Source organism: Benincasa hispida, chromosome 7 (assembly GCF_027475165.1).
Source record: "Benincasa hispida cultivar pf3 chromosome 7, pf3_genome.v1.1, whole genome shotgun sequence".
Classification (NCBI taxonomy): domain Eukaryota; kingdom Viridiplantae; phylum Streptophyta; class Magnoliopsida; order Cucurbitales; family Cucurbitaceae; genus Benincasa; species Benincasa hispida.
The window spans coordinates 36,368,554-36,440,642 of NC_143484.1; the positions used below are offsets into that span (position 1 = coordinate 36,368,554).

General features: G+C 34.9%; 1 protein-coding gene and 1 long non-coding RNA gene across 7 annotated transcripts; one reads left to right on the top strand and one right to left on the bottom strand.

The window, feature by feature from the left end:
• The first annotated feature begins 18,093 nt into the window (after positions 1–18,093).
• LOC120082110 (uncharacterized) lies at positions 18,094–31,736 on the top strand. Of its 4 annotated transcripts, XR_016530658.1 has the most exons (12): positions 18,094–18,328; positions 19,916–20,121; positions 21,495–21,578; positions 22,619–22,655; positions 22,818–22,935; positions 23,666–23,717; positions 23,914–24,003; positions 25,214–25,309; positions 25,814–25,881; positions 29,903–29,981; positions 30,152–30,467; positions 31,144–31,736. It is a non-coding gene; the product is annotated as an uncharacterized LOC120082110 (long non-coding RNA). The 4 variants fall into 4 exon arrangements; XR_016530657.1 differs by lacking the exon at positions 22,818–22,935 and having other exon boundaries at positions 22,619–22,672; XR_016530655.1 differs by lacking the exon at positions 22,818–22,935.
• LOC120082109 (transcriptional activator DEMETER-like) lies at positions 22,877–39,721 on the bottom strand. Of its 3 annotated transcripts, none has more exons than XR_016530654.1 (21): positions 39,503–39,721; positions 39,049–39,132; positions 38,014–38,200; positions 35,546–37,627; positions 35,122–35,457; positions 34,287–34,377; positions 32,816–34,190; positions 32,634–32,713; positions 32,442–32,526; positions 32,264–32,355; positions 32,125–32,193; positions 31,975–32,011; positions 31,782–31,864; positions 31,087–31,511; positions 30,570–30,606; positions 30,426–30,483; positions 30,076–30,215; positions 29,920–29,985; positions 27,973–28,087; positions 27,845–27,883; positions 22,877–23,262 (listed from the first exon to the last, which is right to left on the bottom strand). XR_016530654.1 is itself a non-coding variant. In XM_039037338.2 (21 exons), the coding sequence occupies exons 3-21, from the start codon at positions 38,135–38,137 to the stop codon at positions 23,147–23,149; spliced, it is 5,445 nt and encodes a 1,814-aa protein (XP_038893266.1). In that variant the 5' UTR covers positions 38,138–38,200; positions 39,049–39,132; positions 39,503–39,721; the 3' UTR covers positions 22,877–23,146. The 3 variants fall into 3 exon arrangements, 2 of the variants coding, with proteins under 2 accessions (XP_038893266.1, XP_038893267.1); XM_039037338.2 differs by having other exon boundaries at positions 31,087–31,506; XM_039037339.2 differs by having other exon boundaries at positions 31,087–31,506; positions 39,524–39,711.
• Between the last annotated feature and the right edge of the window lie 32,368 nt (positions 39,722–72,089).

Here is a 72,089-nt window from a genome sequence, read left to right on the forward strand (position 1 = left end):
CGATTAACGCAATGACGGCGCAATGCGACAGTCGATCCAGAGCTGACTTTCAACCACATGCGGTAATAAAAACAACACCGCATGCGAACATTCGATCGAAAGATGTAGCTAAGCAACGCAAATGCGGAGGATTGTGCCACATGTACGCCTAACGGTTGTGCAGATTTGACGGTCTAATTGCATAACAGAAGGAATAATATCCCTCCATCTTTGGAATTTTCATAACAACAAGTTGGACCACAAGGCCGGAGTCAAAGATCTTCACCTATAAATACCCCATAGAATTCACAGAAAAAAAAAGGCTACTTGATACGGGGCTAATTATTGCTATTATATTGAGAAAAAGGCTGAGCTGAGTGCTAAAATGAAGAAATCCGGGAAGAACAAAAGACAAGGCCGAGAGGTGAGTCTCAGTGTTAATCTGCCAGATCCCCGCCGTGAAGCTCTATACTCAGATCCCTGCTACCGGTTGAGCAAGCCTGAGAGGGAAGCTCATCCTTCCACATGATCCATCCATTCCAACAAGCAAATCTCCATCCAAATCGGTGTCGAGACGTTGGCACTTGTTTATATTTGTTTCTATCTCTTTTCATCATTGTATCTCATCTTCTTTATCTCTTCATTCATACACCATGTATCAGACGCTAAATAGAAATATTGAATGTATCGATCGTTTTCATTACTACTTCTCTATCTATTTCTGATCCTCCGTTTATCGTTTTCTTCATGAAGTGTTCTTAATCCCCTAGTAGTCAATATGAATTAAACGAGTACTAGATCTGTGTTAAAGAGATAATTACGTTTAACTAAGGCATGCTAGACGAAATCTTCACCTGTGAGAGCAGAAGTGAAGATGTCATTCTGATCTATCGAGAGAAGGTCAGAAGAATGCGTTAACTAGAGCGAGTAGTACTTCTAGAGATGGAAGCAACCTTGCATTCATTATGTTAGTCTCTGTTTCACCACAGACATGTGGGAACGCAGCTAATCACTGAAAGGTGTACGCTAAGGGAAAAACGGAACCGTACTTATAACTTTAATGCAATTAAGGAACTTGCGATGTTTATATTAGTTATCTTTCTCTTTCTGCTTCGTACATAAGACTTTCCATCTCTTCACATGATCTGTGTATAATCTTCACAGCCAGCCTTGCCCTCAGTATTTTGTATTATGCCGCCTGTATCTTGTACCATCTTAGCTTAGGTTTACTGCATTTTATTTTATTATCGCATTTTTACTTCTTTCCTTTACTTTATCGCAACTTTATATACTTGTACACGAATACTTTTATTAAATTGAAAAACCTGGTCGCATGTATCATAAAAATAACGCAATAACCTCCAACAGTCTCTATGTTCGACCTCGGATCACACCGAGAAACTTGCAGTGGAATTATACTTGGTTCCAACGTAAGGAAACTTGTGACAACGCACAGCATACTACAAGAGCATCCATTAATAACGCATATCTAGAAATAGTATTGCATGAATTGAGTCAAGTCAGGTCATTAGTGCATATCAATGGAATTGTGTCTCGTGTGTGCATCACTATATAGCTCAATTATTTGTCCAACAAGTTTATGGCGTCGTTGTCGGGGACTGGTTAACGGTTTATTGTTTGAGTGTGTTTGTGGTATTTTGCAGGACAGATCTATTTGTACTGATTGTTCAACGCGGAGAGCAGTCTGACAACTTATGAATGTGGGAGTGATCTGGTAATTCTAAGCGAACCCAGAGATCAAGTGTATTATTCGCGCAAGAGTTCATCAGGGCCAAATTAATCGGTAAAGAAGCATGGCTGATGAGAATGTGGCACCTGCAGGAGACCAAAAGGAAAATGTGCCAGTGCAAGATCCAGCTTTTCTTACTGTTGACCATAACATCCCTATGAGGGAATATGTGGTGCCGGATTTTTATAACTTCTCACAAGGAATTTCAAGACCCATGGTTGAGGGGAATGTAAGCTTTGAGATAAAACCTATCATGTTGCAGATGATTCAGAATGTGGGTCAATTTGGAGGATTACAAGGAGAAGACCCACACGCTCATTTGACGAATTTTGTAGACATTTTCAGTGCATTCTCATGCTTGGTGTAACTCAAGAAAGGCTTAAATTATATTTGTTCTCGTACACATTGTGGGATGAAGCAAAGAGGTGGGCTCAAGCGTTAGGGCCAGCCGAGATTAATGGTTGGAAGCAGTTGGTTAATAGGTTCATGAACAGATTCTTTCCTCCAGCAGTCAACACAAGGAGGCGGAGGGATGTTCTGAAATTTGAACAAAAGGGTTATGAAACCTTGAGTACCGCCTGGGTGCGATTCCGACAGTTAATGAAAAGTTGTCCGCATATCAGGATTCCTGATAGTATTTTGATGGAAACCTTTTATAATGGCTTAGACTAATCAACACGAGCAGTTGTCGATGCCTCTGTAGAAGGAAAATTGATGAACAAGTCATATACGGAGGCAAAGAACATATTGGATCGCATCTCGCGGCATTCTGATGAGTGGATTGATACTAGGCTTGAGGTAAGAGGTCTAGAGTAAGAAAGAGTAGAAAGTGTCAATGTGTCAACCGATACAATGAGCACATTGGTCGATCAGATGACCACAATGACCTCAATTCTCCAGACAATGACTAACCAATAAAGAACTCTCTCTCAAGAATCAGCGCAAGTTAATGCGTTGACTCACGTGGCCACAATGAATTACGGACAATGCGAAGAGGGACACCTAGTAGAGTTCTACCCATGGAATCAACAACCCGTGTATATCGTCTACGATGAATCATTTGGCAACATCTACAACCCTGGTTGGTGAGATCACCTAACTATAGGTTGGGACAAGAATCACAATCAGGAGAGCCATAGTTTCTATCAGTATAGTTATCAAGGCGATCGGGGCAACCCTCCGGTCTTCATTAATTCAGACTACAACCCAAGTAATGCCCAAGGTATACCACCCTGTGACCAACCGTTTCTATATGATAACTCTGGCAGCACCTCGTCTCTGGAGACATCGTTAAAGCACTATATTGAAAAGAGCGAGGCAATGAGATAATCGCAAGCTGACACCCTTAAAGAATTAGAAGAGTAGATAGATCAGCTTACGAGGGAATTAAAGAAGAAAGCGCCTGGTACGAAGCATAGCAGTTCAAAAGCACAGGGGCCACGAGGAAAAGAACAATGTCATGCAGTGACATTGAGGAGTGGCAAAACAACAACTCCTATGTCATCAGTACCAGATGCAACAATAACACCAGTCAATTTGACTGTTGATGATGACAAGTCAATTAATATTGGAAAAAGTAACAGTTCAGAAGTAAGTTCATCTACAAAATATGAAGCTCCTCAAGACATGAACGCTAAATCAACGCAACCTCCAACTAATGAAGCGCAGCAAGCATCAGCAAATAGCCAAGTGAACAGGAAATACGGCAGGATCTTCCACCTTTCCCATCCAGGCTGAAGAAGAAAGATGATACAAAGCAATTTCAGAGGTTTCTGGATGTTCTCCGACAGCTACACATTAACATTCCCTTGATAGAAGCTCTAGAGCAAATGCCGAGTTATGTAAAATTTCTCAAGGATATTCTTGCAAATAAAAGAAAGATCGGGGAAAATGAAACAGTTGCGTTAACATATGAATGTAGCACGCTGTTTCAAAACAATCTCCCCACTAAAATGAAAGATCCTAGGAGTTTCACATTGCCCTGCACGATAGGAGGGAAGATGGTTGGGAACGCACTGTACGATTTGGGGGCAAGCATAAATCTAATGCCCTTGTCAATTTTTAAGAAGCTGGATATCGGTAACACAAGACCAACCTCTATCACAATATAGTTGGCCGATAGATCGATAAAGCTTCCTGAGGGCAAGATAGAGGATGTTCTCGTGCAAGTGGACAAGTTTATCTTCCCGACAGACTTTGTCATATTGGATTACGAAGCGGATAGAGAAATCCCTATCATTTTGGGTCGCTCATTCCTCGCGACAAGGCGAGCACTGATCGATGTGCAAAAAGGAGAATTGACCATCAGGGTCGATGATCAAGAAGTAAAATTCAACGTATTCAATATGTTGAAATACCCAGGTGATGTGGAAAATTGCCAATACATTGAGGAACTGCGAGAAAAGCCTTGGCACGAACCCCTGAAGAAGCTGGAGGAAGAAGAATTGGAAATCAACGCAATGTTGGAAGAAGACTGCACCGCAATTCATATTGAATCAAATTTTGAATCGCTCAAGTTATCTGAACGGATTAAGCCATCTCTGGAAGAACCATCTGTGCTAAAGTTAAAATCGTTGCCCGTGCACCTTAATATGCTTACTTAGGAAGTAATGACACACTACCGGTTATCATTTTCGTATCACTGAGTAAGGAAAAAGAAGATGCGCTCATACAGATCCTAAAGAGTAACGCAAAGGCCTTAGGATGGACCTTGGCAGACATTCGAGGAATCAGTCCTTCATATTGTATGCACAAGATTCGTCTGGAAGAAGAAAAGACTGGATCAGTAGAAAGGCAACGCCGCTTGAACCCTGCCATGAGGTCGTGAAGAAAGAAATAGTGAAGTGGCTAGACGCAGGTGTCATCTACCCGATATCTGATAGCAGCTGGGTAAGCCCAGTGTAGTGTGTTCCAAAGAAAGGAGGGATGACAGTCATCACTAATGACAAGAATGAATTCAAGAAAAAGAATGAATTAATTCCCACAAGAACGACTACGGGGTGGAGAATTTGTATGGATTATCGCAAGCTGAATTTGGCCACTAAAAAGGACCATTTCCCACTCCCGTTCATTGATCAGATGTTAGACAGACTTGCGGGGAATGAATTCTTCTGTTTTCTTGACGGTTATTCAAGTCCAACCAGATAGCAATTGCACCAAAGAACTAAGACAAGATAACCTTCACGTGCCCATTTAGTACGTTTGCATTCCGACGCATGTCGTTTGGACTCTGCAATGCGCCAAGCACTTTTCAACGATGCATGATGGCAATATTCTCAAATTACTTGGAGGAGTCAGTCAAGGTATTCATGGATTATTTCTCAGTTTTCGGCAATAATTATGACTCCTGTCTATCTAACCTTGAAAAAGTCTTGAAGAGATGCGTGGCAACAAATCTTGTTTTGAACTGGGAAAAATGCCACTTTATGGTGGAAGAAGGAATGGTTCTGGGTCACGAAATCTCCAAAGCCGGATTGGAAGTTGATCAGGCAAAGATTGACGCAATTTCCAAGTTACCCCCACCAGTGAACGTAAAAATACTTAAGAGCTTTCTGGGACACGTTGGGTTTTATAGAAGATTTATTCGCAACTTCTCCTAGATCGCAAGGCCCCTAAGTGCACTAATAGAAGCTGACCGAGAATATATTTTGATGACGCGTGCACCAAAGCATTCAACACATTGAAATATGCGCTCATCTCCGCACCTATTTTGATTGCGCCAGATTGAACACACCCATTTGCATTGATGTGCGATGCTAGAAGATATGTTGTGGGTGCAGTTTTGAGTCAGCACAAGGACAAGGTATTGCATCCTATTTATTATGCAAGTAAAACATTGAATGATGCGCAGGAGAACTATACAACCACAGAGATAGAAATACTTGCAGTGGTGTTTGCATTGGAGAAATTCCGACAGTACTTAATCGGAACAACCGTTGTGGTGTATACGGATCACTCTGCGATCAAGTATTTGATGACAAAAAAGATGCAAAACCAAGGCTTATACGGTGGGTGTTTCTACCGCAAGAATTTGACCTAGAGATTAAAGACCAGAAGGGCACCGAGAACCGAGTCGCAGATCATTTGTCTAGATTGGAGAATTGCGAGGTTCAAGGGACAGAAAAAGATATTGAGGAAAGATTCCCCGATGAGCTGCTGATGGCAGTAGACATTAATGTTCCCTGGTATGTGGACATAGTAAACTTCATCGTTTGTAGTCAAATACCAGATGATTATACTTACTAGTAGAAGAAAAAGCTAAGACATGATGCCAAATTTTATTTCTGGGACGATCCATTCCTATATCGACTCGAACCTGATCATATATTACGTCGATGCATTCCTGAACGCGAAGTCAAGCACATTTTAGAGCTTTGTCATGAGTCCCCATATGGAGGGCATTTTGGGGGGCAGCGGACCACAGCAAAGGTCCTACAATGTGGCTACTTCTGGCCAACATTGTTTAAGGATGCCCATGCCCATATTGTGCATGACAGATGTCAGAGAACGAGGAGTATGTCTAAAAGAAATGAAATGCCACTGACGTTAATCTAAGAGGTTGAATTATTTGATGTTTAGGGAATTGACTTCATGGGCCCGTTTCTACCATCAGAAGGTCATCACCATATTCTGGTCATGGTTGACTATGTATCAAAATGGGTTGAGGCCATCGCATACGCCAAAAATGATGCGGCCACAGTGGCGAAGTTTCTAAAGAAGAACATTTTTGCTCGATAAAGGACACCACGGGCCTTAATCAGCAATGAGGGTTCCCACTTTATCACCGCATAATTGCCAACCTATTGACTAAATTCAACGTCAACCATCAAGTTGCGACTGCGTATCACCCACAGACTAGTGGGCAGGCGGAAATTTCTAACAGAGATATCAAAACTATCTTGAAGAAGGTAGTCAGTACTTTCAGGAAGGATTGGTCACCCAAGCTTGATGAAGCATTGTAGGCATACAGGACTGCCTATAAGACATCAATTGGCATGTCCCCGTACGCCCTGGTCTTTGGAAAAGCTTGTTATCTGCCACTCGAGTTGGAACATAAGGCAATGTGGGCCTGTAAAAAGCTGAAGTTTGATTTAGCAAGTGCGGGAAAAGTCCGGAAGCTGCAATTGAATTAGCTGGTCGAATAGTGATGGGACGCCTACGAAAATGCCAAGATCTATAAGGAGAAAACCAAAAAGTGGCATGACGGCCGCATAAACGATCGGACATTCACCAAAGGTCAACAGGTATTATTATTTAACGCTTGTTTGCGGTTCTTCCCAAGAAAGTTGAAGTCCCGCTGGTCTGGGCCATTTCGAATCAAGACAATCTTTCCTCACGGCGCAGTAGAACTAACAACTTTAGATGGCAACAACGCGTTTAAAGTCAATGGTCAACGGATTAAGCCTTACTATGGAGGCAACTTCGAATGACGCATGGACACCATTGACTTGGGCAAGCAGGATTAAACCGCTTGCGGGGGAAGCGATTGCGGTAATTCTGAAACATCTGACAATCAGCATCCCTATCTATGTTTAAATGCTTTCTCTCTAGTCTTCTTTTACCGCCTTCTAAATTTCGCTATTTACTGCTCATTAGAATTAGTCTTTAATGCTTTCTGCGTTTCCTTTCAATATACTTTCGTATGCATTTCTATTCCTTAGATTTAGTAGTGCCATTCGTAAATTTGTGTGAATGATTGGATGAATCATTAAACACCGCAAAGTCCTTGTCGACTTGCATTTTAGATGAATTAAAAAGAAAAATAAATACTAATATGAAATGAGATGATGGGTGCGTTGTGTATTAACACGAGACACCTTGCGTCCATTACACCCAAATACATTGCGTTCAGGGGTATGTCGCACGCATATGTGCTTTTTGCCCATCCTTAGCTAGATGCACTATGTTGAGGTATCCTCCAGAAATGTATTTAGTTAAGGGGCGTGTTATGGGAGTACATGCGTGTTGCCTGTCCTCGGCAAAAATGTATTTACGAAAAATGGAAACGCGGTGCTAATTTTTATCGTGCACTCGTCTGAATCAAATTAGAAAAGATAACAAATCTATTCTTTGATTCTTGTACAGGCACAACTTTTGTATTGCGCTAATTTGTAATTATTTGTATACTTTGTTAATATTCAATACAATGAGTACATATTCACTCCATTTTTTGCCTGTGCCTTTCTCCTTATCATCATTTGTCAATATTTGCAATGCTCTTAATCTTTTACTATTGTGTTCTTCATTGTATTGCTATGATGTAATATATGTTTATACTTAGAAACATTTCCCATACTTTGTAAATTCTGACTAACACTTAGTTAATTCTTAGTTTAGCAGTACTTTACCTTTTATCTTTCAAAGTTCTGCTCAAACCTTCTTTTTGAAATTTTTCTTCTAAGTGTTTGTCTAGTTTATCCAAACAACGTAATGAGGATCTTGCTCATCTTTAAATTTGGGGGTGGGGAAGGTTTGAGCAGATAAGATCAAGAATATGCAGTATTTAAGAAAATGCGATGCGTTCATGTTCTATTAAAAAAAATTATGCAAAACTTCAATGTCAGCGCAAGGGAAATCCTTAAAAAAAAATGTTCCTAACCTGATAAGAGTCTAGTTGTGAAAGGAGCCTACTCGTAGTTGGATGTTCGTATGACACCCGTAGGAGCAAGCCAAAACGAAGGTGGGTTTCCAAGAGCAACGCAGTAAAAAAAAATAAAAGAAAAAAAAAGAAAAAAAAACATATAATAAAAGAATGCAAGAGACAACTCCTCTGAATATCATGAGTTAAAGTTGAGATTGGCACACAACCGTAGTTGGATGTTCGCATGACACCCGTAGGGACAGGCCAAAATGAAGAGTGTAACCATGACCAACTGTCTCTAGTAAATGACGCAAAAGTTTTGACCACTGTATGTAAATATATCAAGTGTTTAGACAAGAAGGGATAAACATTCTATTTTGAAAAAAACTAGAAAAACATCTTTGAGCAGAAATTTGTTATATAGAAGAACAAAGTATGGTTTGTTAAGAATTAACAAGGATAGAAAGAAATTGCGATGTCAAGAAATGTGCCTAAGTATAACATTCGAAGCAACCAATTGACACAGAAATATAGGATAGGAATTGAGCTTTATTGCCTTAGTAGAAGATATGCTTGAGGACAAGCATATATCTAAATTTAGGGGTGTGATAACTTGTAGAAATACAATTTATTTATACTGCTTTATCTAGATATTGCGGCCGAAAGAGAATAAATATGCGCCAATTGTATGAAAATTAGCTTAGAAATACAATAATTATGAATTATCACAATTACACCCACTAACATCATTAAGATGGAAGAAAGGGAGATTTCTACTCTGTTTTGCAGGAAACCAAGTCATCGCTTGCAATTAAGGCTCAAGACAAATTGACCAACGATCTCTGTCACATTGCCCACCAATCAACAATGAAAAGACGATTAACACAATGATGGCGCAATGCGACAGTCGATCCAGAGCTGACTTTCAACCACATGCGGGAATAAAAACAACACCGCATGCGAACATTCGATCGAAAGATGCAGCTGAGCAACGCAAATGCAAAGGATTATGCCACGTGTATGTCTAACTGTTGTGCAGATTTGACGGTCTGATTGCATAACAGAAGGAATAATATCCCTCCACCTTCGAAATTTTCATAACAACAAGTGGGGACCACAAGGCCAGAGTCAAAGATCTTCATCTATAAATACCCCATAGAATTTACAGAAAAAGAGGCTACTTGATACAGGGCTAATTATTGCTATTATATTGAGAAAAAGGCTGAGCTGAGTGTTAAACTAAAGAAATACGGGAAGAAGAAGAGACAAGGCCAAGAGGTGAGTCTCAATGTTAATCTGTTAGATCCCTACCGTGAAGCTCTGTACTTAGATCCTTGCTACCGGTTGAGCAAGCCTGAGAGGGAAGCTCATCCTTCCACACGATCCATCCATTCCGGCAAGTAAATCTCCATCCAAATTGGTGTCGAGACGTTGGCACTTGTTTGTATTTGTTTCTATCTCTTATCATCACTGTATCTCATCTTCTTTATCTCTTCATTCACACACCATGTATCAGACGCTAAATAGATATATTGAATGTCTCGATCGTTTTCATTACCACTTCTCTATCTATTTTCGTTCCTCCATTTATCGTTTTCTTCATGAAGTGTTCTTAATCCCCTGGTAGTCAATATGAATTAAACAAGAACTAGATCTGTGTTAAAGAGATAATTGTGTTTAGCTAAGGCATGCTAAACCACATCTTCACCTGTGAGAGCAGAAGTGAAGATGTCATTATGATCTATCGAGAGAAGGTCAGAAGAATGTGTTAACTAGAGCGAGTAGTACTTCCAGAGATTGAAACAACCTTGCATTCATTATGTTCGTCTCTGTTTCTCCACAGACATGTGGGAACGCGGCTGATCTCTGAAAGGTGTACGCTAAGGGAAAAACGGAACCGTAGTTATAACTTTAACGCAATTAAGGAACTTGCGATGTTTATATTAGTTATCTTTCTCTTTCTGCTTCATACATAAGTCTTGCCATCGCATCACATGATCTGTGTATAATCTTCATAGCCAGCCTTACCTTCAGTATTTTGTATCATACCGCCTGTATCTTGTACCATCTTAGCTTAGGTTTACTGCATTTTATTTTATTATCGCATTTTTACTTCTTTCCTTTACTTTATCGCAACTTTATATACTTGTATATGAATACTTTTATTAAATTGAAAAACTTGGTCGCATGTATCATAAACATAACGCAATAACCTCAAACAGTCTCTGTGTTCGACCTCGGATCACACCGAGAAACTTGCAGTGGAATTATACTTGGTTCCAACGTAAGGAAACTTGTGACAACGCACAACATACTACAAGAGCATCCATTAATAACGCATATCTAGAAATAGTATTGCATGAATTGAGTCAAGTCAGGTCAGGTCGTTAGTGCATATCAATGGACTTGTGTCTCGTGTGTGCATCACTGTATAGCTCAATTATTTGTCCAACAGAAGCCAGGTGAAAAATTTACTGCTTTCCTTTACTGTTATCCTAAAGAAGAAGAAGATTAATTTAACGTAGCCCTCTTACCACCATCCCATGTGCAGAAACGTCATCATGGGAGGTTTTCTGTTCCTTTGACTATTTTATTTTATTGGGCTTAGATTAGAAATATATATTTATTGGGGACAATGTATTAGTTTAAGTTGGGGGTGAGGTATGTTGTAACTGTTGGGGTCCTTGAGCGTTGTGCTCGGACGATGTCTTTGTGCTAAATTTGCTTGCTTGCTCTCTTGCTTGGTTTGTTATGATGAGTAGTTGATGGCGCACCCTTTTTATGATTAGGTTTGCATGAAACTAAGTTTAAAGAACATGATCATGATTTTTAGCCTGTTTTAAAAAAAAATTATTAACTTTCATGCATCTTTAAGTCCTTTTTCCAATAAAGCTAGGTCTTGTGTGCTTAGAATTGTGTTATTGGGCTTATATTTTTGTTGTCACCTCGAAAGGCCTGGGTGATATGTGTTAAGTGATTGATAGCCCAACCTAGTAATGCATGCCTAAGTTTTTGCCAACTCTTGTTATGTATTGTAAAAGCCAAGTGTTAAGTATGTAAAAAGTAGTTTGTAAAAGGCAGAGTGTGTTGTAAATTAAAAGCAAGTTTGTATGTTATTTTTTAAGGGGATTACTCCTCTTTCTTAGGGTTATGATTAACCTAGAGCGGCTATGACACTTGTAGTTTCCCTCTGAGTTGAAGTACATTAAGGAATGAGTAAGCTTCGGCACATTGTTAGGAGACATTGCTCGTAGTTGGATGACCTACATGACACCCGTATGGGCAAGCCAAAATGAAGGTGATGTGTCTAGATAAGACTTCCTTTTTTGTGTAAGTAAAAAGAAAGAGAGAGAGAGAAAGAAAATAAAATGAAAAAATAATAAATAAAATAAAATAAAATAAAAGTTTGGTTTTCTTAAGTGTGTTATTACAAAGTTGAGGGTAGGAAGCTTGGCTCTTGAACCTTCAAGCCAGTGTAGGGGAAAACGAATTGAGGGCCCTATAAAACCATTCCGGATTTTGTGAGCCTAATTAGTAAGGCTTTTGACTCACTCATGCATGAAAAGTTTATAATCAATTTTAAAATGTGCTTCATTAATTGATTGTAATCAGATTTCGTTTTTAATTGCAAATCTCATCCTTATAGTCTGTTGAGACTAGAGTAACGACCTTTGTGATTGAGCAAACATAATTTTTTCTGTGTAAATGTGCGATTCTACCTTGCTCGAGGGCGATCAAGAATTAAGTTGGGGGTGTTTGATAGCACCAAAAAAGTGCTATTTTCCTATTCTTAATTCTAGGTCATTAGTATGTTTAACGTGTTTATTTGATGATTTTGTAGGTATTGAGCATCTTGGAGGTAGAATCAGTCGTTACGAGCTATTCGGGGTTAATTTGGAGCAATTAGGAGCTAATTTGAGTAACCAAACTTCAAAAGGACGTGAACGGACATAAACACCCATGGACGGAGCATGACACTCAAACGACCGTTGCCAACGCTATAAGTCAATAACTACCTATTTTGGGCAAAATAGGACAACGTTGCAATGCTACAAATTGAAGACGGAAGCGCGTTGCAAGCCAAAGTAGCGTTGCAACGCTAATCTGTGCAGCATTGCAATGCTGCGACGCTGTCCTATATATATATGCTTCTCCACTTTCGGTCAGAAGAGGATGCCTATCTTTGGCCTTCAGCCGAATTTCCTATCTCTTTTATCTTCCACTTTGTATTGGATGTTTCTTTAGTAATTTATCGAGTAGATGCCAGATTGTAGCTTCTCCATCTCCATGGGAAAGTAAAGTTTTGGTTTCTTAGTTTAGGGATTTGGAGGAACTTAATGTTATTTTGTGAGATTTCGATTTTATGATGTACACATACTTGTCTATAGGTTTTAATCCGAATTTACATTTATGAATTGCATGATTCTAATTGTTGATTGACAGACAATGTTTTTGTTGTGTAATTCTAAAGCTTTGTGATTAAATTGTAATATGTGACATATAATTATAGGTTAATCCCAATGGAAGCAATAGGTTAGTTAGGCAAAAAGGATTGCTCCTAACAACCTAGAGAAAAACCATATTGATTGTTTAATTAGATGTTGGAAGTTAAACACTCATCTTAGCGTAATCCCTGAGCTTAATGCCATTTATCAATTTGTATGGAGCGGATTCATTTTTTGTGCATTTTGATTAATTAGATAATTAGGACCATTGGTTGGGATTCCAATCGATTGGGCTACGCATAAACAAGAAGTTTAAATCATAAATTGGTTCAATGATTTAAATTACATCGGGTGAATCCATTCCTCTAAGTTAAGATATCTCAATTAATTGCACTTCTATCTTTACTTTCCCTACACTTTATTTTATGCAATTTCATTTATCAATCCACACCAAACCCTTCCCCCCGCCCCCCTCCCCCTAGTTATCTCTTTAACTGAAAACGAGCTTTGATGAACTAATCTTCCGCGTTTCCCTGAGGTTCGACCTCGGACTTGCCGCTTGTACAACTAGTTAGTATAAGTAGTTAGTTTGGTGATTTATAAATATTATTTGTGTAGTGAGGGTTTACGGGCGACGATAAACTCGGCCCTCCCATTGATCCCTTTCATGAACAATAAATCATAGTCCAACTATGACTAAACCTCTCTCGGACCAAGAGAGGGCGTGACACCACATTGTTCAAGCCTTGGAATCAACCCTTAAAGAAGCAATTTATCTACTTTCCTTTACCTCGGGGAAGGACTGAATTCTGTCTTGTGTAGCTGTGTTTCCAACTCCCCAATCAAACAAATCCCCAAAATGATAGGCTTGTTGAGTTGTCGATCTGGCCACCCTCACCTATACAAATCAAAGGATCGCCTTCATAGGTAGGAGTTCACAACTCACTTAGGATTCAGATCATGTCACCTATGGTCATCCTGGTGAAATGTAAGTCTCTATTATGAACAGTATTAAATGATGAGACTAGTCATTTCGTGGTTCAGTCTTATACAAACTCCTTTGTATATAATACCCCTACTCACATGTTTTCACATGAATGATTAGGATCAGATCATTTGTAGCACTTTACAACAATTGTAACATCTACAAAGTGGGTCATACTCGTAGTGTCACCAGAATAAGATATCCAGCCTTATCCATCTACTACAGACCATTTAGGTTCTCACTTAAACATTATCCACCTATATGTCTCTACATACATGTTTAAGCTACAGAAGATAACCTTGGGTGTTAGTTTATTGGTTTGTGGGTTTAATACTACTAAATGTCAAATAAAACATTTCATATCTTATTAAATAAATAAAATATTTGTATAATACAATTACAAACTACAGGACTTACGAGATTTAGGGCATCAACCCAACACCAATAATGGGCAATAATAAACGTACAAATTTGGAAGACTAAAAATAAATAACACACACGAATTATATGTGGAAAACCCTTCGATGTGAAGAGTAAAAACCACGGGACTTGTAAGGAGTCCACCCTTGTCAACTTCTCTTATTATGATAAAATTAAGGAAAAAAGAATCAAAACAGTCATAAAAAGATTCAATCCACCAATACTTTCATTCATAAGAGATCAACGCTTGAGAGATAAAAGAACGAAAAATATCACCCAGTTTTACAGTTTTTGTACAACAACGATTGGGAACAAATCAGAGCTCAAAACAACGATGCTACCATTCAAAACTAGGCCCTATGTATCCCCAATAGACTGACAAAAAATTAGCACGAACCAACAATTGAAATTCTGACAATTGACAACTTTGTGGAAGTTGTCGCTGAAAAACCAAATTGCACAACTCTCTGTCTTTCTCTCTGATTTGTTGTCTCTTTTCCACTCTTCACCTCCTAAGGTGTAGGGTTTTCAAAATGGCCCAACCCAAAAATTAGCCCCAATTGAGTTAAACATATACCCAACATTTTGGGCTCACATAACACAAGTTTAAAAGAAAATAAATTCTTGCTTATCAACAAGTGGGTTGGACACCCATAACATTTTCTTGAGGTAAAAAACATTTGGCAAAGCAAAGAGCCATAGAAAAAGACAGAAATCCTCTCGTTCATCATGTAACGGATGACCCAAAACTCTTCCTTGAAGTTAAGAACTAATTCTTATTTAAATTTTGCTTACTTTCTCGTGGTGTTCGAGTAAAAAATTCCATTAGAACTAGATGATGAAGGAAGAGGCTGCAACAAGATGGGTGGCTTGATTAAGGAAGTTGGGAAAGAAAATAAAAGAGTAGAAGAGAGAAGAGAGAAAACAAAGAGGAGTGAGAAGGGAGGTGAGAGAAAGCTGGAGAGAATATATATATATATATATATATGACTACTTTTTTTTTAGGTCTATTGATACTATGAGGACTAAATGTGAACAATACAAAGTATGTGGACTAAAGTTGAATAACTCTTAAAATGTAGGGACTAAGATAGTATTTTAACTAAACTAAAATGTAATAAAGCCATGATGATAGCGCTTCCTTATGTGTTGTGCATTTAATTTTGATTTGACAATTTGACTACGCGTATCTTCGAAACGAAATTGGAACTTATTCAACGGAAACTAGCGTTATAAATACATTAGTGTATCCTAATACTATCTTTATCTATGAGTGTCATATTCAAGTTTTTAATATGGATATGTCATGTGGTGAACCTTTTGTCTTATTTTTTTAATTTTGCGCGTCTATGATTAGAATAAGATGCATGGAGAAAAATGTATAATGAGATGCATTAAAGTATTGCTCTAAAATTAAAATGCTAATGCTAGCAAAAGATATGTACCTTCTTATGGGAGTTGTGAGGTAGAAGTGTTCATTCTTTTTGTGGCTGGGATCCCCTATTTGGACGGTGTAGCGGGAAGTGGGAGAGGGATTGAGAAAAAATTACTTGCCAAATGGGGATGGGGACGAAGAATGTATTTTCATCCTTGTTCCTGTCCTTGTCCAGTTCGTCTTTTTGTCTTTTTTTCTTTAATTTTATTATAATAACTATTGTTATTATTATTATTGTATAAAGTTTATAGTTAAATTTAAAGTTTTATTGTTTAATAGTTAATATAATGAATATATTTTAATTGGACGTTTAAAATTATATTATGTATCAATAGCTCGATAGATAACTATTTCATTCTAAAAAATTGAGTAATTTCTTTTTAGATTCAATTTTTTTCATGAAATAACCCTATAAAAAAATTGTAGCGAGAATTTAAATATTTAATTGAACTTTGGTTATTTAAATTATTCTTCTCGATGGAACCCAGTCCCCACAAAGTTAATTGAATAATAAAATGGAGAGTGATGACAAGGAAGTCGGCCCCAAATATACCTCGATGGCTAATAACTCACCTCTAGACTTTGTGTTTTAACAAATTTTTGAATGTTTTTAATGACAACGTGAATTTGAAAATTTACCTACCTTATAACAATTATTGGATAGCTAAAAGTGAATATAACTTAAACATAATAAAACATATACTATTGACCAAAAAGTACAAGATTAACCTCACCCCAAGTTATATATTTTATTTATAGTTTTTTCTATAAAAAAGAAGTGTTGTAAAAAAATCTCTACATTGTGGGATGAACACGAGAAAAATGACTAGGTTTGACCTTATCATAAATTTAAACAATAAGATAATAAAAGATATTAAATATTCAAATATTTCTAAAAATAGAGAGATAGTTATCCAACGACTTGTTCAGCTAGATAATAAATTTAGAAGTATGACCCAGTTGCGTGTAATATTTGAATTACTTAACAATTGTTGACTATCTTTTAGTAAAAGCACGAAGATAGGAGAATCTTTATCTTTTCAATATGACTCTTAAAATTTGTTCCAATATCTATTTTACCCTATATTCATATTGTTTTGTCAAAAAAAAAAAAAGAAAAAAAAAAGTAATAACAACCAAATTATTTATTCTAAGAATATAGTTAACCCTATATAAAGTTTATATTTAAATTTAAAGTTATATAGTTTGATCATCTGTATAATGAATATGTTTTAATTAGACTCTCTTTAGCTTCCATTTTTTTCTTTCATTAAATAACCGTATAAAAAAATGTAGAGAGAATTTAAATATTTAATTAAACTTTTCAATAATGATTATTTAAATTAATTGTCTTTTAAAACAAAACAGGAATAAACTTCTTGATGGAACCAATCCCTACAAAGTTAATTGAAGAATGAAATGGAGAATGGGGACAAGGAAGCCGGCCCTGCCCCGCACCACCCATGGACGTTTATAGGGATAGGTATGGAATGCGGGTGAGCACATTTAAATATACCTTTGATTAACAACTCACTTCTAGACTTTGCGTTTTAACAAAATTTTGAATGTTTCTAATAACAGCGTGAATAAATTCACATATTTTATAAAAACTATTGGATAGCTAAAAGTGAGTATAATTCAAACATAATAAAATATATACTATTGACAAAAAAAAACCCTCACCCCAAGTTAAACTAAAAAAAAAAGTATATATATATATATATATATATATATATATATATATATATATATATATATATATATATATATAGTTTATTTTATCAAAAAGCAAGTGGTGTAAAAATTCTCTACATTGGGGGAGTGAACACAAGAAAAATAACTAGGTTTGACCTATCGCAAATTTAAACAAAAAGGTAATAAATGATATTAAATATTCAAACATTTCTAAAAATAGAGAAAGAATTATTCAAAGATTTATTCAAATAGACGATAAATTTAGAAGTATGACTCGATCGCGTGTAATATTTGAATTACTTAATAATTATTGACTATCGAATCTTACTATATATATAAAAGTACGAAAATAGGAGAATATTTAGCTTTCAATTTTTACCTTTAAAATTTGTTCGAATACCTAATTTACCCTATATTCTCATGTTGTTTTGTTAAAGAAAAAAAAAAGCAGTGGACACCAAATAATTTATCCCAAAGATATAGTTAATCCTCAACCATCCTTGAAAAGAAAAATCATCAAAATCAAATTAATTTGAATGATTAGATCTGGCTTAGGGTTGTTTTGGGAATATTCACTATATGCACCACATCAATACAGAAATATTTAAAAAAACAAATTTATAGCATGAAAAAATGAGAATATAGTATAGGTGTAAGTACCAGAAAAATTCCGAATTGTTTTATTGTTCCACATGTTAATTGGTCTATGAGTGGTTCGACCATAGTGCTAAATTTAATTTAATTTTTAATTTTTTTCTGTTCCCACATCCCCGATTTCAAGGAAGAAAAGCGATTTTGTTTCCCACCAAGTTTCGCCGAAAAGGCATGCATCCGCGCGCTTAAATATAGTTCGGAGGGAACTTGCAAAGACAAAGAGGCGCGAAACACGTCCCTCGAAAAGAGCTCTCCATATTTAGAAACTTATCAGTTCTCGCCAGCGCGGTTTCTCTCCGTCTCTCTGGTTATCTCATCGCCGAACTCTCGGAGCTTCGTCGATGTTTACTTCGGATTCTTATGATTTAAGCCGGATCATTCACAGGTGCGCTCTAACTTTTTAGATTTCTTTTTTTTTTCTTCTTCTTTCGAATCGGAACTCGTGATGCGATTGAAAAACCCTAGGTTTCGTGATCCATGCTTCTTCGTTTGTTATTTAAATCTCTGTTCCTTCGTTTTCCCGGAATCTTCTCGTTTGTATGCGGAGAACTTGTGTTTGTGGAAGTTGTAAGTGTCCGTACGATCTGTAATGAGGAAACGTCGTGTTCTGTATTTTTTTTCTGGCGTAGTTTTACTTCGTTTTCTTTACGATTGATATTTTTGGATTATTTAGTTCTAATCTCTTCCGGTGGTGTGATTTAATTAATCTGATCGTTATGGACGATCGAGACCTCGCGTTAGTTTCTTAGAAATTGTTGTATGATTGCACCATTTGCTTTATGGCTACGGATGATGTTTGATGTTGTGCGAAAATTTGACGAATACTGTTAAATGTCGATGGAAGAATGTACGAATTTATGAATCTTGATTAGAGTGCATCGTAGAGAAAAAGAATAGAATAATTTTTCAATAAAATGCTTGTATGATGTTTAAGTACAAAGTAGTCAAGATGAAGCGAAGATTCATTGTTATCGTGTAAATCTTGGATCAATTTTCGTACCTCAGTTCTGAGCTGAAAACTTGGGGTATCCGTGGAACAATTTCCCCTATTTATCTTTTTAGTCCTCGATCGTATCCATCAACCGTCATAGTACTCAAATTCACATTTTATGTGTGAACTAGGTTAGTTGTAAAAGTAACTGTTGGTTACAAAGTAACTGTTGGTTAGGATTTAACATAAATTAGTAAAAGATCTACAAATATTTGGCTGATTTTCGTCTTTAACATATGAATTCCTGTTGGTTTTGATTGTCTGACTTTGGAGTTAGCACGTGAGAACCTTCTTGGAAACTTAAAATTTGTTTGGAGAATTTATACAGCATGCGTGACTGTCATTTTATTAAATCTTAATTCATTTTTTTGGTGTAATTGTTTGATCTGTGAAATTAGAATCATTTAGCATAATTGGCTGCCTATTGTTAGATTAAGTCATTGAGGAACTGTAATTACAGATTTGTAGTTGGTTGACACTCATTATTGAGCATGTACATACATCTTAACATTTATGCGGAAGATATGCATATAGCCACAGTCTAGCTTCTCTTAAGTGCACACTTGTAAACTATACAGCTGCACATGCATGCAAGTAAGGCGCACATTTGGTTCAACCCAGTAAGGCTGATCTTTGACATCTCATATTGTGTCAATAACGGCAATCTCACTTGAACATGTATCTTAATGAGATCCATATGCATGTTTTGACACCAAATTCCTTTTCCTCTTCAATTCACGTAGAAAACTCACCATTTCTGAGAATTTTCTTCATCTTTAACTCTCTTATCTCCTTTTAAGTTGTCAACTAAATATAATATCATCATTTCCTTCTTCAACGATCATGGACACAAGTTGTGAGCCTTTTTTTAATTTGATTTTCTAGGCCTTGACTTCTTTTGTACATTTCATTTATCAATGAAATTTATTTAGTAAATTAATGGTTGGTATTATCATTTATTTTTCTCTTGTTTGTGTGTAGGAAACATTGAACATAAAAAATGTACGGATTGCTGGATATCTTTTTGGAGATTTTTTCTCCCTCGTTTAATTAATGTGCATTATGTGCTTCATCTATGGTCCGGCTCCTGGGAGCTAGTGTGCCTACCTTGTCTTAACAGTGGATCTACTTCGATGACATTTTTTACACTGCAATAGATTTGACTGAACATTAAGAATACGTATGGGGTGAGTAACAAGTGTTAAGCTCAGTTTTCCTTGTTGTTAGTGTTCTAGATTTACTGGATATCTTTAGAAGTTATTTTTAATGCATCACTCGTGAGAAAGATTTACTGTTTTAGGTTTACCAATTACCAATATAAAAGAGCGTGAGCTGAGATAATTTAGCATGTTGTTGATGAAAATGCTTCCGGAGATGATCTCTTACTTGCATGTAGTCAATCTGTATATTTGGATAGTTTGTGCTATAGCCATATATTTTTTGGTTTGATACTACCTTGTGTGACCGAAAATTTATATAAACCCCTCCTCCAGCCTGACAGACCGAACCCTGACTTTACTCTTCAAATCCTCTGTGACTCTTCTAGTTTCATAATAAATGCAGTAAAGGTTGAAAGTTTCCATTGTATTTAGATTGCTTTCAGAACATTACTTGAACTCCCAAAATATCTTTTGATATTAGAGAACTGAATTATTGTCGTTGATGCAAAGAAATTGACACCATGGTCTCTAATATAAGAAGCTATGTTATAAGAGGTCGTTTGAAGCTATTAGGCTCATCATCTTATTGTATTACGCTATGCAGAACAGAACTTCAAAGAAAAGAACCATGAGCTATAGAATATCCTGTCTTGGGGGGGAGTGGGGGAGCTTAATTTTTTTTTGTTTGTTTGTTTGTTTTTTTTTTTTTTTTGTTTCTTAAAAGTAAAACGTGTTTATTGGTCACAATGTATTTGGATAATACAGCAATTTTTCTGAACTTGTTTTCCTTTCTCTCTGAAAACCGAACCATTTTTCCTTTTAGAACTAAAGTATTCTTCCTTCAGAAATGTGGGTGTGTAAAACAGCAATTTCATGAGCATGGTACCATCATATTTGGAAAGGAATACAAACAGTCATGTCAATGGCCAATGGGAAACACACTTGAACAACTCAAGATCGTTCATATCTTAATTCAACATATTGATATATTGGATCAATTTCTGTTATTTGTTCTGGTAAAGGATGTTGTTACTTAATGTGTTAATTACTAGTCTGGAAAATTTTGTACCTCGGTTCATCAACATGCTAATTATTATTATTTTTTTTTAAATACCACCTTTGTCTTTATTTGATTGTTTGTAATAATCAACCTTCTGGTGACACATCAGAGTATTATTTAGTTCCACATATTTATGTTTAACATTTGAACTTAAATTTACCACAGCCAAATTGTAGCTTATAAATATAGCTCAGTATATTTTGGTAAGCTATAGAAATAGTTTAGTACATAAATTTGGCTCTGGTGCGTATTGCCATCTGGACTTTAAATTCTTTTGTTTTGTTCATGCATTTGGATAATGTATGAGTTTTTAATTTGATAATGCCTTTTCTACTTCTAGTTTACCGTGTCATGATCCAATACAAGATTGCCATCTGGGATGTAAGCTTGAAGGATACTGAATGTATCTGAACTCAGAAGTCAGGTAAAAAGATTAATTCTGTTTCTTCTCCTTCCTCTCTATTTATTTTTTAGCTATAGATGGGTAAGACTTATATTTTTGTGGTGTTTAGCTGGTTTTTTCTTGGTCTAAATGTGCCCATATCATTTGCTGTTGTGTTGTATGTGCTTATATTTTTATCGATGACATGGATCCAATAATGTATACTTAGAGTGAAAAGGGAAGTTTTGGGAATCAGTATCCTTCAAGCATTGGTTGTTCATTGTTACTGTCGATGCTTTCTTTTTCTTTTTTCTTCTTCGTGTTCTTCTCTATTTACTCATTTATCATTTTGATAAACATAAAACAAAGTATATTCATCATAATAAAAGGAGATCACAGGGATGAGAGGCCCCAATCTTGTTAAAGTTCTCTTTCGTTATTGACCATTGCATACCTACTTTTACCGTTGCTTTTACTTCTCAATTTTTCATATGAAACTATTACAACGGGAGTAATTTATGGCAGGGCTCTTCTAAGCTCTTTCTACCTATCTGGTGCAATTGTGTTATAGTTCCTCAACTCCTCTTGTTCTGTCCTTTCCCGTCGGATTACTTTTCTCCTCCGTGTTGTCTTCTTTATTGTTTGATTTGAAGTTTACTTCTTGCATAACTTTAGTGCTTAAATGTTTTTAGAACGGACTTTAATTGGATCCTCAGTTTGGCTATCTTTCCACATTTTTATCATGGATTTCTGATTCTCAACTATTCGAGGTTTCATATTTTGTAAAATAGCTTCCTGGATTTAATGTCAAGTATGTCTTCATTTTTTGCTCAGGCATGTTGCAATACGATAAATAACTGAACATGATATTAGTAGATAGATGGTTGTTAGTCAGTGCTAGTGCTACACATTTATGTACTAGCATTTTATCCGGACATAGTTTGTACTTTGTTTGTTCTTTGCTCATTGTGTGAGTTTGTCTGCCAATTTATTGTCCTTGTATTTTCTTTTCATTTTCAAACTTTAGAAAGTCTCTGATTATGACCCTGTTGCGCATAGTTGACCTTTTCTCCAACTTGCAGCTCTCGGTGGTAAACTAGATCCTGTCTCATTTGTGAGGTACAGATGAATGACTGGCAAGTTTATTCCGTCGTTATTACTTTACCGTTTACATTTTGATCATAGCCTTTGCTACAATCTTTTCAAGCAATTGATTTTGATTTTGCATTGATTTTTTCACGTGATAGATGGAACTTTCAACTTTTGACCTTTCATATACAGAGTGAGTAAGCACAAAAAAAGTTAGAACTTACTGGAAGAACATGTAGACGCAGGGAAGATTGAAGAATGTGCTCTGTTTCGAGCATGAATTGAGAATAATCATAAGAATATCAATAGGGTAGAGACTACATCTCACTTATGGATTCTAAAATTTCAATTTGGTGATTTTTTCCTCTGCCGCTTGGCTAACATGAAGTGATTGCATTTCACGGTAGACCAAGAATAATTAAAAATCTAGAACAATAGGTTAGTTGAAAATCTTCTTTAGCAGTCAGTTATCCTTTCTGTTGCTCTTGCCCTTACCTTCTGCCTTTTGCATAAAAAGTTGGCTATTCTGTATTTCCATTTTTCATCTTGGCTAGCTTGCTTGCTGGGAAGTGCAGTCTAGCAATCAGAGGTCGGGGTGCTCGGGTTTTCTGATCAAATCCTCTTACACAAACAAACCCTGCAATATTACTCAAAATTCAGGTTGTACAACAACATACAAATGGGAATATAGTTACAGGCTCAATCACTCTTGATAGTATGAACACGACCACAACATAATATATAAGATTCTACTTAAATACCGAGTAAATAAGCTTAGATATTTAATGTACCCTAATCTAGCAATGATGTCCTTATTAAGTGGATAATGTCTATTACTATTATGCCATAGCAGTGAGTTATAGGCAGGACTGACTTTGTATTTATCAAAGTAAATTGAAAACTTGAAATTTAAGAAGAAACGGTAGTACCTGTTCCTTGGGAAATTTGTTTGTAAATCTACATAGGATGCAATTTCATAAGTTGGGAAATTTTATTCACTCATGTATTTCTAATCACTTGGTTTTTCTTTTCTCCCACAGGTCCGGATGATCAGAAGCTTGGTACATCAGGGAATGAATACCAATTATCAAGGTGATGGAATGAATTCCTTTGGATGTTTCTTCTAAATAATGATACCAATTAGCATGTAGACAAGATCATGTTACGAGGGCCAGATAAAGAAACTCATTGGTTGGTGCGGTGTGCGGAAGTCCTATCTCTGGTGTCCTAGATCTCATTGGATTTCTTAATTTATGAAAACTCTCAGCTGTGATTTCTCTTTATTTAGGAACATTCCGGTAAAATGAAAAGCAGAGGCAAGGAAATACTCAAATCGGAGGGAGTTACATAAAGACATCTGCAATTTGCACAAATGGAGGTACTATTGTGATTACTAAAATCTATATTGAATATGCACAGAAGTTTTGAACTCTCAAATATATCTGAAAGATCTCCTAATCATTTGAAGAATTCTCCTATTTCTCCTCCCTTATCTCCCACGAGACCTGATCAACAACATTTTGCTATAAAATCATAGGTCTTTTTTTCCCCTTCCTCCTCTCTCCTCTCTCTCTCCTCTTCTCTTGATGAGATGATCACAAAGATTTCAGATAAAGAAACATTTCAAAGTTCTTTGGAATCACGATTGGGATGATAGATAGAAAGAAAATTTAATGGGACCAAGATGAGGAAATTTCTGTTAAGAGATGAATAATGGTCAGGAAGACACTATATATATATATATATATATATATATATATATATAGATTCCTAGTACATGCTCAATTGGTGAAAATCCCTTATATCAGAGTGCCAGATCTTTTCCCAACTCAGACCTAGTGAAGATTTTTGAATTCCAATCTTTTGTTCTCTTCCTTGCAACATTTGTGTGTCCTTTTGAATCCATATGGTCTCACTCTTAACTTCTCGGATCCTTTCCTCTCATAATTCTACCTCCTTTGAATTACATACCGGCTTAGCTTGACCTTCTATTTCAAACTTTCTCCTATTCGTATTTCCTCTCACTGAAACATAGCTTGTTCTTGTCGTCTCAACCTTGTACTTTTAACTAGCTCAAGTTTCTTAACACCAATTTGGTAGGCAAGAGTAATTTGAAGGATAATGAAGTCAATGCTCTATCAAAATTGTTAATAATAAGAAATAAAAAGTACTAAGATTACTGTGTTTGACAGGCTTAGTTCTCTCTATGCACATATGAACCCTTCACTTTATTCCTTGTCATAGGTTATTGAGGATTCGAGAGAGACAGCAAAATCCAGTAGCTTGATAAATAATAATTACTAATATATCTCTGAAAACAATCCTAACAAATCATCTCCAAATTGCGAAGAAATATTGGCAGGGACCATTCTTATAGTTATCAAGAGTTACAATTTTAACCTCTATAGTTTGGATAAAATTAAAAAAAAAAATTTCGCTACAATGGTTTGATGAAATTTTTTAAATAGTCTATAGTTTAAAAGTTAGAAATTTAATTCTTATGGTTTAATGAAACTCTTGTACATAGTTCTAGGACTATTTAGGAGAGTTTTATCATTTTTCAATTTTTGGTGACCTTCCCACAGCAGCATCGACCATTTATCTACCATATTTACTGGAAGTTATTTGGACCCGTAAATAAGATTACACCAAACAACATGCTTGGTAAAGATCATCTTTACAAGGTAGACCTTGGCCTCTTTTGTTATATCAAAGAATTCTCAAAATTAAAAAAAAAAAAAGAAACGGTCATAACTACTAGTTTTTATTTATTATTTATTTTCTATCAAAATTTACTTTTTTTATAAAAAAAAATTGAACCATAAAAGAGTTAATATATGTTTTCTAAGTCCAAAAAGAAAAAAAAAAGGGATAAAAAATCCCCATTAAATTTTGTTGACATGCTTCAGCGGGTCTTTCCGACGGTATCTGTGAATACCGTTCAAGCCTCCCATTTACTTTGAAGCAGATTTAATTTGCATCATAGAAAAAATAAAAACAAAAATTAAAGCTCTTTATTTCGGGGAAGTTAACCTTGTTGATTATAAGGTTAATTGGTCTTAGTTACTAAAATAAAAACTAGTTAATCTATTTTATTATTTTTTATATATGTATATATTAATAGTTGGCTCTCTATAGATTCTTCGTGGAAGTTTGCGGTATGTTTTAGATAATATTGTTAAAATCAGGGTGGATTGGAAGCTTAAGCCTGGTGAAACATTGATAGCATCCTTTTGTACAGTAAGCTTGAATTGAGGTAAGGTAATGTATATGTTTCACCTTAATTACGTTTCTCTAAAATTAAAATGAACTAAATGAAGAAATGTTTGTCTTTGTACATATATACAAAAGATGGGGTTTTCTGCATAATTTTAAAAGACCATCAAGCATGGTGGCTAAAGCAAAGCTATCAGGGGTGGAAATCAGAACTGTTTGTGGAACTGGTTGGGTGTGTTTTTTTATAATTTATTTTCTTAAAACAGTTTTGTAAACTGATTTATTGAAGAATGATTTTCTTAATCTATTTCTTAATATTTTCTAAAGAATTATTTATTTAATAAATATTTAATGTGTGGATCTCACATAATTCTTAAAGCTCTTTATGTAGAAAGCAATAAATATTCCACAATAAATAGTAGTATAGAAAATTTTTTATACTATCATTGTATTTAAAGTTTCCACGTGTACACATTCATGTCAAGCCATCTTTGTTGAAACTTGAATCATGAATAGACAGAAATATTAGTAAATCATGACATGATAGTTTTTATAAAGAAAATTTTTAATATGATTTTTTAATTTTAATAAATTATTTCAATGATATACATACATTATATATATATAATGTATGTATATAAATTTACTTGAAAGTAATTTTTGAAACAAAATAATTGAAATTTCCATATGTTTTATGAGTTAGAGTTGTAAGTAGAATTATTAATTGTTATTTTGATTTTCTTATAAAAAAATTTATGATTAGTTTTGTTACCTTTTGATAACATGATATATTTTTAAAATCAACATTTAAATCATAGCTTGATATTTTGAAACTAAAAACACTTTTTTCGAGAAAGCTAAAAATTTTTAACAAAAGAGTGCAAACTATACAAAACGTTGGTAAGAGTTTTTACCAAACTATTTCTTTTTATAAAATGAAAAAATCAAAGCTAGAAGTGTTAATCTTTAAGATTCTCTTTTCGTTTTTTGTTTTAAAGTTTATTTAAATTTTGAAAACTGAAAGTGAAACTAAACAAAAGGTGTAACCCATTTTAAAAAAATTGTAAAATAAGATTTAGAAAATGTCAAAATGAAGTGGGAGGGGGCAAGGCTTACCAAAATCGACCTTGTTGATAATCGCAATGGGAAAGTATCTTGGCCAAAGCTCGAGTGAAAAATATATATACAAGTTACATGCTATATAATATACACGAAAGGAAAAAAAATGTTCATTTTTCATCAAAAAAAAAAAAAAAAAAACAGGAGCTAAAATAATTAGGTCGAAATGAGTAAAAACACATTTTTGTCAAATAGTTCTTATAGTATTGTATAATAAAGGACTAGATGTAGATCGAAATCATGGGTATATAATATCTACGCAAATGACGACCAAATTTTCTGTTTAGAAATAAAGTTAACAAATACTTATTTTTATTTTAATAGTATATACCAACCTATTTTTTGGGTAAAAATATTGACCTAAAAAGGGAAAAGGAAAGAATTATCGGTGACAATTGCAATCTGTCTGTAAACTTTTTTGTGAACCAAGTCTTGCGGTTGTTTACAATTACTAATTTTAAAATGTATGAAAATAAATAAACATTATAAATTCAAATTTTAAATTTTGAATAAATGGCTGTATCATCACGAATGATTGAAGCTGTGCCCATTTCAGGGGTGTTTCATTAAGCCAAGTTTTGAAAACTAAAATTTTAAAACCTACTTTGTAAATTTTGAGAAAACATGTACAATTTTCAAAAAAATTTAAATGAAATGCAGAGCAAATATAGATTATTTCAGGCCAATGCATGGGTATGGTGATAAAATTTTGCTAGTTAACGGTCTATATTGGGGACGTATTGCACACAGCTTTTATATTAAGTTAAAGGGCCCAGTTACTTTGGTGGATTTTCTGTTTTAATATCTCACTGGGTTAAAAAATTTTGGCGACCGCAACGTAGAACCCTATGCAAGAAAATTTGGTAAATGAAGGAAATACATACCTCTCCAAAAGCATTGTTGAATCTCCTCCGTTACAAGGCCTAGTTGCATGAAATTCATACATAAGTAATTTTCATTATTTGACCTGGGGGTTTTAAATTATAATCATTTGATCATTGTGCATTCTTACCTTTGAATATTGTTGATACTGATGTTCCGAAGTAGACTGTTCGTCTAGGTAAGTTCCATAGCCAATTTCTTGGAACATCAATAGGATTTATACTAGATTCATGATCTGCAAACATCTGTGATTTTGAAGAAAAAAGTTAAAAAGATTAAATATGCAGTAACTATCATGTTATCCTGAGGTTAAAAACCGTTTCTCTTTTCTTCTTTAGAAAAAAAGTCTTTTCCTTTTCCTTTTTCTTTTTTTTTCATTAATAATGATTTTTTAGAAATTAGAAATATTTTATCTTAGTGTTGTTTGATAATTATTTCATTTTTTTGTTTTCTATTTTTTTCTTCAAAATTATAAAGTTGTTTAGAGATATTTCATAACTAATTATGTAATTTGCTTTCAGTTTTTCAAAAATATTTTTGAAATCGCGAGTAATTTTCCTTTTCCAAAAAACAGCTTTTTTATTTTTCAAAACCTTGTTTATTCTTCTACACTCTTTTTCTTCCTCTTGATGGATCTCTCAAGTATTTTTTTTTTCTAGCTTTTCTCTCTACATTTTTCCTACTCAAGAAATTCTCTCTGGAAGCTAATTTTTTCACCTCTAAATCTTTTTTTATTTCTTTATTACTTTTATTTCTATTTCAATTCTAATACAACTGTCTCATTTCTCTCTGTAAAATTTTAATAATTTTTTACGTACCTTTTCCTTTTAAAATTTCACTGTAACTTGGTCTCTCTCTAACAATGAATATATCTCTAAATTTTCTCATCTAATTCACCCCCATAAAAATTAATTTTCTATAAAATTTTGTATCTGCCTTTTACTTTTATTTCACTCTCTTCCATAGCTCGCATTTTTCTCTCTCTATAATTTTAGTATTTTTCTTAAACGTTTTTCCAATAAAATCCCTCTAAAACTTCGTATGCTTTCTAATTTATCTTCCTTTTTTAAGGTATCTTTACTCTCTAACTTTACTTTCAATTTTCTTTTTGCCCTCTAATGTTTATCTCTAAAATTTAATTACTTCTCTATAATTTCTCTCTCTCTCTCTCTCTCTCTCGTAAGATTTTTTCTGTCATTCGTTAACTAATATTCTCTATTAAACATATACCTCACTTTTTAACTTTTCACTCTACGATTTCTTTTTCTTAATACATACAACTTTTCTCTCTCTTGCTCTAATTAATACTCTTTTATATTCTATCCTCCATCGAGGCAGCCAGGACTTATGAGTATTAATCCTTTTGAAATTTTTTATTTCTTTTTGTTTCTTTTTTTTTTTAAGAAAAAACTCTTGATTAATATTCTTTACCCAAAATTCTATTGCTTTTTTATGTTTGTCTCTCTAATATTTCATTATTTTTCTCAAACTCATGCTCCGATTTTAACTTTTCTCTCTCTAACATTTCATTCTCTTTAACTAATGTTCTCTTTTTATAGTTCTCTCTCTATGATTATTCTCTCTTAACTTTTCTCTTTAAACAGTTTATCTCTCTCTAAACTTTTACTTTTCTACATCCACATTTGTTTTCCTTTTTCTGATGTTTCTCCTTTCATGTATTTTTTTAAGGAAAAAAAAAAAAAAGAAAAGAAAAGGAAACTAAAGTTAGTTATCAAAACTGTTGGTTTATGTTTTTTAAAAACAGAAAATAAATTACAGTTTCAAATTAAATAGCAAACGAAAAAGTGAAATAGTTATCAAATAAAACATTATGAATTGAAATCATCATTGATTGATTGATTTATTTATTAATATTTTAAATTATAAGGGTAAAATGCAAAGATTTCATATTAAATCAGTCATTCTGGGGGAAACAAACAGAGCATTAAAGATTTTTTCCCCTCTTTCTAGAAAGCAAAAAAGAGAGCATTAAAGCTTATAAAACTTGAAAACGTTATTGGTTTTCTAATGACTGCCTATTTCTCTCCCAATAATGATAGGTGTTAGGCAGACTTACCTCGTTTACTTGAAAATATGTTCCATTGAGTGGAAAACTCCCTCGCATTGCAGTTCTACAAGGTACCTATAATTTTGCAATGGAGAGATGTAAAAAGTTTAAGGGACTAAGCCTCTCATTGTATTGAATTCAAGTTAGTGTTTTTTTAAACTTTACCAGTAACGTTCCTCTGACTGTTTGTGAATTCGCTTCTCTTCTGCTATTGCACGTGAAACATGTTTCCTCATTGCAGAGCCTGTTCGGGTCTTGAGATCCACAACTTTGTTCGGGCGGTTGAATTGAGTCTGCTGTTTCACCTGGAGTTTTATGGAAAATTTTAAATAGTTTATTAATGATAATAGTTCTCTCATTTTCTACTTAAAACAGTTAGTTTCCATGAACAATGAAAAATTTTGATGGTTCACCGTCTCACTAGGTTACCACGATGGAAAAGGGAAAAGGCGGGAGGAGGCAGATAAAAGGAACAGAAAATCATTGGTTTATAGAACAGATTGACTGCTGCTTACCTGGAGTCCATATCGCAAGAAGATATGGGCTTGGGTCATCAGGTTCTCGTCTATCCATCTGTATGTTTAAATAACTAATTGTTATTATAAATTCAACGATAGTGCGTTATGTGTACTTGTATCAAACTAAAATGGAAATGTTACCTCTCTTAAGAGAGGATGTGAATCTGGAAGTTCATACCTGCATTTAGATAAAGACGTGAGTTATGGAGTGCATTACATAGTTTGGTTACTTAGAATTTATTTATTTATTTTTTTCCAATGAGAAACCGAGATTCCTCTGATAAAAATGAAAGAATGAATGAACAAACAAACGCATACGAAAAAACAATCCAACAAGTGGAGCCCATTAACTACGATAAGCGACTCCAACTCAAAAGAATCAAGCCTAACGCATAACTATAAAAAAGTTAGGAAACGAAGCCCACAACGAGGTATTAATTCTAATGTTCTCCCAAGTCTCGTCTCAAAACCTCTCCTCCCTATAAAAGATTCTATTATTTCTTTCTAACCAAATACCCCGTAAAATTGCAAAGTGGGTTATTTTGTTATGATCCTAGTGTTCTATTAAAGTTGCTTTATTATTATTATTATTATTTTTAATTCATTCTGTCTTGCTTTATATTAAAAAAATGAACCAAAAAAAAAAAAAAAAACTTACACTTGATGCTCTGTCCGTAACCTGCTCACATTCTTCAATTTTGGCATCGGGATATAGGCAGCTTCCGGGTTCAAGGCAACTAAAGCTTTGGACATGTCACCTTCTGGGATGTAGTTTTGCAAAGTTGTTTTGAACTCTTCCAGGCTGAGTTTGATGGTAGGAATTTCATCAGGATCCTCATAAAACGCATCTTCAATATCACTTTCAGTTATCTCATTGGGCTCGGGTTCTGGTGTCGCTGGTACTTCAACTATTGGCTCACACTTGCTTGTGCTCAAAGTATTTTCTGTGTACGTGCATCCTTCAGGAGGAAGAATTGGCAAGTGACTCGTGACTATAGGTGGCTGCTTCTCTGTGGCGATGGGATTGGTTGAAGTCACAATGCCCTTTTCATCTGGTGCTGGCAGAGCAAGTCGGGCACTGCACTAAATACAGTTCATGTGTTAGTTGAGAGTTGAAAAGGCAAGCCTATAGACAAACAAGTGGACAACATTTATGAACAGAATTTCTTGCATTTGAACTTCCATGCTATAAAAGAAGTTCCTCTTGCCTTTATCCTGTTCTCTTTGATATTATGTGATACTAGTTTCTGTTAATATACCTAGACTAGTTTGTAGTTCTATATGAAATTCAGTTTCCTATGGTCAGTATAGACAGGATGATCAATATGAGCAATTTGAAAGAACTTGACAAACCTTGCAAAAGCACTTGCGAAGTGTTTGCACTCTCCTCTCATAGGACATGCATTACAATTTGGCTTGCTCTTTGTGCAGAATACCTGATGTCACAATTTCAGATCACTTCCATTAGGCATATCCCCTTTTTGTACTTTAGAAAGACAAATCATAACGACAATGATATACTGAAGAATTGGGTGCTATGACTCACCTTTCCAAATGTGATCAACTGGTAGTGTAGTTCATACCTGTGTAATAGACACATGGTCAGTTATAATCTTAATTGAATTCAGAAGAAATTTATTTCAATTATCTTTTGGTCATCAAACATGAATAATGAATGAATGTATCAAGAGGTTACAGTGTTCGTTGATTGAGTTTGCATAATCTTGGCCATAAATATTTTTGAATGGACTCCAGCACTGGATACCTAGAAAGATTGGAGGTTAGAAGTCTCCGACAACCGAAAACTGACCATTCATCAGTCCAGTGTTACTTACAGTTCTAGAAGGTGTAATTGAAGTGACTCGGGTAACGGTTGGAGAGGGACCCATCCTAGCCGGACAGCTATTCTTCCAACATTTGTGTCAACCTAGGTAGAAGCCAATTTAAGATGATATTAGAAGTCTCTCTATTAAGCTTTTAAATAAATGATTGGCCATCTGTGAGAAATCATACAGGGAAAGCAAGATGATGAAGTGTTAATAGACGAACACACTCCACACTTTTCAAACCCAATCCTCGTACGCTCAGTAGATAATCCCTGCAGCATTTTACATTTTTTTTTAATACTATATAAATATAAATCAAACTAACAAATCTGCTAAAGAAGCTAGTTTTGATTAGAAAAGACAAAATTAATATCCGTACTTTGCTTTGTCCGGGGGAACATCTCTTAACCATTCAAGATCAATGCTCCCATGATCTGTTACCAGACGATCCAAAAACTCCTGCAACATTATTTTGTGATGGAAAGAGTAGTCGTTAATGGCTGGTATAATTGCTTGTTTAAGTAAAAGTGGGCCTTAAAGACTTCAATTGCTTGCACCTACCTTAATTCGTTCAGCTAGCATGTTGTTCATTCCTCGTTCCTTGATAGCATTAGAAATTTCGTGAACGTCGGCTAGTCTCATTGCTTCATAGTCTATTGAATCCATGGCATCCTTGCCTTTTTCTTTTATTTGTCCATTGGCTTCCACTTCCTTTCTCAAACTATCCCAATCAATTGCACTCTTTTTCTCACTAGTGACCTTTCTTCTTTTTGCCTTTGAAGGGCTAATATTTCCCTCATTATCTGCCTGAGATAGAGAATGGGCCTCATTATTTGAAAAGTTTATTATATTGCCCTTCCCAGGCAGCAACTTTTCTGTGTGGGCATGCACATGAACGACATTTGAGAGGGCACTTTTATTGGCTGGTGTATCTAGTTCTGCGGGAGGATTGGAAACTGACGCACTTTCTAATGGGGAACTATTGTTCCTCTCACATGGTACATAATTTTCATCAAGATTATATTCACAGTGAGATCTCAATTGGATACCATTACCCTGCAGGTCCACTGAGTGCTCACTGACAGACTCGCTATGCTCCATCCTGGTTGTTTCTTGTGATCTTGCTTCATTCTTTTCAGCACTGGTTTTATCCGATCTTCGGTCAAGATCCCCAATGTTTAAGCTATGACGAGCCATATTCTTTTCTGTAGAACATCCAGATACTGTTGACGGCCCTGAAGATATGCTCTCTTCACTGAATGCTTCATGGCCTTCAACCTCCACTACCCCACAGTTGGGGGTCATGCGCAACTGATTGTTTGAAGGAGCATCTGGCACTTGCTTTTGTTGGTTTTCAATATTTACAAGGAAATTAATTAAGGAATGGCCGCTAAGATCGTCAATCTCATTCCATTCTGATGTTAGTGAATCTTGTTTATGTTTCGAGACTTCATAAATAACTGAACTTCCATTCAAGTCACTGAAGGATTTTTTAATCGTGGTGGTCGTCTCCATTTGTTTGATATCTGTGAAATTTGAATAATGGGTGCTGCTAGAATTGTAACTTACGATGGGTTCTTCTGCCTCTGAGTTGGATCCAGAGCATGATCTGCCCCCTGCAGTACCCTGTGTAATTGTGGAGTCGAAGGAATCTTGTGAGGATATGACTTCTTCCTCCACAATTTGACCACCTAGCTCTGTGAAATTTTTTTCCGTCCCTGAATTTACTCCATCATTTTGATGGTTTATTGAAGTCTGTGGCATCTCAAACCTTGGCGTGGATAGTTCCTGAGCATGCCATCTTATAGAATCTGCAGGATACAATACACAAGCTGCTGACTCGTTGGCCACTATGCTCGTTTCAACTTCACCCTGAGTTCTGAAGTTTCTAGTGGATTTTACGGGAAATCGTGCTGCTAGAGACATGAAGGCAGAGCTGTAAAAAAAGAAATGGAAAATGTGATCCGCTTGTTTATAATTTTGCTTCAAAGATAATCTTGATCTAGAGTTGTAACCGAAATGATAAGTCTACCTTGAAAGATGATCTGAAACATTCTGAGTAAGAAAAACCCCTATAACTGAGTCAACAACTGATCCTTTCCATCGTGAGAATCTTCTATCTCCTGGTAAGAGCACAAGAGAATTTTGTTATATATACACCACAAATATTCCGAGAGAATAGTTCTCTTTCAACTCTGATAATGAAAAGAGCGTGTTAACATGGAACTGAAATATTTTGGCTGCTCAAGGTTTTATATGGTAGATTCAACTACATTATTTTTTTCTAAAATATCATAACTAAAATGCCAATTCACTTGATTGGTTTAAGCGTTTACATTTGACCAAAGGGTCAGAGGTTTGAATCCACGTCACATATATTAAACTAAAAAGAAAGTAGATTTAAACTGAATTAATAGGTTTAATTCCCGGCACATGCACATTAAACAATTTTCCAGTCATTTCAAAATGCTCATTTTCCATCCTATTTAATTATACAAGAGAATTAGAAATTTAATTAAAAATATATACACAAATAAATTCTAATAAAATTAATATTTTAAGGAAATTTGATTCCTGTTCATATATTAATCAAATAAAACTTTTAATTTCAAGTCATGTGATTAAAAATCAAGAAAAGAACTAATGAAACCATCTTGGTTTTTGCCTCTTTAATTAGAACTGCCATTTCTGTTTTTAAGGGGAAAAAAGAAGGGACTTTTGAACTATTAATTTGAGAATCATTACTGCAATGTTCGTTTTGGCTTTTTTATCTGACATTTTAATCAATAGAAATTTCAAGTCAGGAAACTCAGTGTTATTCCCTTCCAAGATTCAAGCAATCTGATAGGAAGATATAAGAAATGAACCTTGCACGAGATGCATCCTTGCAATGAATGAATCAGCCCGACCACGGAAAACTTTCCGTTCCTCTTCCCACCATTTCTCCTTGCCTTTCTCATGACTTTCAATGCCCTCACTTCCTTCCTTACCCATTAATAAATTCCATATCCTCTCCGTCTCTGGGTCAAGGTCGACTCTAGGTCGTGCCTTTCGTTTCCTTGAATATTCAGACTCTGCATATGGAACTACTGCACCATTTCCTTTATATGGAACAATAGCATTTTGCTCCGTCCTGATGCTTCCTTCATCGTCATTAAGACTGAGACTCTTCATTTTGCGTAGAATCTCATTTTCTAGCAGACCTACACCAATGCCAAGAGGTTGTAGTTAGTAACTTAGTACCTTCACGAAAAGTTTGAATTCCTCATCTGAAGAATCAAATATACTTACCTGTCGTCTTAGCAGGGAATTTCTGAAAGCCAAATGAGTAGCCTTGTTTGTGTACTTCATTTGTTGCTAGCGATCCTGATATCATGGGTTGGCAAGCTTGCTTTACTGTCAGAATACTATTATCAGATTGTCTGTATGCATACCCTTGTTCTGAAGCTTTCGGATGTGGAAATGAGCGATAGCTGGTAACCTTATTCAACCCGGACGTAACACATGTTCTATCTATTGCTGGATGCAGATTGTGTGAGACTTGTCGCCTTTGAAAATTGTTTTCATGAACCACTGAGTGAATATGTCTGTCACCAATAATTTCTTTCGCTGTGATTTGGTTACTTCTAATATGATGACCATTGAGCATGGCCTGCTTCATTTCTGCAGTAAAACCAACAGGATTGGTAGGATTGCAACCTATTGTATTCAGATGGCTTGAGCAACCCTCATTTGATTGGATAGTACGATATCTTTTATGGAGGGTTGCATAAAGCCCAGACTCAAATTTCTTCCCAGGAATTTCTAAGGATCCTACGTTTATATTGCTGCCTTGTCTCTGGAACTCACCCGTTTGAAGCACCTCTTGAGATGACACTGAAGAGTCCAGTGTAGTAATCGAGCACGACTGTGTTGGATGCGTGGTGAGTGGGGGGCGCCCTCTCTTTGAGCCCCTTGCTACATTGATATTGGACAGATGAGTTGGGACTGGTTGGCAATATCCAGAGTTGATCCCGGTCAGCTCCTTATAATAAGTATTCCTTTTAGCTTGATTCGCATATTGCTCCATATCTTCTGCATGGATGTTTTGCTGAACAGGTGTGTATCCATTGCTGAATCCAGTTTGATATTGATTTGCGTTTCCCTGATGTAAAATTCTAAGAACATTGAGCCAATTTTCTGCTTTGTTGTACCCTGGTTTGTTTAATGGGGCTTCAGCTGCCTCCCTTTCAGATTGCAATATGGGAGAGGTCGTCATGTGATTCATATGAGTAGGGTTACTTTGTATTGTTGGTCGAACATTTTCTGCCACCATTGGTCTTAGCCGAGGACCGTCATGAACATCTTGACTTGTTCCATAGACACCATTACTTTGAGTGCAGAAGTCTGGAATGTTCGGTCTCGTCATGAAGCAAAAGTTCTCCATGTTTTCTTCTGGCATATCCTTCTCATTTTGCTTCTTTTCCTGCTCCTCATCTCCAGTTTTTTCCATCTCAAAATGTATTACTCTCCGGCAGGATTTTGTTTTTGTTGCAGTGTTCGAATCTTTAATCTCCACAATATTCGCAGGTGGAGTAGCAGCTTCTTTGATGTTCTTCCTCCGTACATACTTTCTCTTTCCTGATGGGGTGTCCTTGGAAATCTTCGGAGTCACAGGCTTAGGAGACTTTTTGGGTTTTCCTTCCTTTATAACCTTGGGCCTATGTTTTCTTCGCTTAGGTGTCTTCTGCTCTGGTGTCTTGTTAAGATCAATTATTTGATCGCTGCCCTTCTCCACTTCCTTCGTTGGTGGTTCAGAAATGGCTGCAGATAATGTATCTGTGAGATCTTTCAAGAGTTCATCATGTCGTTTCTGAGTTGCTTCATCTAAGGGAACTGTGACAAAATTCTCCTGTGTTTCCTCGCAAAGGCTTAAACTTTCATCCAAAGGAAGATTAAGTAAATCAGTAAACCTTTCTCCTGAGAATATCATGGGAGTATGCTGTCTTCTTTTTGGTGGTCTCTGCTCTGGTGTCCTGTTGAGATCAATTTCTAGATCTCTCTGCTTCTCAAAGTCTTTCGTTCCCTTGAATGGAGTAGAATTGCCAACACATGATGATTCCACAATGCTTTGTAGAAGTTCGTCACAGCGTTGACGAGGTGATTCATATTGAAACATTCTGATGAAGTCGTCCTCGCCATCCTTTCTGAAACTTGAACTCTCATCTCTTACTAGAAAAGATGATGTGGAGACCTGATTATATGCAAAACTTTCCAGATGCGATGAGACTGGTGGTGTTGTATGGACTGAGTTGGTAAAAATCGACATTTGGTTTGTTTGTGTCATCGATACTGGATTCAAGTTGTAGTTGGGTTGAAACATTGGGAGTCCATCTGGAAGATTCACAGAACACATTTTCATCGCTCATCAATTGTGAAATAAAAAACCAAGACCACCAAAGCAACGTTTCAGCCAATTACAGTGTAAAACTTTCATATGGTTATGGAAAAGGATGAGAGTAAGTCTGTCTAAAATAACGAACAAAATCACCATTTTCTTTGACATCATCTTATGTGACTGACGCTATCCTGGAGCAGTTCTTTATATCGAAGCATAAGCAATCAAGATTTCTCCAAGTGTGTGTGTATGAATATATATATATATATATATAGAATCATTGAGATGGGAGAAAAAGCTATTACTTGGAGACATCAAGTTGTAATTTACTGAATATATAAATATTATATGAAATAATTACAAAGATAATTCGTGGACTTACATGTGCGTACATGTTGAGCGTAGCTGTTATTACTTGGTGGTCTCGAACTTGAATAAAGATTTCCGTTTCTAAGCAATAAATTTCCCGCATAGAAATCCCCACTGCTGTTAACTTGAGAATTCATGTTCAATTCTTTCAACGCATGCAACGAACATTAAAGCAATTATCCAAATTGCTTGGAGCCAAGCTGCCGAAACAAACGCAGAGTTTCTTCTTGTTTAGGCGTAATATCAAAACAACGCAAATTGTAAATCAATCTCGGATAAAATTGACAGCGATGAAACACATTGTAAAGAAACCTTGACTTAAACACAAATATAATTCATGAGCCAACTATTTAAGTTCAAACTTGCGAAGGTAGATCATGTTTCCTCCATTTTCATGTAGACAAAACATTATCATTAGTAGAAAAAAAGATGGAAGTGGAAATTCCTTCCTATTAGTAACTCATTATTATCCTAAAATCAGTTTTATAAATTATGCTCACTCCAAAAATAAAAAATTAAAAAAGATTAGAAAATATTAAAAAAGAAGAAGAAGAAGCAGCAGCTCAATAATATTAATCTTCTAGGCCAGTTTCTACGACTGCAGTTATTGAGAGAACATAAATTATTCGAATGGGTTTATATCGCAGATTTTGTCCAAGCGCCTTGGCACGGTAAAGTTACACTTTAAAAATGAAATTTTGAATGATTTTTTTTATTAAAAAAAAAACTCGAAGAGAAAAGAAAATTTTACGGTTAAGTTTGACTTCAACAAGCTAAAATTTAAGAAGCATTAATATTTTAAACGCACTTCAACTAAAGTTGTAGAAGATAACTTCAAAAGAAATTAGAAATCAAATAATAGTATCGCTATATGAAGATATACCGAAGAAGCAATCCTCTGGATACATATAACAATGACAGAACAATTTTACTCACTACGAAAGCCGAGTAGAAGATTAAAACCCAATAGATAATTCATTTCTATGTTGAATAAGTTAGAAAGAACCGAAGGACCAAGACTATACAGAATTCAATTAGAAATATGCACCTTCAATTTTGTCCAGTTCCGCTACAATCGCTTCCAATTGTGCGGTTATTTTATGTAGACAGCCAAATTTACAAGTTTCATCCCCTGAAAAATGTCAAAAATGAGTTCTGGATCAACCTCCTCCGTATCATCTACTTCGATTATTTCTAAAGGAATCGAAATTGTAAATGACATAACAAATCCAGTTCGATTGAAAATCAAATTAGTGAGCAGGCAGTGGTCAAAGTACATACCAATGGCTGAAATGCTCCAATCAGAGAAAAGAAGAAGAAAAATAGAAGAACAGCGGAGAATTACAGAAATTAGCTGAGCTTCAACCGAATCATCCAAGCAGATTACAGAAACATACAGTATAAAATAATGAGGCCTCAATTTGAGCCCTAATTCTGATATTCTTGCGGTTCCATTAGCACAATAGATGAGAGAGAGTCAGTCAAAGATGAATTCGAATTACCTCTTTCGCCAATCTCCTTACCGATCCAATGCTGTTGTTCTGTAATTAGCTTCCATAAGCTACTCCGTACTCCGAACAGGTTTCTTGTTCGATCAAATGCCAAATGCTGATGGAAAGAGAAAGGGAAGAGAGAGTTACGTTGTTAGCTTGAGTTTCCAGGAGAGAGAGAGAGAGAGAGAAAGAGAGAGAAAGAGAGAGAGAGATGGACCAGGGACGTTTAATTAAAAGCAAGAAAAAGAAATACTTCACTTCTGATTCGGTCATTGGAGTCAGCGTTAGCGGCTTTTTCTTGGTTTTGGTGCTGAACCGGTTCTCATTCGGTTCGATCCGGCGGAGTGTAATGTGCGGAATTTTCTTTTCTTTTCTTTTGTTAAATAAAAAAATGGTACAATAAATCTATAACGCCAGAGGGACCAAATTAGGACAAATGTCCAAAGAGACAACATTGGCTATCCAATCCGGAAATTCTTTAATGAGTATTGTAATTTATAGGAAAAAATATCAATTTATACCTTAAATTTTAAAATTTAAAGTTATAATAATTAAAATTCGAAATTAATAATTATATCAATTTTTAAGTAAATAATCAAATCAATTTAATTATTTAATTTAAGTAGGTGTATCATGTGACACTCTTCTCTAAATTTCTTTCGATAAATGTCGTGTGAAACTTATTATTGGTATATAAATTAAATTTCTAAAGTCGGTAATCATTTGATTTTTTCTTTTTAGTTTTTGAAAACTAAGCCTATAATCATCCATTCTAACTCTAAAATTCTTGTTTTGTTATCTTTTCTTCACCAGTGTTTTAAAAAATCAAGTTAGATTTTAAAAACCAAGACCTCATCTGATAACCATTTGTTTTTTGTTTTTTTTTTTTTAAATTAAGCCTATTTCATCCTTACTATGATTTGCATCTTTATTAAGTACAGTGATTGAATTTTTAGTCAAATTTTAAAAACAAAAATAACTTTTTGGAAGCTACTTTTTTATTTCTCAAAATTTGGTTTAGTTTTTTAAACTATGGTGAGAAGTAGATAACAAAAGAAAAAATTTGAAGGTATCCATAGGCTTAATTTAAGAAAATAAAAAATAAAAAATAAAATAGTTACAAAAGGAATCTAAAGAAGTAGTTTTGAAACTTGAAATTTGGCTAAAAATTCAATTTTTAAAATATACAAATCATGGTAAGAAGTTGGAAAAAATAGACTTAATTTTTAGAAATAAAAAATCAAATGACTATTGAATGAGACCTAAATTTTTATATTTGAATTAATTGATATTCTTCTTTGTGATTACCTCATTCATGTATCAATCTTTATACGTACACTTTTTCAAATATTCGTTTTATAAAATAGAAGATTAAAGAAAATTTTAATTGAGAGTCAAAATAGATTGACTTATAAAAATTTAATACAATTATAATTTCAAACGATATTTTTCAAACATAATGTGAAGGTATATATTGATACAATTATAAAATTTTATAAATTAAAGTGATATAATAATTAATTTTGGATATTAATTAATATAACTTTAGGATGTAAATTGATATTTAAATTAGGAAATCCATCCATTTCCGGTCGTTAACGCGGTTGTTTTTTTTTTTTTTTTAATGAACTGTCAGGTACTGAACCGGCCATTTATTCGGTTCGATCTAAACGAATCAAATTAAATAATATAATAAAATACTTTGTTCCCGGAAATTTAAACGGGTGAATCGAAAAATTCATTTTATTAAATTTAGAATAATAATTATTAGCATGCCTTATATTTCGTGCCTGATTTAAATATATATATATATATATTCATGGTAACAAAAATTACAACTTGGTGGTAAGAGCACATCCCTTGTAAAGGAGACCACTAATAAAGAAATAATGCTTGTCAGATGAAATGAAAGATGATTTGTTATTATTATTAATTTTTTTAATTTGAAAAAGGGCTATTTTGAAATAAAGAAAAATAACAAAATTATTTATAAATATAATTAAATCTTATCGTCTATCTACGATAAATTATTATCTGTATCTATCTATGTCATAATAGATATATATAATAGTTTATCGTAGATCGACTGTAATATTTTACTATCATTTGTAAATATTTTCAACAGTTTTTGTGATTTAAAAAAAACATTTGGTTAGAAACTCAAATTTGAAATTATTAATTTATACCCCTTAAAATGTAAAATTTTTAACTTATAATTATACCAAGTTAAAACTTTCAACTTTCGTAACTATATCAATTTATATTATCTTTTACATTTTTTTAAGAAAAAAAATCGTGTGCAACTAATAATTGTTTCAATTAAACTTCTAAATTTTTACGTATACGGATTTATTTGAATATCGGATTAACAAATGAACTATTAAAATTGATGCATAAACGATCTTCAAGTGAAATACTAATTAAAAGTCTAAATTGTTTTACTATTGAAAACTTAAGAGTTTAATTGATAAAACTATAAATCATATACAATATTTATCCAAACGTAGAATGTAATGGAGTGTATGAACGGTTACACTCACAAAAATTTTGAATTTTAATGCATACAACACGAACATTTTTAAACCCTATTTGATAATTATTTCGTTTTTCATTTTTGGTTTTTTGATAACATCGATAAAAAGTAAATAACGTATCAAAAAATTTAGAAATGAAAGAGGTATTTATAAACTTAATTTTAAAAAGTTAAAATTAAAATGATTACTAAACGAAGTGTTATATATTTGCTCAATTTTTTAAATGGACAATAGCAAAAAAGTCAATTCGGCTTACTTAAAAGAAAATCTGTATCAGTTTATCCAATATTCTAAAAGATAAAATCTAAAAATTATTGATCGGTTCATATATATATTACGCACACATACATAGACACACTATCGATTTCGACACTATTTTCATTTTTGTGGTCTTCACTTTTGTCTCTTTTGACCGCTCGAACAATTTTCATCGAACAGTTAGCAGAGTTAAAAAAGGAAAAAAAAAAAAAAACACGTTTCTTTAATTTTATTTTTCATGAATAATCACACAAGGATTCGTGGGCAAAAATGTACTCGAACCCGTTGCTATATATATGGTTTCCATGTATATATAGAACATTTAATTTAGAATTTCCATACATAAATTTAATTTTCTTTGTTTGTTTTTATCATCTTTATATACATGTTCGTCGTAAAGAAATATCAGATTTATTTAATAAAGAATACATGTTTCATGAATCCGTTCATACATACAAAAAAAAAAAAAATTTAGAAGTCAATATAAAATAGTATTTAATTTTGACTATCTAATTAATTCATCATTTTTTTGTTACGTCATATGAAGTAAGAAAATCGAATCTCTGACCTCAAAGTCGGTAGTATAAACTTAATGTCAACTTAGATATGTTTGTGTTGATATCTATCTATTGTTTTTTTCTTCTTGAAAGTACATCTACTTATTGTTAACTAATATATTTAGAGGTCAGTCTCGAGATATACCAACAATTAGCGCAATCACCTTTCAATTAGATCATAAGTTTGAGACCTCGCTATTACTTACCCTATAACATTTTTAAGTATTATACGTAAATACTTTGGGACTTAAAAATATTGGAAAATTTTCTAACCTCAATAATACAAATAATTAACTTTATAGTTGGGGAAAAATAAAAAAGAAAAAGAAAAGAAAAAGATAAAAAAAAAATTATAAAATGAAGAGGGAAAGAGGTCAATGGGGCAATGAAAGCAGCAGAGAAAGGGTCAGGGAACGTAAAAAGTAAATAATAATAATACTAATAATAATAATAAATAAATAAATAAATATTTTTTTAAAAAAATGGAAGGCAATAAAAACTTGGGTGGGTGAAAAAGAAACTTATCTTTTTTATTTACGCGGACAGCGTACAAAAATGGTCCCCCTGAGAAAAATGGAAATTTAGTAACGAGTTTAACATGATTTCCACATGCTTTGGTCCCAATGCGCTGAACGTATGGGGTGGGAATTCGGTGCGGACAAAACCACAGTAACGACTTTGCTTAAGTCGTCCATCATGTGATTGATGCCTTCCTTTTGTCACTGCCGTCGTTGATTGATTCATCCTATTAATAAGTCACATCCTCTTGCCAAATTCAATAATTTCTATATATTATCTGAGAAAAATAAATAAATAATTTATATTCTCAAATATGTAAATTTATTTATAAACTGTGAACGATTTACTCCTTTTTTTTTTTTTTTTTTTTTTTTTTTTTTTTAAAAAAAAAAAAGGAAAGAATATTAGAGTTTAAGCATATAGTAGAGTTTTGTACTTATGGATTAAAATTCTAATTCACAATTATCATCCCTTTCAAAATATGATATTTGACTTTTTTACCCGATTTCAAAAGGTTGTTTTATAGATTTCTACTAGTCAAAAGTAAACGACTAAAAAACATTATATTTAGTTTAGACTCAATGACATCATTGAAAATTTGATGATGGCGACTTAAATAACTATCTTTTCTATGTTTATTGACCAAAATAAAATATTTAAGAATTTATTGCTTAAAATGAAATAAGTATTAAAAAAATTTCAACTAATATTTTATTATTATCTTGTTTGGTTTTGGGGTTAGAGACCTGAAAAGATTATCTTGCTTGACTGAGAATAAAAAAATATTATTTATTTATATGAATATTCAAAAGTAAAAATGTTATCAATCACAATGATAATAATATTCAATTTGATCTAATACTCATTTAAAAAGTCACTTATTATCGTATGTACTAGAAAAAGTCATTTATTATCCTCTTAAGTACATCAACCATAAGCTAGAGTTGATAATAAGTTGAGTTAAACTAAAGATGGAGATGCTTTTTATATATCCACACCTTCTCTGTCAAAAAAGTGAATTTTTGATTGATATTTATTCTGTTTAAAAGTGGTAAACTTTTATAAACTTTTAGACTTAAATTTACTAAGAATATTTTTCTTATCTAGAAAAACAATTGATATTGAGATTTGATTGTATTAGATAAAGCTTAATGTTTTAAACGATTTGTAGATCTTACCAATATGATAGTAAAAAATGGATAGAAACTATGATTAAAAAGAAAAAAAAACTAAAAAGAATTGATTCAATCTTTATTAAACTTTCAACTTCAGTAGATATCATTACCAATTAATCAACTTGTAAAAATATATTTAATTTATAATTTTAATTGGTTGATTTTTTTTTTTTTTTTTAAAAAACTCAGCTATATCTTTATCAACAAAAATTAATAATAATGATAATAACCACTTCACCTAAGGTTGTAGATTTTTTTTTTTTTAAAACAAAAAATCAAGTTGCTCAAAAATGCATGTGGGTTTATAAAATGAAGAAGAATAAAATATTATCTACAACAAACATGTAAAAAGGGGGGAAAAAGAATATAAACTAAAAAAAAAAAAAAAAAAAGAAGAAAAAGGGCAACCAATATCAAGAAGCAAATTAACATTTACCATTCATATGCATACAAAATAAATAAATAAATAAAATGGAAATAAAAACCACAAATTTTATTTTTGTCATTTGATAGTGCAATTGGGAATCTCAGTGTTATTTATTAGATTGAGACACCTATTACTATTTTAAAAGACAATATAGTTCGAACATCTACATGTATTAATTAAACTTCAACCTCTCGACACTATTTTTTTTAATTAGTTGGAAACGTTGGTGACTATCAAACTAAGCAAAAGTTTTATTGACTAATTAAAATTTCGTTTGATAACTATTTTGTTTTTTTAAAAGAATTAAATCTATAGACATTATTTTCATTTTTATTTTTTTTTTCATTCAACAATTGTGATTAAGAAATATGCAAATCATGGCAAGAAATGTGGATGATATAGATTGAATTTTCAAAAACGAAAACAGAAAACAAAATGGTTAACAAATGGGCTTAAGAAATTTACTTATTCTTAACATTTTTTTCACCACATTCGTTGAATTTAAAAATAAATTCATTAGTTTGGGATGTAATTAGACTACGCTTACAAATTCAACCTATAATTTTTGGTTAATATTTAAAAATATTCACATTTTTAACTCTTATTTTGTTATATGTATAGACAATTGGAAATCATCCAATGAATGGTAAAATTATTAATTAAGTTTTAGTTTTACAGGTTTGATGGAAGATACAATTGCAACATGTCAAATCTTCCCAAAATTCTCCACTTCACATATCATAAAAAAAATAAAAAAAAATTTATATAACCTATCATAATTAATAATTTGTAGGATATATATATATATATATATATTCAAATTCAAGTTGCTCTTAGAGATAGCTCTCTTTGGCAACAAACGGTTGGGAAAGTAGACTTATCTTCTATTTTAATTTTTCTAGCTAAAATAATGGGACGACGGTTGGTTGGACTAAATAGCAACTTACTTAGGACAATCAAGATTAATAATAAATAAATAAAATCTCGTCTAATAATTATTTGGTTTTTGGTTTTTGTTTTTAAAAATTAAATCTATGGATACTAACTTCTACCACCACATTTATTCTTTTGTTATCTATTTTTTTAGGATAGTTTAAAAAATCAAACTAAAATTTGAACACTAAAAAAATAGTTTTTAATTTTTTTTTAAGAATGTAACTAAGAATTCGACCACTGTATTTAAGAAAAATATAAATTATTGTAAGAAATTGAGAGTATTTAGGCATAATTTTCAAAAACAAAATACAAAATAACTAACAAAAGGGAACCTAAATAATAACAGTAATTTGAGCATAACTCAATCATCCAACCAATAATTAGTTGAATCTCTCACCCAAGTATTGTACTAACTCAAAAAGGAAAAAAAAATAGAGAAAATAATTAGTTGTTTAATTTTTCTGTATGGGTAACTTTTTGCTAAATAAAGAAAAAAAGTATTCTTCATAAATAAATAAATATATGTCAATTAATTAAATGCCACATGTATATAATTTACTCACACACGGCTACTTGCAATTTAAATTATTAATTTATTTTTTGTTTTTATTGCTCACATTTTGTTTTGCTTTCAATGAATTAGATACCAAATTACTTGAGAAAGTTACTAACTAGAATTCATATAATTTTTTAACTTATATAACTTGCCATAATATATATATTTCAAATGAAATGGGATCTATATGGTCAAAGTAGGCATAATTAAACTGACATGTGAATGTCATAGTGATCAAGAAGTATGTGATCCGAATTCTCCATACGTTTATTGTATATATTATATGAGAAGTAATGTTTTGTTATTACTATTATTATTTTGAGTACAATGTAGGAGTAGAGGGATTTGAACCACAAATCTACACTAATCATGTAGAAATTTGAACACAATACCTCCTTAAACCACTTGTTTTGATACCATCTTAAATTACCAATTGATCCAAAAATTTAAATTGATGAGTGAAGGTAAATTTAATTATATATCATTAAATATTTCTAACAAATATTTGCTGTGAGCTCCCATTTTGTTCCCTTTTGGACACACCTTCATTAACGTCCCTTTTTTCATTTAGAAATTCAATACCTTCCTAAATTATACAATTAAAAAATTAAAATTAAACCGACACACATTATCAACTCTTTTGGCTTAAATTGGCAAGTAAGGGTTTTCTTAAGAACCATTAAACGGTGCGTTTCATGTCTAATCCAATTTTTTCCTTTTGCATTTTTTTTTTGGTAATTTAGTTGTACAATTCAAAAGTATTACCAAATCCGAATATCACGTTAACAAAGCAAGGACATGGATTGGCCAAATCTGCTTTTTAACTTGGATGGTTTACAAGCTTTGAATGTACATTAAAGGTGGGCGCGGCCCGAAATTATTCGTACTACTTTTTTATTTATTTATTTATTTATTTATTTTCTTTCTTTATTTTCATTTATTTTTCTTTTTTATTTCTTTTTTCAAATTTCTCCTTTTCTTTTAATTGGAATATGAATTGTGAGTGACTTGATTTTCTTTTTTTGTTGAGACCGTGATTGGCATTATTTAAGTTATTCTCTTAGATCAATTTTTTTTTTTTTTTTTTTTTTTTTTTTTAAATAAGGTTCCTAATTCTGTGACGTAGTTTTTATTCTAGCCATGATATAAACATACATTATTTAACCGTTAAAGGTAATTATACTTTTTTATTGAAGTTGAAAAGGTTCACGTTTTTATGCTTATGTTTGTTATATTATATTACAAAGAATATAATTTCAATACTAAGTATAGCTTTCCTTTGACTGTGTCTTCTTCGTCGTTTAGTAAGACCCTTATAAAAACGTTAATTTTTTATGGTTTTTCGTAACCGTAAAAAGGAACTCCTTCGGCATGTATTCTATGTGGCTGTTTGAGGTCCTTAAGGAAGTTGAATTTTCTTTTATAGGGCATGTAATCTATGTGGCGGTTTGATGTTATTAATGAAGTTGAATTTTAAATTATATACAGACATGTAATCCATGTGACAATTTGACGTATTCGATAAAGTTAGTTTATATATATCCTAATTATTAAGTTTCTATTTGGTAATCATTTCGTTTTTCATTTTTTATTTTTAAAAATTAAGTTTATTTTCTATCGATTTCTTATAATAATTTTAATCTTTCTTTAAGTACAAGAGTTAAATTTTTAGCCACATTTTAAGTTTTTAAAAATTATTATTTTTAATTCTTAAAATTTGGATTGGTTTTTGAAAGCATTAATAGAAAGTAGATAACATATCAAAAAAAAATTTAAAAGTGCAAGGAGTATTAAGCTTAATTTTAAGAAACTCAGAATTAAAAATCAATTAATTTGAGATGACTAGTAAACTTTTTTTTTTTTTTTTTTTTAATTTTAATTTTAAAAATAATACTAACAATGATAATAAAAGAAAAATGGTTCAAACTTTCATCGTACAAATCACAAAGTTGGTTTCCATTTACTTCATATCGAGTGCAAAAGAGGGTTAACAAATGAATGGATTATTTTACAAATGTCAAACTATAAATCTACTTTTGATGTATAGTTTTCACTCGTTTTATGTTAATGTTCTTTTTGGCGTTTTGGATCTTGCCTAGGCTTGACCTTCGACATGTTTCCCCCAATCTAATCTCATTTTTGGAGTTTGATCTGTATAAGGGATCCTTGTACTGACATGATGCCAAGCCTATACCTAAGTGAGTATAAAGAGTGTATAGTTCAGCTAAATACACAAGAAGTAAGGCTAAAACTCTCTTATGGAGTTCCTCTCCTCCTTGGGGTCGTTGAATGAGACTATTTATAATGCTCTTTCTTTGATAATTGTCCATGGTTAGTGGTTATACGTAACTCTAGCGATGTTAGGGTAGTTTTTGGCCCCCGAAGTTGCAGGATGCCAGTCTAAGCGCAACTCGATTACTTTTTGATTGGTATATATTTATTGGCTTGATAAGTCAGCCAAAGCCCTGAGGCTTTGACTTTTTCTTTTTGAGATGCGTGTTCCCCATGCCTCCGCCTGGTACCTCTTGGGCCTGGGCTCGCTCATGGACTTTTGACCTTGTCTTAGGCAACCTTCAATAATTCTTACTTTTCTTTTATAAGTTGTATAAGAAATTCGTTTTCTCCATTAATAGTCTAATTAAATCATACTTGAAATCAAGATGAGTAGTAGGTAAGTGGCCCAATATATCTTAATGTGTCATATAACGACATGTACGTCAAAGTGAATTTAGCTCAACGATAATTAACACACACTTCTTTATTTGAGATTAGAGGTTCAACCTTCCGTCAAAATTGAACAAAAATCAGTATAGATATAAAAATGATATTTTAACTTTTTTTTTTTTTTTAAATTAAAGTACACTCTTGTTCCCATAAATTTAAACTTGGTTTTGATGTGATTTCTAAACTTTAGAAACTAAAACTCATTGTCCATGTTGATTTTTATGTTTGATCACTCAATTTGAATTTTGAGTTGATTTTTATGTTTGATCACTCAATTTGAATTTTGAGTTTTCATAGGTCTTTAAAGTTTGAAAATAATTTCTAAAAGATTCTCAGAGTATAATTGACTATTAACTAATATTCCAACGACGATAACTTTACAATATTACCGAAATTTGGCCAAAACTATATTTTCGATATCGATATCGAAATCAACTTTCATATATCAAAATCAAAGAACTTTCATAATCCTTATAAGTCCAAGCAAAGAATCATTCAAGTTGTAGCCCCAACCAAAGAAGCTTTTTCTTTCTTTTTCTTTCTTTTTCTCTCTCTCTCTCGAGAATGAATTGAAGATTTAGGAAGATGGTTGGTTTGAATAATTAAATGGCATAAGAAAAGAAAAGTCGAGAGCACAAAATATAAGTGGGGAAAAGTTGGGTGATGCTACGAAATGGCACCAAATTGCAAGCCAAGGGATATTTGTACAAGGAAAAGGTCCGTACTAAATTTTCATAGGTTTACATTTTAAGTGCCAAAATTATGTAATTGCGGGTGTGATGATGGTCTTAGATTTTTAATATTTTCAAGAATCTAATATTGACATGAGAAGTCAAATTACATTTTGATTATATTATAGTCAAATTCATAAAACATAAGAATAAGTAAGGAAGTTTGTGGTTATGAATATATATAAATAATAAACCTCTTAACTTATTAAACTTGGAAACAAAAACACTAAACTTCAATATTAAAAAGTCATCCTAATTTTGTTTTTAAAAAATCGTTTAAGATATTAGAATTAGAAATCACAAATAATAATAATATTTTAGTAGAGATTTGAGGAACTTTCTACGAAGTTTTCATGAACTAACATTTGACGTATAAGTTGAGAATGATGTAACTGTTATTTAACTCTCTTTCATTCATTCATTTGTTTGTTTGTTTTTGCTTTTTCTTTTTCATTTTCTAATATGGATGAATTTTTTTTTTTTGGGTAGAATATCGTTTTTTTCTTTGTTTCGTTATTTTTAAAGAATATTATTTTTATTATTATTTTTAATTTTTTAAGGATATTTTCATATATAGCAAAGTGACCAAACTTATGTACAATTATAGGAAACTAGCAAAAAGTTTTTTCGGTCCATTAAAAAAGTTATTTTTTGCTATATTTAAAAATATTTTTAATAAATTTGCATTTAATACAATTTCTCAACATTACATTTAAAGAAAAAAGATTCAAATAAATTGAAAGTTGTTGATTTGATCATGAATCAAGTCAAGCTATATTATTACTACTCTAAGGTTAGAGTTGGTACGAAGTTTTCATGAGCTAATATTTAATGTACGAGTCTATTTATTAATTAATTAATTCAAATTTTCATTTTAAGGATTTTTTTTTTCTCATTTTGTAGAATTTCTTTTGTTTGGGACCTTGAGTTCGTTGGTTTTTTAAATAAAATTATTTGTTCGTTTTCTTAATCTTTTTAATGCTGCACCAAAATTTTTTGTTTTTGGTAAAATTTATAATATACCATATTGAACGTGGTTGACGTGAGCATAGTTCAATGAAATCAAGATATTATTATTACCATCTTTTTTAATGTTGAGGTTCAAATTTATCACTCTCCCTCTCGAGTTTACTTCTTTTACCCAGAATGAGGCGTGAAGACAGCAGATACCACCCTTTTGCAACACCTGTTGTCCACTCTAATCTTTTCGCCCATTTTTGTAACATCTAAATTATTTCTTAAGTACAATAATTTACTTTATTACAATCAAATTTTATGTTTTTACATCTTGTACCACAGACTTCCAGCTCCAATACTCATAGCCAGACTTACAAGATTCCTAAATAAATAAGACAAAGAATTAACCCTATGATATACATGCATAAAATGGAAGTAAATAGAATCATTAAACACTCTAATTACACTTACTTTGAGTACAAAATATGCTTAAAAACAAATTTTTAATAGAATAGGGTTTCACATTGTATACCTTCGTAGATTTGCTTCAATTCCTTGCTGAACTCCACAAATTTGATCTCCAAATTTCTAGTAAACCACAAAGAGGAACTTCTCTATTATTCTCAACCTTCGATTTACTACAACAAATATCACGTTCGATAGCTTTAAAAAAATGCTATCGTAGATTTTTCATAGCGTTTTCGAAATGCGGTCGTAGCCCATGTTATCGAAAGTTCTCAACTTTCCATAGCATTTTCTTAATGCTATAAAAAATCAACTTTTGATAGCATGTATTTAATGTTATGAAAATGTTTCATAGCATTGGCAAAAAATGCTATAGAAGATTTTTATAGCATTTTTTATAGCGGTAAAAAAATGCTATAAAAGACTTTCTATAGCGTTTTAGAAATGTTGTTGAAAGTCTCTGACTTTCCATAGCGTTTTCTCAATGCTATAAAAAAAGCTATAAAATATTCATTTTTGATTGCATAATTTTAATGTTATGGAAGGTTTTCATAGCATGCTATAATTGACTTTTGATTGCAGTTTTCACATTCGTAAAAAAATTGCTAAAAAAATCATATTGCATTTTGAATCTCACCTTGATAGTCAATTTTGATCAAATTGTATATAGTTTACATAGCACTTTATACCAGCAACAAATTATTACAAATGAAGTTGTAAAATCAACTGTAATCATATAAATCTTTAATATTGTATGCAAGTACATTTACATCAAAATAAAATTTCAATAATATAAATATCAATCGTAATGGATGCTTCAATCAATATAACATTCCATAAAAATAACCATATTTTTTGTGGGGTTGACATGTTGTACAAATTACATTATGATAAAGAGAAAAACAATACAACCTCAATTTTCTAGTTTCCTCAAGACACGTAAGTATCCTTTAGTCTACACCTTTTTAAAATGATGTATCCATTAGTATTTACATCAAAAAATCTGATAAGTCTCTTATCCCTATTTGCTGTAAAAAATATATTTACCATCAAACTCAAAACCCATTCATCAAATGTGACAATATTTTTCTACAATAGAGTGTTGAACATAATGTAAATCTAAAATTGTAAAACACAAATATAAGGAGGAAAAAAAAAATACTGCATACAACTAAAGAGACCATATACCAAAGTTCAATAATAGAGAAATCACAGCCTTTACCTTCGATTCAAAAAACCTATAATATCAAGGGTTTACATAGTTATTTGACATAAACAAGAAGATTGGAGCAAACACTTACTTTAAAGATGTATTCTTGAAAAAATAGATCAATACCTAAAGAAAATTCAAAGCCTTTAGCACTAGACATTTGGTCAAGCCAACAATTTACAAATCTGAATGCAAAATAAAGAATTTCCAACATTAAGAAAAAAAAACGAATACAAAATTAAACTTACACAAATATGTTGAGTGATACGTGCATCTCCATTGAAGCCTAACGTTCTTCCTTGACCGAATGCAAGTCTTGCAAAAATCCAACATCTAAATGAGATATGAAGGTCCGAGATGAGAGTTTGGGACATAGACTTTACTTTAACGTTGAGAGCTAATATGAAAGACAAAATTGAGAAACCATGAGGTGAAGTAGAAGTGTTATAGGCTATAAGTAATGAATTATGCACATTTCTACTCATAAATTAAAGTGTTATGTGGATTGACTTTCTAAATACTTAAATAAGTATTTCAAAGTACAAAGAAAGTATTCTTAAGTACTTAGAAAGTCAATCCAAATATGCTCTAAAATAGTTGTAACCAGCTTCTAAATTCAATACCAAAAGAAATATACTTTTACTATTCTTAGCAACTAAATTATCTTACAAATTGGAAGTTTCAAACTTAGAAGATTCAAACTGTTTCACCAAATCCTAAATATTTAAACCTACTGCACCAACTCTGCAATATAAAGCAATATAAAGGCTAGACCATGCTGAGGTGTATAAAGTGAGTTATCTCCCTTATTTCCTCCCAAGTTTACATCCTCTAAAATTTAATGGCAGAGCATGAAACAACATAGCATTAAACCTAAACTGAGACTGAACATGGTTCAGTTTACCATTAACAACAAGCGACAATAAATCTGAAAGAAACACAAGAATTGCATATAAACAAATATACTCTCATTGAAAAACTTCAAAAGCATGAAAGAATGTGAAATGCAGCTGTAAAAGAAAAAAAAACAGAATCTCAACTTAAGTATTCTAAAAGTGATATTTTCAAACAATAAAAAAAGTGGTATCAAGTACTCTAAAACTGAAGATAAATTTTGAGAAACTAAACCAACAATCAACATACCCTGATAATTTTCTATTTCTATCAACCATTTGCCCTGTTAATTTATTTCATCATGATTAATGTATTAAGTTTCTCACCAAGAACAAGCTAAGTAGAAGATATTGGTAAAATTGATGTTGGACCACAACAACGAAATATAAGGAAATAGAAACCACCATACTTTTGCTGATCCTAATTAAATGCATTTTATGCAAGCCATTATTGGTGACATGCACATGATACAATCATTGTAGCGACACCAAACCCACAACACGCATCAGGATTTACATTGAAACCTAGATGAAAACGAAAGGTCACAAATAGAGACAAATACAATTCATGGGGAAGAGAGTAAAATGAAGTTTCATTGTCATTTACCATAACGTTCACAGTTCTTCAAAATATCCATTGAAGCTAGAAGCAAATCACTAAAGATAATACCTGAATCAAGTAGCTTCATGACAATGACAAGCTCCTCAACGCCTGACAAAATTGAACTCCATAATCCTATTGATTTATCTACTCAATACACTCTCTATTTTTACTGTCAAACTGACATAAGTAGAATGGAGTACAACCAAATTTTCAATCCCACTACAACAATCACCTAGCATTTATGGGGTATATAAGTTCTGGATCATGACATACGAAATCTTTTACGAGAATAGTGTGGTTCCCGGGCTTTTTGTATAGGGTTTTTGGTCAATACTTCATCCAAATCCGCCACATGCTCCTTCCAGCTATTAACTTGGTCTTGCTCCCCAAGTAACTCCCATCTCAACTCATACTCTTCCTCCTTTGGTCACGTGGTTCCTTCTTTTGGCACATCCTACCTTAGGTGGGTTGCATGGTTTCATCTTCATGCGCCCAACTCTACTTCTTAGGTTCGACGCATAGGTCCCATGGTTTTAAGGTTACTTCTTCCATATGGTTCTTCTTACTCTCTCTTTTCCTTCTTTACTTTAGTATGTGTCCAAATTATATCCTTATATGCATCCAAGAGTTCAACCATGTACTCATTATGTACTTATTCTCAACTCTCAAGATTTCAACCCTAGTTTCTCCTCATATGTCCATCTAAGTATGCTTAACCCTAGATGCGACCAAGATAAGCGATCGTATAGAGTTTTGTAAACGATCATTTGTAGTTTGATAAGCGATTGTCTAGTCTTTGTTTGACTCAATCGTTTAATAAAGAATTCATTCATCGTTTAGTTGCTATTCTGGAAGATTGTACCAACTCGTTACTTTAATAAAGTTTTCCAAGAATCAGTATCCTAACAAATTGGTATCAGAGCAACCACCTGGGCAAGCATGGTTCAGAAACGTTTTGAAGAGAAACTGGAGTTATTGGACCAAGAGATCTCTAAACTCAGAGTCGAACCGGAAATTGCCAACCATAGAGGAGAATTTGGTAACCTTAGCGAAGAGTATTGAGCGATTGGGATTGCAGGCAGAGAAACATCAACAAACGTTCATTTCCTATGTTACGGAAATGTCCAAAGAAAAAGCAAAGGTGACAGAAGAGGTAGAAGGATCGAATGCCAATAAGGTGTGCGGAACAAAGAGTTTGGTGAAAGCATCCGGTGAAGAAGCGATTTGCGATAGGAGTGAATTCAAGAAAGTAGAAATGCCGGTGTTTAGCGGAAGTGATCCCAATGCATGGTTATACGGAGCAGATCGCTATTTTCAAGTTCATAAGTTGACTGAATCTGAGAAGATGACAGTGGCGATTGTGAGTTTCGACGGCACCGCATTAGACTGGTACCGGTCAAAGGTAGATAGAGAGCTATTTAAAGATTAGGAAGACTTGAAGAAAAGGATGTTAGCCCGATTCTAATCTTTAAGAGAGGGATCGATCTGTGGAAGATTCTTGGCTATTAAACAAGAAACGACTGTGGAAGCATATCGATCTGTAGAGTATGCTCATTTCTTGCCTTTGAAACACCCTTTGAATGCTGGTATTGTAGTAGATACATTTTGTAGAGAAATAGTTAAACTGCACGGGGTGCCAAAGTCCATTGTCTCGGACCAAGACAAAGAGTTTGTGAGTAACTTTTGGCAAGAGTTGTTCTGACTGTCGGGTACCAAACTCCATCGCAATATAGTTCCTCATCCTCAGTCGGATGGTCAGACAGAGGTGGTGAATCGCAGCGTGGAAATATTGGAGGTGCTGCTGTGGTGAGCGACCGAAAGAATGGATTAACTGGTGGCATTGGGCAGAATATTGGTATAACACTACGTATAATGCTTCTACTGGCTTTGCCCTTTTCAGATTGTGTATGGACGACAACCTCCAGTGTTGATTTACTATGGGAATGATTATACGACCAATGCGACTTTGGGCCAACAAATGCGAGACAGAGATGCTTCATTGCGTGTGCTTAAGGAGCATTTCAGAGTGGCTCAAGAGAAAATGAAGAAGTTTGCTGATAAGAAGCAACGTGATGTTGGATTTTAAGTTGGTGATTGGGTCTAGCTGAAGTTGCGACCCTATCGCCAAATTTCAGTTTGGTAAAAGCAGAATGTGAAATTATCTCCCAAGTATTATAGACCATATCAGGTGGTGGACAGAGGAGGATCAGTAGCTTACAAGTTGAACCTTCAGACAACAGTGTCAATCCATCCAGTGTTTCATGTGTCACAGCTAAAGAAATGGTTTGGATAGCCAAAACTTTACCTTGAGGACAAGGTAAAGGTGGAGGGGGGAGAGAATGATAAGCCTCCAATTATGTTGCAATATCAAGAAAGAAAGAATAGAGGAGAGGCGGTTGAATCGATTAAGGACTACTTTCAATTCTATTGGGAGAAGTGGAGGTTTAAAAGAAGAAAGAAATCGAAAGAGAAGGGACGGAGGATTTTGAATATCAGAAATGAGGAAGGTGAGCTCTCAAGAGTGGGAGTTCAGAAGTCTCGATCGTGTAGATTCAATCGTAGTGTGCTGCTCATCATCTACCTCTTCTACTAAGTGATTGTGTAGCATTTGTAGGCGATCGTATAGAATTTGGTAAGCGATCGGGTAATATTTTGTAAGCGATCGTGTAGTATCTTGTAAGCGATCGCGGGGTGTTTTGTAAGCGACCGTCTAGTATTACTCAGCGATTATGTAGAGATTGTAAGCGATTGTATAGAGTTTTGTAAACGATCATTTGTAGTTTGATAAGTGATCGTCTAGTCTCTATTTGATTCATATCGTTTAATAAAGAATTCGTTCATCTTTTAGTTGCCATTCTGGAAGATTGTACTAACTCGTTATGTTGATAAAGTCTTTCAAGAATCAGTATCCTAACAGGTTCTTCCATCTTCTTCCGTCTTTGTTCAAATACTCACCACCGGTCTTCCTCTCCTTTTTGTAAAAGGAACAAAGGGAGTGTTACTTTTCGTTTCTCAGGGCATCTCATTACCTAAAAATACTTTTGGAATAGATTGATCCAGACTTCGGTATCGGCTGAATCTGTGATTCCTTAGAAGGGTGTAGCACCTAGAGCTTTTAAGCACTCTATCCCAAACTTTTTCTCAAGATCTAATTGAGTCATTCCTAGCCCCGCAGCTAATCGGTCGACAAACCTATCTAAGACTTATTCTTCCATACCAACCTCCACTTGAGCATGGTTGGATTCACCTTCATTCTCTTCCCATTATCTATAAGTATTTTTTTTGGTCCTTGACTTCAGGTTGCTTCCGAAGTCTATCGCTTCTAAGCATAATTTCTACAATGTGACAAATATTCATTTTAGTATAAAAAGTTTTATTTATTAACACCGGGTGATTTTTTTTACAACAATTTACAAGGAACTTCCTTATTATCTATTTACACTTCTTAGGTTTTATAGATGATATTTATGTTGGGAGGTATGCCCTAAATCCTCATAGTTATATGTTGTTTGAAACAGTGGTTGACTATTTTATATATGCAATAATCCATTAAATAAATATCCAAGGTTATTTTATGTAACATAAACATGTATGTGGTTGACATACATGCGGATCATGTTTAAGTAATAACCTACATGGTCTGTAGTATATAAATAAGGTCGGGTACCTTATCTTGGTGACACTATGGATATGACCCACTTTTAATTGTTGCAATGGTTATAAAGTGTTACAAATGATCTGATCCTGATTGTTCATGTAGATACATGCGAGTGGGAGTATCCTATATAAAGAGTTTTTATAAGAATGGAGCGCGAAATGGTTAGTCTTTCTTTATAACACTGTTGCTTGAAGAGACTTATATTTCACTAGATGATTATACGTGACTCGACCTTAATTTTGCGTGAGTTGTGAACTCCTGTCTATGAAGGTGATCCTTTGATCTATATGGGTGAGAATGGCCAGATTCGCCGACTCAATATGCCTACTATTATGGGGATTTTTTTTAATAGGGAGCTGAGAACATAACTACACAAGATAGAATTCACTCATTTCTGTCTTTAGGGTAAGTAAATGAATTGCTCCCTTAAGTGCTGACTCTGGATCTTGAACAATGGAGCCCCTCCTTCTCACTGGCCCGAGAAGGTTTTGTTTATGGTAGGACTATAAATAGATTGTTCATTAGAGAATCGGTTGGACTTAAGAAGTTAGATGTAATAACTGAAGGCTTGTGAAGTCCGAAGTAGAAGTGGGTATCGGTCCCAATTTTAATTTTATCTGCAGAACATTAAATTTTAGAAACTACATATGCATTCTAAACAAAATTACAACATGCGTCAAAAAACAGATAAGAGGAGACATTTAAGGTTAGTCACACTTACTTTTGAAGCCCAATAATTCTTCACGAGTTTCCTCTTGATCGGTCCCGAACAAATCTTCCTCCTTATGAATCATGATCAAAACCCAATTCCAATTTAGAATGCCCCCCCAAAGTGAGACCTCTGTATTCTCCTTAGGGGTTGCGAATCACAGGAGTGTGTGGGCCTCTGTGATCTTAATTTTGAGAGAGATGGAGAGGAAATATTTTGAGAGAATTTCTTTTGGAGTTTTCTTGGCAGTGTTGGGTTGTATATCCTAAAACTCGCAATTTGTAATGTTAAACATATTCTATTTGCAATAAGAATGTTATTAACATTTATTCAATAAAACTGTTGTTAAATAGGTAAATTGTACTTGCATAGACTAAATCCAATAAACTAAGATCCATGGCTATTACATGAATAGTTGAACTTTATGTGGAGACATAAAGATGGATCAAGTTCGAGTAAATAGCCAAAATGGTCTATAGTATATGAATAAGGTTAGGTACCTTATTCTGGTAACACTATCGGACGCGACCCACTTTGTAGATAGTACAAACAATGTGATTCTGAATCGTTCATGTGGAGACATGCGAGTGGGGGCATCCTATGCAATGAGTTTGTATAAGATCGAGACCAATAAATAAGTCACTCTTACTTTATAACGTTGTTTACTATTTAAGATTGATTGTTTCAAATCAATGACCTAGATAACCCGACCTAAATCCTAAGCTAGCTATGAACTTCTATTTATTTGGGATTATCCTTAGATTTTCATAGGTGAGGGTTTGCTCAAGCGCCGGCTCAATAAGCCTCCCATTTTTGGGGTAAGACCAGGTAGATAGTTGGGAATATAGGGTGTAAGATGGAATTCACTCTTGCTCGAGTTAGGGATAGTAGATAGGTTGTTCTCTTAAGTGCTGGTTTCAGGTCTTGAACAAAGGGCCCTACCCTCTCATTGGCACGAGAGAGACTTGGTTTAGTAATTGGATAAAAAACCAATTGTTCATTAGAGGATTAGTGAGACTTAAGGAGCAAGATGTATTTCGGGGGTAAAATAGCTTTTAACCTCTTGAGGTGTCTTCTCCAGCTCCTTGCATGGCTCCTCTTTGCTCCATGGACGACCACCTATTACTTAGACTTTGGTCAAGACTTCATCCAAATCCGCCACATGCTCTTTCCAACTATCAACTTGGCCTTGCTCCCCAAGTAACTCCCATCTCAACGCATACCCTTCCTTCTTTGGTCACATGGTTCCTTCTTTTGGCGCATCCTACCTTAGGTGGGTTGCATGGTTCCATCTTCATGCACCCAACTCTACTTCTTAGGTTCAATGTATAGGTCACATGGTTTTAAGGTTACTTCTTCCATATGGTTCTTCTTACTCTCTCTTTTCCTTCTTTACTTTAGTATGTGTCCAAATTATATCCTTCTATGCATCCAAGAGTTCAACCATGCGCTCATTATGTACTTATTCTCAACTCTCAAGATTTCAACCATAGTTTATCCTCATATTTCCATCTAAGTATGCTTAAGCCGAGATGCGACCAAGATAATTTCCTTTACACAAAATATGCGTCCAAATTGGTCCTTTCTTGACCATGGTATGCGTCCAAGACTTCCAACATGTGTCCAAGTCCTTATTTCTTATCACATTGCCACTTCTTGATGGATTATGTGTTTAACCTTTATCTCTTAATGTTAAATGCATGGTTCTAATACTTAGAAGTTTTCCTAAGTACCACTGTTTCCCTCACAGCATAGTCTAACACTTAGCCAACTTTTTAACTTTCAAGATCTAAGTATGCGCCTATCATACTTCCTTTACTCATGTTTTTTTTTAGTGCATCTCTAGTTTGGATGAAGAGAAAAAGGAATCGAGGGCTTACAATTTACCATCCCCTTAAAAGAATTTCGTCCTTGAAATTTGACCAGAACTATTCTAAAGAATACCAATCTTCTTTTGTTGAAACTATGGTCATATTTGTATTATAACTTTTAGCAACCACAAAAAGTATTTACTTTACCACATTTATTTTATATAAGTTTACAGACCACTGAGCTTATTTATAGATATTATAAAAGTAAGACTATGCATCAACTATCTAGACTTGAGTACTCCTTCTTGTAACCTTAAGTGTTTTCCTTCTACTGGTGAGATTGGCTTGCTATATTCTTTTGTTTAGTTCTACTTATTCTTCCTTCGCTGGTGCTTATAGGTCATGGGGATTGGTTTACTGTTTGCGAGGTTGTCTTTTATGCATTAAGATCTTCTTGCTTCAACTGAGGACAATTTCGCTTATAATGATCGACTTGTCCATAGTTATAACCTACGTTAGCATCTTTAAAACATTGTTTTGAATGATATCTATTACAAGATGAACATCACAAGGTTCTATTAAGGGATGAATTTCTATGTTTTTTCCTTCGGGTTGCCACAGAATGACTTGATCCACCTGACTTCTGAGTTTCTTTACTCGAACTCGATTTTTAACCCGACGTGCCCTTATGCTTGGTTTAAAATTCCCTTTTCTGGATACTCATGGCACAAACTTTTTACTGGGTTTGTCTGAAGATGGACTTAGGGTTCTAAATGCACTATGTTCCTTTCCAACCTCATCTTCCTGCTTTAGGCTCCTTTCTACCCTCATCGCAACGTCCACTCGTTTTGAGAATTCACCCTTCTCAACAGTTGCCGTTACGGGTGGTTCAGATTTCTTTACGCAATCTTTCCTCAAATCACTTATATCTTTCTCCTTGATTATATTGAAGGCTGATGACATGCAGAAATGCATGTCATCTTAGGCCTTTTATTTAGAATTATGAGGGTTATTAAGCAGAATATGCGACAATTATGTTAGGAATTCATAAGAAAATGATTTTGCGTTGTGCAACATTGAGAATCTCGGCTAACCCATTATTATGTGTTATTATGCGTTGAATTGTCTATTTTTGTAGCTAACGTAGGAAATGTACACAAACGCGGAAGCCAGACTACTACATAGACGACCGCATGTGAAGAAACTCTCCATCGCAAAGGCGAACATAGTCGATCAATGCATGGGTGTTGCGGTAATCAGCCACATACGTCCATCACATAGGAGTTGCGATCGTCAAGCCATTGCGGTCATCGTGTAAAAGTTGCGGTATTAAGCGAATGTGGTAACTGCACGATTACAGCTACACGATAACGCATACTAGAGGGATTAACGCAAGGTTGGTGGAATGAACGCATCAACGCATATCTCGGGAAAATCAAAAGATGATGTTGACATTTCACCTACCACACCGTTAGCAGCAGAGATTCAGAAAAGGACCAACGTGCCGCGAATGTCAGAATCAGAGTAGTCCATTAATGCTGTCGGCGATCCAAGCTCTATATAAAGAAGCCGCTGAGCAAAATTTCAACTCATCCAAGGATCCAAGATTTTCACCTGAGGTTCGCCTTAGGGCGGATCCAGGGTTATCCCTGCGATCCAGAAAAATGCATGAGAAGAAAGCTTGAGAGTTCTTCATCTTCTTCCACCATTCCGAGTGATGACCGGAGCCTTTGACCAGAGTTAGATCTCGAGAGAGTCAGCTCTACCGCCCTTCCATGGCACCACCGACAGCCTTGATGAACATCTGCTGGAAGCAAGACTCCTGCTGGTCATTTCATTTTCTCTTTTTTTTCTTATATTGTATTGTATTACATTTTGTGATTAAGAAATTAATACATTATGTGTTCAATGCATTTCTATGTTTCCTTCGATTCCATCTGTATCTTCTTTACTTAGCATCCTCAACTTTCATTGCATCACTTAGTAAGATTGCTAGAGTATCACATACTTAGTCATGTGGATTAGAGATATGAAGCATGTAGCAAACCACCAAGAGGTGTGCGTTGCATGAGTGTGTGAGAAAACCTTATTTGCTTGGTGTGAAGCTTTAGCAATACCTGTCTATAGGCGGACGCAACGCTTGTCTATGAGTAAAGTCAGCAACAACTACTTGTCCAGGAAGGTAAGTGGTTGGTCGCATTAAGCAATGTATGGATGGTCGCATTAAGCAATGTAAGCTATTGTTCACTAGAGATAGGAATAATCTTGCGTCAGCCAAGTTTATGTGATTACCTTGTCTTATGTATGTGTCTATCACACCTTTAGAGCTACTCGAGAGAGAGTCTAAAGAAAGAACCTAAGACTCGAGAGAGCTAGGTTAGAATCGATGCTCGAGAGGGCTAGATTAGGGTTGCATAAGCAAGAATGGAGACTTAGAGATAAGCTCCGTTTGCTATTACACAGCGTATGCACCCTACGGATAGGATATTGCATGCGTTCAGAAGTAGGATATGGTAGTATGCGGCTATCACACTCATGCGACGAGAGCACGTGAGTGGTTATAGAGGTTTAGACAGGCATAGGCTTCTCGGCACTATCGCATATACATTGCATACGTCTTAGAATTAGGCTCAAATGTGTGTAGCATGATCGCATAGCTTGCGTTGGCTGAGGTTGCCCTTGCGGTCAAGCTCAGTGTTGCAGTGAAGACATCTCCACATTTTATCTATTTTTCCATCCACTTACTTCCCGTCAAGAGTTGTCGAGTCTTTACCTCTCATTCATATTCTCATTGCATTGTCTGTTAGATAGGAGTAGAAGTAGTGTTAGCATAGAAATCCCTCCATCATTCTTTTATTCAACCGCTGCATGCACATTATCGCATACGTCTAGCTGCAAGTCCCTGAGTTCGACCTTGGATCGCCCAAGAAACTTATGTTCGCGTTATACTTGGCGTGAGCGCAAGAAAACTTGTGACAGGAACGCATAGTCATCGCATACATTTGTTAACACGTAGTTCATTCCAACGCATGACCACCGACGCATGATAATCAACGCATACATTTAGAACATGCATCGCATACTGCATTCACGTAATTTTAGTGATCAAATCCTTCACGATTTGGTTCACTTAATTTCCATCATCAAGTTTTTGGCGCTATTGCCGGGGGCTTGGCAACTAATTGTTTGTTGAGTTTTGTGTCTCTGCAGGCAACCTTTTTATCTTGAGAATATTGCAGCTTGTACGACAGGTTTCAAACAATATTGAAGTGTAGGGGATGCGCCAAAAGCAAGTATTGACCCCAAGGTAGAAGGGCAATCAGTCGCATGAGCTGAAGGTAGTTCTAAGCACATGACGGCTGCATGCGCCCAACAATTTCCAGAAGTTCCAATGGTTAGGGTAAGTTCCTTGACCTGAGCAGTTGAGAGCAACCTCCTGCATGGGAGACTCCTTGCGGTGAAAACACTCCAATTTTTCCAGGGATGTTGATAACAGGCAGAAAGGCACGTTATTGCAGTGTTAATTATTAAATAATGAAGGATTGCATTGAAAAAATATGTTAGATTACGTCCAAAAAACATTTAGTTTATAACATTGCGGTTGCATGCGTTCATCGCATTAGAACAGTTAATTTTGATATGTTTATGCAGAATATGCGTTAATGCAGGGGGAAAAGTGTGATCACAAGAAATCAATGGGCGATCACAGCATTACCGTAAGGATTTGCGGTGATGTTCGTAAACATCTGCCCAAGAAGGATTGCTGTATAGAGTCAATGCAACTTGGTGGGCGCATCTAGGTGAAAAGCATAATTAATCACGATGGGACAGAAAGCTGATGAAGGTCGAATCCAAATTAAGCTGACAAAACGCTAATGATAACAAAATACACTCAGCTTTTAGGTGACAAATATTCGGCTCATCAGTCAGAGAATTAAAGTCATCCCATCTGTGCAATCATAAGAAGCCTCTTTTCAACTTGGAAGCTCTTTAAATACCAAAGGCATTCTTCAGAAAAGGGGTTCGATTCAGTTAGCTCAGCACGTCTTTGTTCATAGTTTTTCTTTTATCTTGAAGAAGGCGGAGCAAAAGAAGAGTAGAGATGCTGGAAGATCGCTCAGGGCAACTCGAGAGAGAACCCAGAGGCGTAGAAGCAGAGAGCGGTCCGACTCTCGCGAGAGCGAGATTATCTTTTGAACACGAGTAGAAAATACAGTGTAAAAGCCTGGGAAGCAAGAGATTGCTACCAGACTCTTTATTCTCTTCTTGCATTGTTATTTTGTACTTCATCTTTCTATTTATACAATGGAAGTTCTTATTCTACATCTGTTCACTCTCTTAGCACGCATGAGTAGCTAAACTTATCGAATAGGTTGAGAAGAACTAAGCTAACATGACGTAGGATATTCATTGCTTGCGATTATCTTGTTTTATGCTGTGCCCAAACATCCTTTAGAGCTACTCAAGAGAGAGTCTTAAGAAAGAACCTAAGACTTGAGAGAGCTAGGTTAGAATCTAGACCTGAGAGAGTAAGATTAGAACTGCATAAACAAGAGAGGGACTTAGAGATAATCTCTGTTTGCCAACCTGCATCGCATGCATCCTAGAGATAGGCATGATATTATGTGGTTGCCTTATTTGTGTGTATGTCATTTTGTCATCACATAAATAAGAATAGAGGCTTATGTGTAGGTCCTATAGACTTATCGCATATATCGCATGCGTTCTAACATTAGAAGTCGTAGCATTCGCATCGAGAGATGGTTTACTATGTATATGTGTTGCATGATCGCATAACATGAACGCATCCTAGGAAGTGTTAGCCGAAACCCTTCTCAACCCGTTCACTACATACTCATTGCTTCTTCCATTTTATCAACTCCTTTCGAACTTCACCGCATTTTTTTACTTTTATAACCGCAATAACAACACCAAACAACTATTTGAGTTACCGGTTATCGTAAGGTTTTCTAAAAAATTACCATCGCAAACTGTTTTCCCAAGTCCCTGAGTTCGACCTTGGACTTACCAGGAAACTCAGTGAGGTTTATACTTGGATTCCATTGAGAAAGCTTGATTGCTCAACACATTCCATCACGCATTTCATTCACAATTCCACCTTATAAAATAATGCATCAAGTTTTTGGCGCCGTTGCCGGGGACTTCGGCAAAACTGTATGCTAACAGTAATTTTTCTGATTTCCTTGCAGATTCTCAATCTCTGACAAATTACGACCCGGAGATTAAGAGGATGGAGACTAAGAAACAGCCGCCACCCGCAACAGTCAGATAAAGAAGATATGGCGGAGCAGCCTGGAAATGGAGCACCAAACGAAAACAATGTCATGGCGAATCCAATCCTACTAGCAAACGATCGTAATAGGCTTATTAGGGACTATGCCTCACCAAACCTCTATGATTTCTCTCTAGGAATCATGAGGCCTGCCCTTGATGGAAGCTGATTCGAAATGGAGTCGGTGATGCTGCAGATGATCCAAACTGCAGGACAATTCGGAGGACAGCGTGGCGAGGACCCGCACACCCACCTCCATAGCTTTATAGAAATTTGTAACACTTTTGTGTTCCCGAACATCTCTACCGAAGAAGTTCGACTAACTCTGTTTCCATTTTCTCTGTGTGATCAGGCAAGAAAATGGGCGTATTCCCTCGAGCCATGAGAGATCACTTCATGGGAACAGGTCGTAGAGAGGTTCATGAAGAAGTATTTTCCACCTACTGAGAATGCTAGATGAAGGAAACTAATAACTAATTTTGAACAATATATGGATGAATTGCTCAGCAATGCCTGGGCGAGGTTTAAGAGGTTGGTTAGGGATTGTCCACACAACGGATTACCAGACGGCCTTCAGATGGAAATCTTTTATCACGGTTTAAATCCCGCTTCGCAGACCGCTGCCAATGCAGCAGCCGCTGGTGGTCTGCTAGACAAAACGTATGATGAGGCTAAGAACATCTTGGATTGTATCTCTAAAAATCACGAGGATTGGAGAGAGAGCGATTAGAGACTGAGAATAAAGGATAATGACACAAGTAATGGTGTTATTGCTTTACTACAGAATCAGATGACCGCAATGATGAACTTAATTAAGGGAATTGCGATCAGCAGCCCAACACCGCAAAATAGGCAAGTAAAAATAATTAATCAAAACACCGCAAGGTGTGCGATTTGCTGTGATGGACACGCAATGAAAGAATGCCCGTAGATTCCACAGTCTATTTACTTTGTGAAAAATAATCTATTTTCTAACACTTACAACCCCGGGTGGAGAAACCACCCCAATTTTGCATGGAAGAATTAGCAGCAGAATTTCCAATCTATGGCACAAAAAGAAGGGCCACCTGGATTCTTCCCGCGAAGTAATGGTCAGACAAGCAGTTAAGCTAGTAGCTCGCAATCACCGCAATTCTTCTCCTTAGAAAGCTTGTTGAAGCAGTATATAGAGAAAAATGAAACTATGCTTCAAAGTCAGGCTATGTCCATCCGCAATTTAGAATTACAGATGGGCCAGATTGCGAGCGAGCTAAAGAACAGACCGCAAAGGGCTCTGCCAAGTTCAACAGAACTTCCACGTAACCCGGGGGGATCAAGTAAAGAGCAATGTCAAGTCGTGACATTGCGAAGTGGAAAAACTATGGAGGGAGAAAAGACAGAGCCTAGCCAGACTGTTCCCATTGCGATGGATCCTGAGATTGCGGTGACTAGAAAAGAAGGAGGAGAAAAAGAAGTGATAGAACCAGAAGTTGCGTCCACCTCAAAGCCAACAAAGAAGGGGACCGTGAGAATGCAGTTGCCACCTTTCCCGCAGAGACTCAGAAAGAAAAAGAATGATGAGGTACAGTACCAATGCTTCCTGTCTATATTAAAACAATTGCACATTATATTCCATTACGTGAAGTGATTGAGAAAATGCCTGCATACGCAAAGTTTTTGAAGGATATGGTAACCAAGAAGAAGGGCACTGGTAAGTTTTCCACGGTGGCTTTAACGTAGAGCTCGAAATCAATAATTCCACCGAAGATGAGCAATCTAGGGAGCTTTACTATACCTTGCTCCATTGGAGGACTGTACATCGGGCAAGCATTGTGTGACCTTGGAGCCAACATCAACTTGATGCCTCTGTCGATCTTTAGCAGCTGAATGTGGGGCAACTTGCACACACCATTGTGACTCTCCAACTTGCAGATAGATCTCTGGTGCATCCAGAGAAGAAGGTGAAGGACGTGCTGATCACCAACATCAAATTTATCTTACCAGCCGACTTCATCATCTTAGATTATGAAGCCGACAAAGATGTGCCCATCATCCTGGGGCGACCATTTTTATCAACAAGTCGTGCCTAGATTGATGTGCACAAGGGACAGATCACTTTGAATGTAAATGGATAGAAGCTCAAGTTCAACATCATCCATGCCATGAAGTTTCCTGACGAAGAAGACCTGCATGACTCTGACGACCAGAATTTGACTGAAGAAGAAAAGTTTGATGAAGAAAATGAAGAAGAGGATGCAAGCGCATCCATTGCTGCATGTAATGCGATCATAAAAAAAACAAACAAGGAAGTTGAGATGATCGTAACCCAAGAAGAAGAGCCAACAGAAAAATAAGAAAGAAAAACAACGCAACTGTTCTTAGTAGAACCACCAATAATGGAATTGAAGACCTTGTCGAGCCACTTAAAGTATGCATTTTTAGGGCTAAATGAGAAGCTGCCAGTCATTATTTCCTCTAAGCTTAATGAAGACTAGAAGAATGCGTTGATAAGCATTCTAAGAAAACATGTGCAAGCAATTGGCTGGACGCTCGCAGACATCTGAGGAATTAGCCCTACATACTGTATGCACCGCATTCGTCTCGAAGAAGACCACAAGGCATCAATCGAACATCAGCGCAGGCTCAACCCTTTGATGAAAGAGGTCGTTAAAAAGGAGATCATCAAATGGTTAGATGCAGGCATTATTTATCCGATAGCAGACGACACGTGGGCCAGTTCCGGGCAGTGCGTGCCGAAAAAAGGCGGCAGGACAGTAGTCCCAAACAAAAATAATGAGTTGATACCGCAAAGAACCATCGCTGGGTTGCGTATTTGCATGGACTACCAGAAGCTGAATGCGGCAATGAAGAAAGATGATTCCCTTTACCGTTCATCGACCAAATGCTAGATCGTCTGACCGGAAATGATTTATGTTTCTTTCTGGATGGGTATGTCAGGTATAACCAGATTATGATTGTTCCAGAAGATCAGGACAATACCACATTCACTTGCCCATATGGGACTTTTGCTTTTTGCCGCATGCCGTTGGACCTTTGCAATGTGCCGAGCACGTTCCAAAGGTGCATGATGGCTATCTTTTCAAAATAACTTGAGGACTCTGTTGAAATTTTCATGGATGACTTCTCTGTCTATGGGCACAACTACGAAGTCTGTCTAGCCAACCTAAAGAAGATACTGAAAAGATGCAAGGAGACGAATCTCGTACTTAACTGGGAAAAATGCCATTTCATGGTGAAGGAGGGCATCGTGTTGGGGCACAAGGTTTTCCGAGACGGGTTGGAGGTGGATAAAGCTAAAATAGAAGCAATTGAAAAACTCCCACCTTCAACAAGTGTGAAGGCTGTAAGAAGTTTCTTGGAGCATGCCAGATTTTATAGACGTTTTGTCAAGGACTTTTCGAAAATAGCATGATCGCTGAGTGCGTTGATGGAGGCTGATAGAAAATTTGATTTTGACAACAATTGCCTCAATGCATTCAGGATTTTGAAGAATGCACTGACAACCGCGCCTGTGTTAATCGCACCTGATTGGTCACTCCCTTTTGAATTAATGTGCGATGCAAACGGGTATGCGATGGGAGCAGCTCTAGCACAAAAGAGAAAAACAATCTTGCATCCCATTGCATATGCAAGTAAGACGTTAAACCCTGCTCAGACTAACTACACCACCACAGAAAAGAAGCTACTTGTGGTGATTTTTGCTTAGGAAAAATTTAGAGCGTATTTGCTGGGAACGAAAGTACTCATCCACACTGATCATTTGACGATAAAGTATTTAATGACAAAGAAGGATGCGAAGGCAAAGTTGATCAGATGGGTTCTCCTCCTCAAGGAATTTGACATAGAGATAATTGATCGTAAGCGGACGGAGAATCAAGTTGTGGATCACTTGTCCAGATTGGAAAACCTAGAGGTTGACCGCAACCAATCAGAAGTGAGTGCAGTGTTCCCAGATGAGCAGCTGTTCCATATTGAAGAATTGCCATGGTATGCTGATATGCCAATTATCTGGTTTGCAAGCAATTTCCAGAGGATTATACTGACCACCAGAAGAGGAGGCTCAAGTACGAATGCAAATCATATTTCTGGGATGAGCCGAATCTGTACAAAAGGAGGGCAGACCAGATCTTGCGACTATACATACCAAATGCTGCTCAACAACACATATTATCGTAATGTCATGACTCATCATATGATAGACACTTTAGAGGACGACGCACCATAGCTAAGGTTTTACAGAGTGGATTCTTTTGGCCAACATTGTTTAAGGATGCAGCTGACTACGTGATGAAGTGTGATTGGTGCCAATGCACAGGTAACATTTCATGGAAACATGCAATGCCTATGAACATCATCTTGGAACTTAGGTTGTTTGATGTATGGGGTATTGACTTCATGGGACCATTCCTTCCATAGAATGGTAAAAATTATATTTTGTTAGCCGTCAACTATGTATCCAAGTGGGTAGAGGTAGTGGCATGCGCCGCAAGCGATGCGACGGTAGTCTCTCAATTCCTGAAGAAAAATAAATGAGGCCACCACATGTTAATCATAAATATAACATTCTCCACAAATGCGATGTGACGTGTATCCAATTGGGTAAAGGTAGTCTCTCAATGCGATGCGACGTGTCATAATAAATGATGAAGGGTCCCACTTTGTTAATCATACGGTCATGGAACTATTGCGCAAATATAACATTCTCCACAAAGTGGCCACCACATACCATCTACAGACGAACGGTCAGGCCGAGGTGTCCAATCGAGAGGTCAAGTTGATACTTGAGAAGGTAATAAGGCTTTCGCGAAAGGATTGGGCAACAAAGCTCGACGATGCATTGTGAGCATACCGGACTGCATTTAAAACACCCATAGGTATGTCCCCGTATGAGTTGGTATTCGGTAAGGTGTGTCATTTGCCTCTGAAGCTGGAATACAAGGCACTATGGGTGGTGAAGAAACTAAACTTTGATTTGAAGAAAGCAGAAGAAGCGAGAAAACTTCAACTGGTCGAGTTGGAAGAATGGAGGATTATTGCATATGAGAACGCAAAGATTTATAAGAAGCGCGCAAAGCGCTGGCATGACAGACACATATGCGGTAAGAACCTCTAAGTCGGGCAAAGGGTCTTAGTATTCAACTCACGACTACGGCTCTTCCCTGGGAAATTAAAATCACGTTGGTCCGGACCATTCATAGTTAGAGAGGTATTTTCGCATGGTACGGTCGAATTATCAAATGAGGATGGAACCAACATATTCAAAGTTAATGGGCAGCGAATAAAAGCATATCATGGAAAAGGCTGGCATCGCCAAGTCGACTCCATGGAATTGAGAAACTTTGAATGAGAAAGAAGTAGATGGTCTCTGCGCTATTAGACGACCGAAATTCATCAGGGATGCAAGTTTTGGAATCATGGAATCTTTAACTTTTCTCTACTACTCAAGAATTTTCATTCCATTATATCTTTTCAGTTCTTTATCTTATTATACAAAAAAAGGGCTTGTTTTGTTTTGTTAATGTTATTTGACCCTCTCACTGTTTTTCTTGCAACGATCGAGGCGAACGATTGCGGAGGCGTTACTCGATAAAGCAGCTTATCTTATCCCATCATTGCAATCCAAAGGAAGTAGATCGCCGCAAAGCAAGATGCAGCAATAAACAACGTGGGTGACAGTGCAAATTTGGGGGCAGAAATGCACATTATTGCAATGCTAAGTTATTAAATAATGAAGGATTGCGTTAATAAAATATGTTAGATTGCGACCAAAAAGCATTAAGTTTATAACATTGTGGTCGCATGCGTTCATCGCATTAGAACAATTAATTTTGATATGTTTATGCAAAATATGCGTTAACGCAGAGTGAAAAGTGCGAAAATCAATGGGCGAGTGCATCATTACCGTAAGGCTTTGCATTGATTTGTGTTCGCAAACATCTGCCCAAGAAGGATTGCCGCATAAAAGTTAGCGCAACTTGGTGGGCGCATCTGGGTGAAAAGCATAATTAGCCACGATGGGACAGAAAGCTGATGACGGTCGAATCCGAATTAAGCTGACAAACCGTTAATGACAACAAAGTACACTCAGCTTTTAGGTGATATATATTCGGCACATCAGTCAGAGAATTAAAGCCACCCCGCTTTTTGTTCATAGTTTTTCTTTTATCATGAAGAAGGTGGAGCAAGAAAAGAGTAGAGATGCCGGAAGATCGCTCAGGACAACTCGAGAGAGAACCCAGAGGCGGAAAAGCAGAGAGATTACTACCAGACTCTTTATTCTCTTCTTACATTGTTATTTTTTACTTCATCTTTCTATTTATACAATGGAAGCTCTTATTCTACATCTGTTCACTCTCTTAGCACGCATGAGTAGCTAAACTTGTCGAATGGGTTGAGAAGAACTAAGCTAACACGGCGTAGGTATTCATTGCTTGCGATTATCTTGTTTTATGTTGTTCCCAACAACCCTTTAGAGCTATTCGAGAGAAAGTCTAAAGAAGGAACCTAAGATTTGAGAGAGATAGGTTAGAATCTAGACTTGAGAGAGCAAGATTAGAACTGCATAAACAAGAGATAGGG

What these genes read in the sequence shown, in the direction of transcription:
- LOC120082109 (XM_039037338.2), bottom strand. Translation starts at nt 38,137, where the DNA reads ATGAATTCTCAAGTTAACAGCAGTGGGGATTTCTATGCGGGAAATTTA. An exon ending in AAACTCAATCAACGAACACT is followed by an intron (nt 32,012 to 32,124) that starts GTAACCTCTTGA and finishes TCTATTACACAG; the next exon opens with GTATGAACTACACTACCAGT. An exon ending in AGTTGATCACATTTGGAAAG is followed by an intron (nt 31,865 to 31,974) that starts GTGAGTCATAGC and finishes TTGTGACATCAG; the next exon opens with GTATTCTGCACAAAGAGCAA.